The 71,405-nt window shown below is 40.3% G+C and overlaps 6 protein-coding genes and 3 non-coding genes across 9 annotated transcripts in view; 3 read left to right on the top strand and 6 right to left on the bottom strand.

The window, feature by feature from the left end:
* The window catches only part of kif5aa (kinesin family member 5A, a), a 27,272-nt gene extending 24,368 nt beyond the window's left edge, over positions 1-2,904 (bottom strand). The window contains 1 exon segment of the mRNA XM_042492117.1: positions 2,222-2,904. Within this exon segment, the coding sequence (XP_042348051.1) occupies positions 2,222-2,350 (129 nt within the window). The 5' untranslated portion in view covers positions 2,351-2,904.
* Positions 2,905-5,651: 2,747 nt separating this feature from the next.
* mbd6 (methyl-CpG binding domain protein 6) lies at positions 5,652-23,226 on the bottom strand. The gene is made up of 13 exons (XM_042491512.1): positions 23,028-23,226; positions 21,849-22,060; positions 20,794-20,933; positions 18,884-18,986; positions 18,313-18,484; positions 13,652-16,093; positions 11,646-12,664; positions 11,132-11,240; positions 10,835-10,980; positions 9,126-9,887; positions 8,856-8,908; positions 8,306-8,372; positions 5,652-7,386 (listed from the first exon to the last, which is right to left on the bottom strand). The coding sequence occupies exons 3-13, from the start codon at positions 20,907-20,909 to the stop codon at positions 7,315-7,317; spliced, it is 5,061 nt and encodes a 1,686-aa protein (XP_042347446.1). The 5' UTR covers positions 20,910-20,933; positions 21,849-22,060; positions 23,028-23,226; the 3' UTR covers positions 5,652-7,314.
* Positions 23,227-25,276: 2,050 nt separating this feature from the next.
* On the top strand, positions 25,277-31,134 carry stac3 (SH3 and cysteine rich domain 3). Its single transcript, XM_042491009.1, has 13 exons — positions 25,277-25,588; positions 26,542-26,582; positions 27,118-27,196; positions 28,272-28,425; positions 28,562-28,659; positions 28,794-28,854; positions 29,010-29,107; positions 29,624-29,693; positions 29,954-30,003; positions 30,152-30,234; positions 30,411-30,462; positions 30,610-30,747; positions 30,942-31,134. The coding sequence occupies exons 2-13, from the start codon at positions 26,575-26,577 to the stop codon at positions 31,047-31,049; spliced, it is 999 nt and encodes a 332-aa protein (XP_042346943.1). The 5' UTR covers positions 25,277-25,588; positions 26,542-26,574; the 3' UTR covers positions 31,050-31,134.
* A 5,797-nt stretch (positions 31,135-36,931) lies between these two features.
* LOC121947604 lies at positions 36,932-37,046 on the bottom strand. The gene has a single exon (XR_006106094.1). It is a non-coding gene; the product is annotated as a U5 spliceosomal RNA (small nuclear RNA).
* Positions 37,047-38,634: 1,588 nt separating this feature from the next.
* On the bottom strand, positions 38,635-38,749 carry LOC121947605. Its single transcript, XR_006106095.1, has one exon. It is a non-coding gene; the product is annotated as a U5 spliceosomal RNA (small nuclear RNA).
* An 816-nt stretch (positions 38,750-39,565) lies between these two features.
* Positions 39,566-39,681, bottom strand: LOC121947607. Its single transcript, XR_006106097.1, has one exon. It is a non-coding gene; the product is annotated as a U5 spliceosomal RNA (small nuclear RNA).
* Positions 39,682-42,793: 3,112 nt separating this feature from the next.
* On the top strand, positions 42,794-49,017 carry LOC121947479 (neurexophilin-2-like). Its single transcript, XM_042492550.1, has 2 exons — positions 42,794-42,880; positions 48,169-49,017. Exons 1-2 carry the CDS (start codon positions 42,794-42,796, stop codon positions 49,015-49,017), a joined length of 936 nt encoding a protein of 311 aa, XP_042348484.1.
* A 1,043-nt stretch (positions 49,018-50,060) lies between these two features.
* Positions 50,061-63,273, top strand: LOC121947535 (serine hydroxymethyltransferase, mitochondrial-like). The gene is given in 13 exon segments (XM_042492617.1): positions 50,061-50,074; positions 50,076-50,229; positions 51,266-51,460; positions 55,334-55,413; positions 56,392-56,592; positions 57,669-57,750; positions 57,907-58,029; positions 58,344-58,483; positions 60,206-60,368; positions 60,564-60,663; positions 61,127-61,282; positions 61,565-61,672; positions 62,244-63,273. Coding segments are annotated over 13 exon segments (1,644 nt in total). The 3' UTR covers positions 62,372-63,273.
* Positions 63,274-66,834: 3,561 nt separating this feature from the next.
* ndufa4l2a (NDUFA4 mitochondrial complex associated like 2a) overlaps positions 66,835-71,405 on the bottom strand; it is a 6,226-nt gene continuing 1,655 nt past the window's right edge. Inside the window, exons 2-4 of the mRNA XM_042492270.1 lie at positions 68,475-68,560; positions 67,481-67,541; positions 66,835-67,350 (exon numbers count right to left, since the gene is read on the bottom strand). Of these exons, the coding sequence (XP_042348204.1) occupies positions 67,294-67,350; positions 67,481-67,541; positions 68,475-68,560 (204 nt within the window). The 3' untranslated portion in view covers positions 66,835-67,293. The remainder of the gene's footprint in view (positions 67,351-67,480; positions 67,542-68,474; positions 68,561-71,405) is intronic.

Raw genomic sequence — 71,405 nt, 5'->3', positions numbered from 1 at the left:
TAACATTTTAGTAGAAAGTGTTACGTGAACTGCAATACACTTTAGATGATGATGTCTGAGTTTCACATTGATGTCTGCCTGTATTTTCTAAGGTCATTGTAAGCTAAATCCACAGGGATGCACTTCTTTTTAGATCAAATTTTGCCTCCAAAATGCATCTGACTCTAAAATACCTTGCATGACACACAGTGACTCAGGCCTGACAAAGCCTCGCTGCAGAAGCCAGACTCCTAAACCCTGAATGTCACTGTCCAATCTGATACAGAGGACAAAATGCAACACAATGATGTGAGCTGCCAGAACATGAGCCGTATTAAATGTCATTAACAAATTGACTCATTTCAGACCGCCCCCATGACAGAGTGATTTACCAGAGAGACATTCAGTCCCAGGGTGAGGGGGGAAGGGGGAGACGGAGGAGGAGGAGGAGGCACAGAAAGAGACATAAAACTGGAGACAGATGAGCAACAGAGAGACAAGGCTGAGAGTGAAAGGAGCAGCTGCAGACAGAGAGAGAGACTAACAGAAGACAGATGGAGCCGGAGACCAGCAAAGCAGGTCAGCTGGTGATGCGTGAGCTCACCCGATGATTATTGATCCTCTCTGAGGCCAATTAGAGAGATCAGTCTCTGACTCTATTGCCCATCGTCATGCTGACAGAGAGAGAAAGGCCGGGTTGAGATGTTTCTGTTATCGCTGGAGAAAGTTTAATATGATTCCCCCCTTTGCACATTTATCGGCCAGAAGAAAACCTAAAGTTAAATATCACAGGATTAAACAAAGTCCTTGTGGACATTACTTATGGTTTTAATAACCTTTCTCAGACATGAAAAACTTGGCCAAGTACAAAACATCTAAAAAGTTATAACCTGCAACATATATAGGCATAATTTGAATTTTTTTTTTTTAATTGAAAAAAAAAATTACATTACAATTCTTCCTTTAATCGGCATTTAAACTGGATGTATTTCTGAAATGAAAAGATATTTTTCCTGAATTTCAGATGTAAATGTCAACCGCATAAGGATGGCCAAAACCTGATAAAAAAACAAAAAAAACAAAAACATCTATGTAGCAAAATCTCTGTTTTATCAAAGCTTATTTGTCCAAAATTAATTATTTTACAAAAAAGGAAAAGAAAATCTGCCAATGTAGCTGGAATATATCAGTATGTTTCCAATAGAAGTCCAGTTGTTTCAAGATTTTTCTAGAACTGAGTCTGTTTCTTTTAATCTTTGCTGAGTAAGGCAAACTGCGGCCCAAAAGATTCAGAAAATGACGACATGAAATTCTCAAAATAATTTTATTTCTATTAATTTTTGATTTTCTATTTAGAAAAAAAGAAACTGAAATAAGGCTACTCTAGCAGTTTTTTTCTGTTAATGAAATAATGTTTTTTGAGTCACTTTTTGTTTTGTTTTTACAGAAATAAAATTAGTGTCCTGAAATAAATCTGTGTTCACCCTACATCATAACCATATGCTGTCCAGCTATTTAAAAAACACTGAATCTTTGCAGGTGTATCCGCCCTTACAAACATAAACTAATCTTCAGAGTAAACACAGACATGCACCATCATCAGATTTTCATCCACCTGGCTCACCAGCCCCCAAATCTCCAAACTTCGACATCTACGACAAAGATCATCACCAGATGTCATCTCTATACCAGTATATATGTCTGTATGTGCTGAGTAATGAAGCCATAATAGTTACATGGCAGCATTAAGCATTACTTAGACTGATGAAGTTAAACACCCAGAATGAATGAATGAACCCATCAGTGTCAGTGTGGAAAATTACATTCATTTCTAAATACCTTTGAGGGTGGTATTAGATGTGTGTTATGAATCAGGATGGCCGATATAGGCCTACAGAAAAATCCAAAACTTACTGTTTAAAATAGTTTATGTTAGCATCTCCATCTCTTTGAAAAGTGCCATATAAAGTAGGCCTATGATAACAAGGTGTTGGCTATGTTTTTATTCATGGACTCCACAGCGCAGTCAGCTGATGCAAGAGGCCAGTTTGCGCACTTTTACAACATAACATGGAATAGTGCTTTGTCATGTTATAGAAAAGACAGATTTTTTTGGAGGGGGGGCGGTGTGATGTCCTCTGCTGCACCGATTATCGCGTTTTCCGACCCAAACAGATGAGTGGAGCTGATGATTTATTGATGAAGGGCCTGCATGCACAACAAAGCGCCTCCGTTTACTCACCCCAACGAGGACAGTGTCATCCGACTGGAATTTGGGGATAAACTGGTCCCCGCGTAAAATCTCCGCCTGGTTGAGAGGTCGAAAGCGACACAGCACTTTTATGTTGCACTCCGCTGGGACATCGGCCATTGCGCAGATTGGAGGAGGAGGAAGGATGCTGCTTTCTGCTGAGAGGAGGGATGCTGCTGAGGCTGGAGGGGACCTGGTCGGGGCCTGATCTGACCGTCAAAATAAACGATGCGCAGTGCGTCCTTCTTTCTTCGTCGAGAGGACTCTGAGGACAGTGGACACGGTGTTATCCGTTAGCTGGGAGAGGATGCAGTTTATTTATGCGCAGCTGGACGGTTGTTTCCTTGTCGCAGTGAGGCGTCAGGCTAAATTAGATGTCAAATCGCAAAACGATCCCCTACATCATTAAAATAGCCGACTACGCTGTTGCTCTGTTTCCCTTCTTGGTTTATTTGACGCTGTCTTTCTCTCCTGTGTGTTTTGTCTTTTCGGGTGCGGCGGTGGATGTGCGTCAGGCCGGTTGAAGGTGAGATGCTGCTGGAAGGGCAGTGAGGTAAAGCTGCTGCTGATCGGCCTGCTCTGGTCGCCACAGCGCCCTCTATCTGCCAGCAAAGGAAGGGCGTGGTCTGCATCCGTGTCTTTAAAGTGGTACCCACCACAGCATCAGCATCCCTCCTGTTGTAACTCTCCTAAAAGGAGCAGAAAGACCAGTTTCCTTACCAACACTTGACCCAAAGGCAGCTTCAGTGGGTAAAATCTGTCGGACCACAACTTTAACCCTTTGAAACCTGTGCAAATCAGCTTGATTTCTTTCAAAAACATGAAAAGAGGGCAATGAGCAACTATACAAGGAATTCGCATAATATTAGTAAAAAATTACAAGAAAAAATAGTAAAAGAATAGAAACGTGACTAGAAAAAAAAGAAATACAAGATATAAAGCACCTGTTTTGGTCTTCACTAAACAATTTGGAAAGATCCTGCAATATTGTTGATAACACTGACTCAGATTATTATCGACTCTGACTGGTTTCTACAGTTACAATAAAAATAAATACATATTATCAATTTCATGATGATTACAGAAAGGTACCACATACAGAAATCCAAATGTGGCCTTTGTAAACCTTTATTTTTGTGTTTTTAAATGCTCTATGTTTAACATCTTGATTTAAAGATCCCCCTTGCTCTGACGTTGTTCTGTCTGTATTAATGGCTTCATTATTTGCATTCTTTCCATTTTGTCAATAAAGATTTGATTGAAAGAAAAAAAAATCAGCTCAGTATCCTCACAGGCAGGTGGTAACCAGAGCCCTACGCTGCAGCGTCACAGCCTCACAGAGCCACAAAGGATAACTTCATTAGTCTCTCTAAAGCTGCTGCCAGGCCTGATGATGCAGTGACTAATCATCAAAGTCATACTTTGGCTCCTCTCCGATGCCTGACCGACTTTCTTGGAAGGCATAAGGAACCATTATGGGAAGACAGAGACTATTGATTAAAAGATGAGTTTAGGCCTCACATTGAAGGAGCATTAAAAACTGGGATGATGCAGCACAATGTCAAAAACTGAAAACACACCACTGTGCTCATTTAAAAAAAACAACTCATTATTTACTTACTGAACTAATGAGTGATACATGTAGTACAAGTACAATTCAGAGTGCAATCAATGAGCACATATATTTACACTCCCAATGTCAATTTCTTTTAATTACTTCTGAATATTTCTCTGCATCGAAATACACAAACAGACAACTATGGATTATTGTGCCAGAGCTCATACTGAAATGTCCATTCTTATGATGTTGAGACATCCTAAAAATATGCAATATCCAAACTCAAACCATGATTTAAATTAACAACAAACTATTGCCTGATTTAAATTCAACTTTCAATGAAATATTTTAAGATATTCTGTTAAGAAAAAAAAAACAGGAAAAAACTCAACTGAAGACTTCCTGAAGGTAATACACTGGGATTTGTGGTTTACTGAAGGTCTATAACTATGCACTGATAATCTATATCTTTAGCCCTGTTTTCTTTAAAAATAACATGTAGCTGCCCCTGGATTTTATTGCTGCAAGGATAACAGAGACTAGACCCAACCATGGATGGATTATTGAACGCCTCAGCACAAGTGTCAGCCCCCCCCCTGGCCACCACATACAAAATGTCACAAAAAGACAGACAACCAAGTAGACTCCAAATGACCTCAAAGAAACATAAAATGACTACATACTTGTGCAAGACTGCCGCAAAGAAACACAACAAACCCACTGCTAAGAGAGAGGAAAAGTGTCACAAAGAGACTGAAAAGGGACACAAAATGACAACAAAAAGAGGCTTAACAACAACAAAGTCTGTATGTCTTGCTCCTGTGTAGGTGAGGTGGTGGGACCTTCTGCATGTCTGTACCCAGGGGCCCATTGTGTAGAAATCTGCCCCTCAACTCAACACTTCAACATCTACCTGCTAACAGGATGAAATAGCTAACTACAATATTCCATACTCAGTACTGTTCTCTTTGGGACTTCTTTGAAGTAAGCTACATTTCAAGACCCATTTTTAAGCTATCAAACAACTTTCACGACATTTTTTGTCACAACAGTCTATGCAGGTGTGTCAAACATACAGCCCGAGGGACAGAAGCGGCCCGCCAAAGGGTTCAATCACTGGATGACTTTGCACATCTAATATTGCTGCACTTGTGAAGGCTAAGAGGTGTCAGGTTTCAGGAGCAAGTTTAACAGTGAGTGGCCTACCTCATGTTAAATTCTGCTTTGGAGGCTGTTACACCCTGACCAGCATACAACTCTCTGAAAAAAAGAAAAATAATTCTTGTCATATTTTAAAATACTGAACATTGTGCAGAGTAATGTTTTATCAGCAGCTTCAGTGCAAATTAATCTGTATCAGACTTCTGTCTTAACAGAATATTGGACGACGCCCTGTTCCCAAGGCACTGCCAAAACTTTAATGTTTTGTTTTTACGACACCGGAGTGGAAATGCGTGGGAAGAAATGCACATAATGACAAGCAGCAGACTTAGACTGGCTGAATGTGGAAAAACTGAGACAAATTGTTGAAATTGCACTTATTTTTTCTTAAGACATCTGGAACTGTTCAGCTTTTGTAAATGGATCAACATTTTCAGAATGTATTTCTTTACATTAAAAGAAAGGGAAAATATTGGAGGTGTCGTTATTTACTGGTTATTGTGCGATTGTTAAACTGGTCATACCCACTTGAGTTCAGATCAGGTTGTATGTGACTCAATAGTTTGACATCCCTGCTCTAGGATGTTACACCCATGTTCAATAACTCTTAAAATCTGAATACCTTCACACTGCATCACTAAGTTTCCCACATCTTTTTCAGAAGAGAAATCAACACAGGGTACAATTTCTGTAAATAGTTTAATATTAAATAAAAAAGACTCCCATATAAAAAAGAAAGCTACAGTCCACAATTTAATCGTCTTTTTAAACATAAGTATTGAAAGCAAGGGGTAGAATGAGAAAAATACTTAATTACAATTCCCAGAAAAATTCACAATTCATTGTTTTGTCTCTCTTGTCTCTTTCTCTAACAATATAAAATCAAAATAAAACACATTAACTGTACATATGTACAAATCTCCAAGTGTAGAAATTGCATATTCTGCTTTCTTTTTCACTTCTCTTTATTCTTTTTTGTTTTTTAAATACAGCAAGAGATGCCAGTACTCTTGGGGCAGGGCAGTGTGTGAAGGAGAGCTCAAACAGTGATATGAGGAGACAGAGGGAAGATATTACTCCAAATCCACAGTGACACACAGGCTAAACAGATCCACGTTAAGACGTTATCGCTCCCTGTGTTTACATTTTCCAGCCATTCATTCAACCAATCAAAGGACATACCATACTTGGATTCCTGCAAATGCAACGTTTCAAAATTGAATACCTTTTCCAGACTTTTATCTCGTGGATGAGGGGTGACCGTTTGGGTGGGTGTTGGGTCAACAGATAGTCTCCATCACTCCACAGCTACAATTAACTCTTCACAGCGACAAATGACAGCATATGAAATGTAATAACAAATGTGACAAATGATGCTTTGCTTGCAAACGTCGAAAACTGGTTGCAGTAAGATGAATTCTCCTGAACCGTCAGTATCCTGATGACATTATTCAAAGACTTGTACAAAGAACTTCATTTTTTAAATTAATGTTTTCTCAGTTCATAAAATTATTAGTGACGTACAAACCATTAAAGAACATCTCATCGGACACATCATGATATTTTCTGTGTGACCACTGGCTAATGTAAACCGATTCATGAAACCTGATACAGTGAACATCATTTCCTTGGCTTGTCCCATATAAAAGATATTCTATACTGTGAAAGAAAACAACTCAAGTCTTGTTCCTTCTTATATTCTCTTCCAGGACCTTCTGAAAAACCTTTTGAAACACTTATTCGAAATACAACCACTGCGTGTCTTTGCAGAAAAAAAAAAAACCTTTATCGAAGAAACGACTACACACAGACGGACAGGGTCTCGTTTACTAGAATGAAAATAAATTCCACTAATGGTCGGACAGTGAGGGGCTCAGCAATAGCACTGTTGTCCAACACACACTCAGACACATAAAAAGACACACACATCCACACATGTACAGACACGCTTACAACAGAGAGCATCGTTCAAGTAGTTGGGCTTTATCCTGACTCACAGTTATACACTGATGAGAAGAAAACAGTACTTGTTTTTGTGTTTTCTCATTGATATATTTCTAACACCAACCCTAATTAACAGATCTTGGATCATGTTATTTTGTGAATTAGACCTAAAGTATCCACTTTTTTTTCACCTTTTATAAATTAACTTTTCAAACAAGATCTCTCTCCTATGTGTTTTTTCATAGTGGTTGTCATTACAATGGTTGATATGACAACGGCATAATATTAGTGCAGTTGAATTAAAAAAAAAAGAAAGGTCTACACAGTGGTGAAGATGGCGGAGAGATGGAGAGGGGAAAGAGAGGCGTCTGGCCACCTTTGATTGGTCAACAGCTCTGACTCGCAGCTCCGACTTCACCAGTCACTGCCTCTGAGACCTGGTGCCTCGTCGCCTCCTGCCGCGGACTGACCTCTCAGGCTTCAGCAGTGCTGACTGGAGCAGGACAGAGAGAGAAATTACAGTCACATCAGCCTTATCTCCTTCAAACCCCCAAGTGGTGGAATGACGTTCACTTCTGCAGTCAGAACTGCACAATCATCCCCAGCGTGGAGCAAAAAGCTTTCTCACTGACAAAACCCTCACGTGTAGCATTTGGATTTCAAACTTCACACAGTCGTAAGAGTTCAGCGGAAGAAACTGAATGATGCCCCGTGAGCTTGCATAGATCCAGTATTTGCTTTAGCAGCTTTTTGCAAACACCCTGCTTTTTAAATTGATTAAGGTCCAGTGTGCAGGATTTAGTGGTATCCAGTGATGACATTAAGAACTGAAATAAAAAAAACCTGAGAAAAACAGAATTAGTGTTTCACACACTAGATGATGCTCCCATGAACATTTATTACCTTCACGTGTGACGTTTTCGTGCCCAAACCCTTCTTCAGACATGAAGACTTCTTGCTAATTTGGGGGCAATTTCCTTTTATAGGTTGCTCAATGACTTCTTCCCATTTTTGAAAGAAATCCTGTCAATTTGCACATTTTTCAAATAGTTACTAATTCAATGACCTGTCCTATAAACGTCCAATAATTTTTACTTATTATTATTTTTTACTAATGGGGAACGTGACGTCTGTACCAAATTTCATGACAATCCATTAAATAGTTGTCAAGACATTTCACTCAAAACCATAAATGTGAACCAAATGTGAGATTCCAATTTGTTAGAAAGTAACAGAGCATATTCATGAGCAACAACTGAAAGGTCAAACAGGCTGCACCTTTAAGTACAAGAGGTGGCTTGGAATTTGACTCAAAACTGTTCAGTAACGCTAGTGAGAGATAATTAACAGCCTGCGCTGCTGATGATTAAACCAGCAGATCTGTGAGTCAGTGAGGGGGAGCGGGGTCTTACCGTAGCCTTGGTTTCTTCTAGTGCTGTGGCATCCATGTCTCTGAAGTCTTCCAACACATTCTGTAGCCTGACATACAAGGTAAGAGCACATTAATACTCAGTACAGTATGATATGATCAATACACCTGACAGGACAAATGTTCTGAAACATCAGAAAAATGTGTTGTAGCCAGTGATACTTAACTTAAGACCCCCGGGCCGTAACCATTTTCTAATTCACAACAAAAATAAAGTGATTCACACTGACAATTGTTTGTTGTTTTGTACTTTTAGTAAAATATGATGTCAGAATGCATAAAACAGCATCAACATAGAGCTTGTTTATCATAATATTCGATATTTATTTTGTTGCCCAGTCCAGTCTCAGAATCCTAGAAACATCCTAAAATCCTAGAAATGTCCTGAAATCCTTAAAATCCTTAAAATGTCTTAAAACCTCCTGTCTTTTTACAAAAGTGGCCCCCAAGCAAAGTAAGATGACTATTCCTAATCTAGGCGATATCCTGTCAACAGTAAGTCAGAGAAATGGACCGTTAAGAAGACAGCTTACGTTTGTTTTCTTTTCCTTCCTCTTCTGGCTCCACCCGCTGCTCCCGTTTGATCCTTGGGACAACAGTAAAATCAAGATGAAATCATCTACAGGCATCAGTGGCGTAAATATGAAGCCATACAAGTCAGTCATGATGCTACATTCCTCCTCTTTACAGTCTGTGAGCCATACAAAAAAACTAAACTGGTGTCTGAGCAGGGTGATTACACAGCCCCACTTCATGATATAACATAAGTCTCTGAGTAAGAACCAGGAGACCGACGTACTCACCCTTCCCTGTTCGTTGTGCAGTAATGTCCCAGCAGTCTCTTCATTGGGCCGTCCACTGCATCCATCCCTGGGACTGAGGTACCCCGCATGGGGAAGATGCCCCTGCCTGTCCACCCCTGCTTCCACATAGGGACACACAGCCGCAGCAGGCCCAGTGCAGTCTGTCTTAGCCTCCTCCAAGTATATGGGTGGCAGAGGAGGCTCAGGGTGGGTATGTCCCTCTACCATGACCGGCTTCCTTTGTAAGGGTGACGTGGACCCGTCCTCAGTGGGTTTGGGTGTCCCCTGGGCTGGGGAATGGGCTGCTGCTTCCAGGCTGAGTCGGGATAAGTCTGGGTTACGGAGGGAACACGCCCGACGTGGGCTGAGGGAGACTGGGGCACTTGCCTGGGGCAGAGTTGGGACAGAAGTGGATGGGGTATGGTGCTCCACAGGGAAAGAAACCGGCGGTAAGGCACAGAAGGGTGAAGTGGGGTCAGATGGCCCCATGTGGGCCCTGTCTTCCTGTTCTTTAGCACTGACTTGAAGGAAGGAGGTATAAATCGTGTCCATGAAAGAGGTGTAAGGATCGATAACAGACCTGCCCTCAGATACTCGCTGTGGGGGTGGGGTGTGTTCTTGAGCAGGGGCTGGAGCTGGAACAGGACTGGAAACCATTTCGGGAGCCATCTGACTGGCTGGAATGTCTTCCTGTGGGGCAGGGCTCTGTGTTTCCTGCAGTGACATTGGCTTCTCTCCTTCTGAGGGTGGTGCAAGATTTAGCTGGAGGAGAAAAAAAGAAAACCGTCGAGGCTATTAGTAACAGTCAGGGGCGCTCACATGTTTGCGTTTCGGTGCTGCTCCCACTGACACTGGCTTGAGTCACTCAATAAACTCGTTAATAACTGTTAGGTAAAATGATCCTTCCTGTCACTGTGTAGATACTATATTAATAAAGTTTAACTGGGAGAATGCGACTCACCCTGTCACTCCGCCTGGAGTTTTTCAACCTACACAGTTGCACAGTGCTGTTATATACCCCTTTTCCACTAAAATTAACCTGTGCAAATAGATTTTTCAAATATGGGCGAACCTGCTAAACATAGGCTATAAACTGCTTTCCCACTGCCAGTGCGGCAAAAAGTGGTGTGTGTGTGTGTGTGTGTGTGGTGTGTGTGTGTGTGTGTGTGTGTGTGTGTGTGTGTGTGTGTAGACAGCATGGACAGAGGTCTGTGAAAACTTTACTGTGGTTTCTTCTATTTATATTTCTCTTACATAGTCTCTCTTTCAAACTCGGTGTATGCTATTTTGTATCCATGTTTTAGCACTGCTCAGGTGTAGAGCTAGTTAGAATTGGTGGCAATGCATCATTGAATCTCACCAGTTCAGGAGCTGAAATTAGTGTGTTTACCCGGGTGTTGTGTTTTTCCATCAGTGCCGATCTGAGCCGGAGGCAATAAATACCCATGACTACTGCAGGCTCATTTGACTCAAGTGTGACTGTCGATTGTACACATTCTCATTGCATTAAAAAGCCAGATTTTAGTGGTTGTTAGCATGTTTTTGTGCAGTGGAAATGAGGCTATAGCGTGGAGGTTCTCCTCTAACAAATATTCTTTGGCTGAGTATAAACACCAGCTTGCAAACAGCACAAAAAACACAACTGTGAAACCAACCAACAGAAGCTGCTGCCTGTGTGTTATCCACTAAGCTCCATGCCAGTCACCAACCTGTATGTTGTTGAGCAGGTTGATAGCTCCATCAGGACCCTGCAGCAGAGGCATGCCCAATGCCGAGGTCTGGACTGGGGGTAGGAGAATGGAACCTGCTCCAATTCCCAACATGTTATTGAGGCCTGTGATGCCAGAAAGATCTCCTACAAAGACATATTTCACAAAGGCACTTATATAATGGCTTACTGCTACAGAATGCCTGTAAATGGTTCAAGTTTTAACGAAAGCACTCCTCCAAATATACCAAATTCAATGTTTAGAAAGACGTTTTTTAAAGGGTTGGCACCAACTCACCTAATACAGCAGAGTTAAGCAAAGTGGGCAGTAACTGTTGAAGGATGGGGTTGTCCTTGCCTTGGAGAGGAAGGGGGATGAGGGTGTCAACACCAGCATCAGTAGGTACCTGGAGAGTAGAGTACAGTAGAGGACAAAGGAGGAGTTTAATTAGTTTCAGGCAAACTAATAACACAAAAAGGTAGAAACTGGGTTAGATGAATACACAGTCAAGACTAAGACATTTTTTTACTTTAAAATTAAATATATTCCCAAAAACATGTGCATTTGCTCCTGAAGATAGACAGACTATAACCAACCCAAGCAAACCATGCAGTCTGAGGAGGGCTTCATTTGACTTATTTAAGAAAAATGTATTTTAGCTGTAAAGTAAACAGTTGGTAAGACTTTGAGGAATATAAGCAACTAGTGCAGGGGAAAACAACAGAGCAGTTAGGGAAATGAGCTCATGGGTTTTTCAAGGGGAACTAGACAGAGCTCAGAGGAAACAGCTATAGGAGAAAGGGAAGCCTACCTGAGGTTGGTTATGTTGGGTTTGCTGTGCAGGAGCTAATTGGGTGTGGGGAGGCGGGTGGAGCTCGGCAGAGCTCAGGGCAGCAGTGAGCAAGGCAGGGCTGAGGGGCAGGAAGGCTGCGTGGGGAGGAGGAAGAGCGGCAGGAAGGAGCAGAGACTGCAGGGCTTGGATAGAGCCCTCAGCTCCTGGGGGAATGGGGAGAAGGCCCTGGGCGACCTCCAAGAGCCCCGGGCCTGATAGGGTCGATGGATCCAGGAGGCCAGAGGTTTTATCCAAGGTGAGGCCCTCTAATGTGGTGGAGATCTGCTGTGGCTGCTGGAGAGGGACTTCCAAGCTGACCTGGCTCAACTGACCCAGCCCAGATAGAGGTAACAAAGGCGTCTGCTGTTGCCCGAGCAACAAGGACGCCATAAGCAGAGCCTGCAGGCTAGGTTTTTCAGTTAGCCCTAAATCAGTGTCCTGTCCCGGGTTAGGGGTTGAGGCAGGGGGTGGGAGCGGGTTTAGCAGGCCCAAAAGGTTCAGAGGCAGCTCCCCTTGGGCACCACTCAACAAGGGCAACAACGGAAACAGAGGATTGGTGTTTATTTGTTGTTGCTTCTGTTGTTGATCCTGGCTTTGCTGCGGTGTCTCTTGCTGTTGTATCAGTAACTGTTGCTGCTCCGACTGCTGCTGCTCTGCAACAGTCTGTGGTGGTTGCGGTGTAGAATTGGCAGGGGGTATCTGTGCTTGCTGCCCTCCCAACCACAGCCCCCCTAGGGGCAGTGAAGCCAGGACTGTGGGGTCCAGAAGGGACGGTAGACCTCCTGTGGATGACAGCAGCTGAAGCAGCTGCTCCTGGTTCATGAAGGGGAAGGCCTCTGCCAGAGGTAAGGGAGAGGTTGAGTCGCCCACAGCTGAAGGGGCGGGAGGACTGTGATTATCCCCAAGACGAGAGGAGATCGTGGGACCCGGGCTGGTGGCTGCTTGAGGTTTGGTCACTATGGAGACCTTTGGATCCACACATCTTGGCTCCTCCGGCCCTGTGGGAGAGACATGAATCATTAACATATGTTTGGGATGACTTATCAATCAGTAAACAAATTTTATACAAGGGGTCTTGAGCTGGGCAGTTTGCAGTGTTTAAAACAGGATTAAACTGGTGGCTGACTCGTTACAGCTACAAAATAGCATTACTTAAGCAAACAGTAATGTATCAATCAACATGCACTTCCATTGCTTCAGCACTACGCTCACAAAAGGCACACCTATGGCATTTTTGGACTCCCTGATAAGAACTGCACACGGTAATTTCCCTGAGAACTAGGTATGTTTTAAAAAAAATAATTTCTGGTTATATATTCGCACTGCCAATAGGAAAGCTGAAGTGACATACTGTAAACAAGCCTGCTGTTGTAGTCAAAATTGTGTAATACGTCCACTGTCATATACAAATATAATCAGTGAATCCTGAATTTCACTGTGGGCCATGTTTTCTTCCTTTTTTTATGAGCTGTTGTTTGGCTTTTGTGTTTTCTGTTGTTCACACAACTAACAGGTTTCTAAAAAAATGTCAGTTGCCAGTGCTGCATTAGCTGCATTCGACCAATCAACATATGCTTACATTTGGACCAATCACCACACACTTATGTATGGTGATTGGCCTACAACTACAATCATTCCTTGTTCTTGTGGTGCGAAGACAACAAATTGGGGGGTTCTTAGAACTATGAAAAGTTCGATCTCTGGTCCAAAAACACTTCATGAGAAAACATTTGTACCCTTTTCCTGAGCCATCCTTGTAGTCATCCAAAAAACCTGATTTAAAGGAAAAACTCCTGACCGCACACATAATTTATATTTCATCAGACTCAAATACGCAAAATTAGTGAGAGTATCTTGTTGTCTATATGAGTACATTTTCAGTATATTGCAAAGCTCAACTAACCATATCACTTCAAAATGTAATTAAAAGTCACGGTCATTTGTTCAAGACTAAAAACACACTTCAGACTGATAATTATCTTTACCTGCAGTGGGATTTCCTTGGGAAGACGTCACAACATCAGTGGTATGATCGGAGGAGCTGCCCTCCCCCTGGGGTACAGTGGAAGATGCTGCGAGAAGGGCCAGAACATGGTTGCTCAGATCAAGAGGCTTTGGGGAGCTGGATATCGCCACAGAAACACTGCCTTGAGAATGACTCAGGTCCACTGACGTAGATATGCTGTTACTACCAATCTCTGTTGCCAAAGTGCTCTGTGATGAGTCTTCCTGCAATGGTGCCTGGGAAACAGAGTCTATTTCAGAAATGTGATTCTCAGTTGGTTGATGCTTGTCTGAAGAAGTCGGGAACATTTGACGAGATGGGCTGCCGCTGTTGTGTAAAGCTAAATTAGAGTTGGGCAGCACTGTAGAACAAGGAGAATGTCTCTGTAGAGGACTTGATTTAATGGACTGTGGACACGATGGAGACTGCACCGATCTGAACTGAGGGGACGTAGGGGGAGGAGATAGCGGCTGTAGCACAGACGGTAGGGGGTTAGTGTTACTAGTTCGGCAAGGTGAGCGAGTCTGTGGGGGCCTGACGTTAGAATGAGGGGCGGGAGAAGAGGGTGAGCGCCTGGGGCTCTGTTTATTAGTGTGTCCACCTCCTTCAATAGACACAGATCCTAGCTGAGCAGGAGCAGAGTTCGATGCTGAGGCTGTGGCCTGCGCGTTCTGCACACTGAGCAGGTGCAACAGGGCAGACAGAGGCTGGGTTGGAGGATCCAAGCCAAGAGGTGTAGGTGTCAGGCCTGTAGTGAAATCCAGAGCCTCGGTTTGTCGAGGAGGCCTGGAATGGTGTCGGGGAGCAGGGAGCCTTTGCGTCTGCCCGGGGAGGAAATGATGATGGTTTTCTAACATGACAGCATTCTGGTTCTGCACAGCTGAGGTAGAGGAGGAGTGTGAAGAGGAGGGGAAGGAAGAGGAGGAGGAGGATAGGTTGATGACTGTAGCAGAAGCAGCGTCTCCTGGTGGGGTCTTCCTCGGCCCATTAGCCAGCTGCTGGGTGTCTCTTAGCATGCTGAGCACTGTGGGAGACCGTCGTTGTCTCTTCCTGTGCGACGCATTGCGTTCTGCTGTGGAAGGCAGGTGGGGCAAGGAGGAGGCCAAGGACTGGGCCAGAGAGTGGGATGGAGGAAAGAGGACGGAAGAGGCTGCTGCAAGGGAAGGATGGGGAGGCCTAGTAGAAGCATTGGAGGAGGGAGGGTGGCTGTTATGTAAAGTGCTGTTTGTTACCTTTGATGACTGTTGCTGCTGTGCCTCTTTCAAAACCTCAAGAGAAGAAGGCAAGCTCACCGGGTTGCTGGCCACCTTTGAGCTCTGGCCCTGGGTTATCTGGTTCGCCAGCTGAGCCTTGGCAGCTGCAGAGAGCAGGCTACTTGCAGGGAAAGATGCCGGGTGTGGCAGCTTACCCTGATGGCTGTGGTGGTGGTTCAGAAATGGCCCCAGAGGTAAACCAGAAGTCCCTGTGGCGTTCAAGCCAAAACCTGGTTGTCCTGCGCTGGGAATCGGACTCACTGTGCTCTTTGAGGGTTTCGAGGAGAGGGCATTAGGGTTGCTACTGCTTTGGTTGGTCAGTAAGGAGGGGTTAGAAGGGATTAGGAGGTGGTGGTTATTAGTGCTGCTGTTGCCTGAGTTCTTAAACTGCTCCAAGATCTCTTCCAGCTTGTACTTGGGGAAGTGGGGGCTGGGGTTTGGGGAGCCACCAGGGAGAGGCGAGTGTGGAGAGGAAGAGGTGGATTTCCTCCTCTGAGGCAAGTTACTTCCCATTAGTCCTCCTCCTCCTCCTGCTGCTGTTGAGCCTCCTCCCTGATCAGAGAGAGGGGAAGGAGAGGCTGAAGGGTGGCGGGACCGCTGGTGAGGAGACACACAGTTCATGTTATGGACAGAGGGAGAGAGGGAGGGAGACGGAGAGACCGGGGGGCCTCCCACTATGACACCATGAGAATGATGAGTGTGAGTCAGTGCCCCTCTTCCTCCTCCACCCATGGCCATAGGGGAAGAGGGAGGAGGTGAAGATAGGGGCCCTAGCCGAGGGGAACCCGGAGTCTCCGGGGTTTTGGGTGTTCTACGACCTTGAGGTGTTGGGGTGTGGGGTGACCTCTGGGCAGTGCTGTACGCTGGGAATGAGGAGGTGGTGGAGCAGCTGGAGGAGGCGGGAATAGGAGGAGGATGATGAAGCCTTCTCAAAGTGTCTAGGGGATGGTGAGAGTTTGTGCCTGTGTGGAGGACAGGCGAGGAACCATTGTAAGGGTAAATAAAGTGGTGGGAGGACTTGGGACTGGCACAGGGGTTCATGTGGAGGTTGCTGTGGGGTCGAGTTGGGACCGGATGGAGTTTGGGATGGTAAATGCCATGGTCCTCTTCGTCCCGCTCCAGGAGTACTCGCTTTGGATCGCGGCTGTTGTCCACTCCACTGCTCATCTCTGAAAGTGGACACACATACAACAACTTTTACTAAATTGCTGTTACTTCAAAATGACAGCCCTTAAATATTGGTTATGGTGAAGTCACTTTCTTTGCTTACATAAAAGACTTTCCGTAGTGCCTATAAACTGATTACAGATAATTAAAAGTCTGAGTGGTCAGGAGGAGCTTTTTGATTTTCGATTTTGATGCTTGAGGTAACTGGTATGCAATCTTGAGCCCATGCTCAGTCTTAAGCACCCTACCTTGGAAACGCTACCAAACATGGGTAGAAGAAGCTGATACGAGAGGTCGACTGACAGTGGCTATTTGACTCAACCACTATTGGGTACTTTCACCTTATACTGCAAACTAAATCTAACTATGGGTACAAATAAAAGGAACCTGACCTGACCTATCTATGTGATGCAAAAATCTGTGTTTTTTCCAATAATGCTTTACATGTACCATGATGGATCTGTGTTAACTGAATGCACATGAGCAAGTAATGGGACAAAACAATGAAATTATTAAAATGGAGTTTAAATATTGTCAAAATATAAGCAGTGTTGCAAAGAATAAAAAGAGATGGAGACTGATCCAAATGTTCATAATGATGGAAGTATGGTAGCGAGATTTTGTAAGACTTTGGACTTATGGATGTGGATGTACATTACAATTATTAAACTATCAGTGGTTTCACTTCTGTGTGGCTGACAACTACAGCACTGACCAACACTTATTTTTTCATTCCCACACTCACCAGTACCCACGGGATTTCCGACCATCACTGACTGCTTTGACAGATACCCTGTCCCACTGCCACCCACTCCTGTGGTGATTCTTATCACAGACACCATCCAAAATGCTTTCTATTGAAAATCTGTGTGGCCCTTCCCACAGGGAAATAAACCAAATTTAGCTCCTTCAGTTCCTACTACATTAAGCAAAATTCATAAAAGTATATCTAAAAAAATAATATGGATCATGTCAGTTTCTCTGATAACTAATGTCGATTCAAACGGACGCAAACCAGATGGCAAAATGTTAGACTTCAGGGAGAGAAAGAGAAAGGAAATGAAGAACAGCAAGGGAGAAACTAAACGGAAACATCTGATGCATTACTGTGAAAGCATGTGGTTTACTGGAGGACAATTTATATACGTGTGTAATTAAGACCAATAATAGCGGTCTCTCATACTTTCACAGATAAAATTTAATTTCCAGTTCATACCACCAAAATGATGACACTAGCATAGCGCTCCCACCTTAGAGAAAATTTGTGTTTGGTCCTGCGAAATCAATAGTCTTACTGCAGCTCTCGACGTGAGGTTAATACAAGGGTTGGGCAATGTCCACTGAGAAACATAGCGATGGTCGATGACATCATTGTTAGGGGAGGGAGGGCAATCCCTGTGTAGAAATATCCATTAATCATCCACCCAACCCAAGCCGCCAACTACCAACTTATATGCATTATAGTAGCACAACTGTCAGGACTGAGACAAGGACAGAGCACTGGGGTGCTCTCCATGTATGTATGTTTGAGAGAGAGAGTGTGACATAGAGAGAGAAAGAGTGGAAGGTGGACTATTGTTGCATGCAACAATAGTTAATCAAAAGTTATAAATAACTTTCTTGGAATGCTGATTTGTCACTTTTTGGCCTGCAGCTGGAACACAACGTTACCATTGGCAAATTTTCACAATGGCAGCAACAAACAATTAAAAAAGGTACCACCTCACTGATCTGGCAAGGTACATTTCATCTGGTAGATCAGAAATGTTATTTTTTAAGCATGCGAGAAGGCTATCAGCGTCACCGGAAACATGCGTGTGGAAGGATGACAGACAGGGGTGAGCTAGGGCTTTTAAATCACAACTTAAGCATCAGCGGTTGCTGACTGACAGCCATCAGTGACGGAAAATGGCATAGCCTATCTGCCCAACCCTAGTTAGTACTGCGCAATGCATACACTCAACCCCAATATCAAAAGATTTGGTGGAAAATTACATATTTTGTTACACTCTAACAAACACAAAGTAGAGTCACTTTGCAGAGAGACTACATCCACACCAAAAAAACAAACATTTCCTTCATGATGCTGATGAGCATCTGTTTAGTTAATCTGTTGAAAATAATTTTAATAGCTATTTTGATACATCTGTTTATGATTTGTTCACAATGTTTCATAGTACACATGTAGAAGAGTAGTGTGCCTCAATGTTTCCGAATTTACCTGGATGATGAAGGTTAGCAAAGGGCAGCTGTGAGGCCTGCATACTCCGACAAAGAGCAGCCATGGCTACCACTTTCCTGCGGTGGTTACACAGTTTGGTCATATCCTGCTCTGCTTTGCCTAATGGCTGGCTGTGCTGCTCCACCTTCACTCCCACAGTGAAGCTGAAAACCTGCAGAAGACCATTTAGGACAGTTAAAGGGGTATTTTACACTCATAAAATGCAGAGTCACATAAAGATCATTGATTATCGCAGACAATGTGTGCGCACATTTTAATGAAGAAAAGGGTTAGCCATGGTTCCACACAGTTGGGCAAAATTCAATTAAAAAGTGAGTCAAAGATATTTTATTCATGGGGGGTGTCACATGCCTACATTTCCCTAATTTATAAAAAAAAGGAAAAGCTTCCACTGCTGCCAGTAAGTACTACGCTACTTGAAGATCACAATCAATCAGACTTGTTTTCTACATTACAGAAATATCAGGACACATGGCTTTAAAAACAGAATATACTGATCTCCTCAGTCGAGGAAACACAAACAAATTTAAAACGTATAGACCTGCTTTACCTTGTGGATGATGAGTGGACACTCAAGACCACATTTGCAGGTGCCATCAGTCAACAGATAGGTCTTGACCTCGTCCAGAGAAGACAGGGCAGTGCCACTGGGACTACAGATAGAAGAAAGGAACAAACTTTAACAGCAGCAAACTCAAGGCAAACTTAAAAAAAAGCACTTCAAATCGTCACAGGGCTGCATATGCAAAGTGAAAGATGTTATACATTGCTTTATTTAATTCAGCTGTATTAAGCCATGTTTCCAACAAAAGCTTTCGAAACCAAAAGTAACACCTACAAACATGTACCTAGACCCTAGATCTGTGCGGCACGTCCAGCGCAGACATTACTCTTACATGTGGGCAGGGTTATGTCACTTGTTGTATTTCCTTGTTCACCAGTGACACAGACTGAAGACTGCACCCCATTCATCGGCAACAGAACAGGGCTGCAGTGCGACATTTTTAGAGCAAAAAAGAGCAGGCTGCAGTGAGACTCTCTCACAATTGGATATTTAAAAATAGTGGGTTTGTGCATTCACTTCTTATCAAGCAAGAGCAGGGGTTTAAGTGCTGCCCACAGCCACAGGAATAATGTTTGTAAATTTTTTTCTCTAAGAGAGGATTAAAAATTAAAAAGTTCACATAATCCAGTCACAATTAATATGCATTTTTTGAAGATCCACTCATTACTAAAAGTGTATGTCATCTAAGGGAGACAATAAGATCAAATGAAATGGTCAAAATTGTCACATTTAAATTTTACGGTGTGTTGATGGATTCACGTCATCATCTCATGCATTGAGTAAAATAAGAAGTAAGTCTTCAACCTTAAAAACTGCTGGCAGTCGGCCCAGTTAATCTTTTTTTTTCCTCAGTCTACAGCTTCTGGTAAGAGGCTGCAAGTAGCCTTTAATTTTATAGTTAGAGTTTATTAATGAATGAAAAGCTTGTCCTGGTATGAACTGTGGGTAAACCAACCACAGCTAAGCCCTGAGTAGAGTGTTGATTTTCTACTGACCTGCAAATTCTAGCTCCAACTTTTAGCACCATATCTATGTGCTGTGTACCCCAAGCAGAGGGGTGATGAAAAATGGGGACGGTAAGGAACAGTTCCATCCCCAACTTTTCAAAATCAAAACACAAAAAATGCATACCAAACTGAACTGAACCAACACAGCTTTAAAGAAACTCTGCAGTCCCATTTTACCACAGCTGATTGAAACAATTCAAAAATAAGATATGTAAATAAAAAAAAAAAAAAAAGAATTATAGAAAAGTGCTCTCTAATTCTAATCAAGGACATATTCTGTAATGCAACCCAAGACTTTTTACATAAAGTACAAGAAGAAAAATTGAACAACTAAACACTGAGCAGATTCAGAACAGCCCACAAGATATTTGTGGTGAATGGAGAAAAATAGCCTGATTATATCACCTCCCAGTCTGCTTGTCATCTGCCTTCGTGTCTTTTTAAAGAAAGTACAGTTTCTTGCCTTGCAAGTTAACATTAGTGATGTAACTAATTGCAAATGTAGGTTTTAGCCCACACAGGGCTAAGCTGTTGTTATCATTTTATTATGTTGTTATGTTATCTAGCTCATTGCTGCTAAAATCTTAACAAACTTCTCTCCCTTTCACTGGCTTGAAATGACTTTTAAAAAAGAATATTCTTCTGGTGATCAGGAGTCCTAAGCAATTTCAGATTTTTACATTTTACACACTTTGATTCTGAGCAGACCACAGTTCAAATGAAAAGAGTTTATTCAAATCAAATCTAGGATAAATATGGCAAGCAAAATATTATTTGGAGAAAAAAAACACTGCAACTTATTGGAAATTTCTAGCCACAGAAGCCACAGTCTCAATAAACATCAGAATTATGTCTGCGAATGCTTTCTGTTCAACTGAACCGACCCACCTGACATAGATCACCTGCCCGCCCTCCACTCTTCTCTGCCAGCCGATGGGGACGTGTATTGCAGTGTTGTGGACCCCATCCTTGTCCCCACTGACAGTCTCACTGCCTCCCATCATTTTGTAGCTGCGGCCTGCCAGCACCTTGGAGAAGCAGCAAAGTCTTAATACATTTTTTCTTTAATATCATGAAATGAATTTTAAGACCCCGAGTTTTTGTTCACTACATATTCTTTGCACCTGGGAGTCACTGTTCTGTCTGCAAAAGGTCAATGTCATGGAGGTCAATGTTTTCATGCGTTAATTTCACACGTTTTGGGCTCAAGATATCTTACAACATCAGCAGTATTCAAAAATGAATTTTACTTTTGTAATTTTTAAATTCATAGTCACCAGCATCATATTTCAATATAATTTTGGAGTGACACTTAAACAGGGCTTAAATTGTTCGAGTCAAATTTATTTTATGATCCAATACAGATAAAGGTTCTCAACCAAGCTGAACTTCTTTTAAAATTGCATGTATACATGATGCAACTATAGTAAGATGCATGCATCAGTGTAGTTTGTTGTGCCTCACTGTGAGTCACTAAATAAGTAAACACATGCATGCAAAAAAAGGATGAACGAATGTGTCTGCAGCAAAGTCTTCAGAATATCGGTTTTCTACCCCGCATACAGAAATGTGACAACCACATCATTTGATTACACGACACCAATTACAAAATGTAACCTTGACACCATGATGACATCATCGCAGGTTCAACAAAATCATGACAAATGCATACAAGGGCTGCTAATTAAATGTATTGCACTATTTCAAACAGTTAGGAATTTACTTTCCAGTGGTCTTTTACGTCCTCAGAAAGGTATGGCAAAGTGCCAAACATTTGCTTTCGTTATGTCTGCGCTTTCACAATTCAAGTCTCCATAAAATGCTTATTTTAACAACATATGATGTAAACATATCATTACTGGGTGTGGCCACAACTAAATAAAATGTGTGTACTGTCATGGCACAATCATAAAAAATAAAGTGAGGGAGCACATTGAGCATACCTTGTCATCTTTGAGAAGCCACGATCTGTGTTGGCTAGGGTATCCACTGTCCAATGTACATGCTGGTGGGTTAGAAGCACACAGACTGCCAGTAAAACCTGACTTAATGGCCAAACACCTGGACTTCCCTCAGCTATGAAGCAGATCCACAGTTGACTCCCACAGATGTATTTGTTCACATCAGATAGGGATCTCGGATGAAGATGGAGAGCCTGCAAAGAAAGGTGGAGGTGGATTATGTAATCTAACAGGGAGAACCATTGCAAACAACCCATGTGATAAACCATTTCCTGCTGTTGATGTGACTCAAGCATACTTCAAAAAAATGATTACATCGGATGCATTACTGTCTCAAAAAGAATACAACTTCAGAGCAAGCTGCGGCTACTTTGAAGTGGGAGGGTGTGTTTGGATAGGCCCGTGGTGTACTGGATGTTTAGCTACAATATAAGCCGCTGCCTCTCCAGCTAAAACATACAAGCTAACAAGCTAGCAGCGTAAAAAGAGCTCGAAGTAAAATCGGGACGGCGTTCGCAGTTGAGCTTCAGTCGAGACGTCTGCAGTGTGCAGCCACGGAACAATATCTCACCAACTACACGACTGATGCAAGGCAGACTAGCGGCTAAGCTAGCAGCTAAGCTAGCAAGCTACCCTACTTTGTACTATGTTGTCGTGACAGCTGTCAGGCGCACAAAACACTCCGATGCAAAACTCTTGCGTGTTAGCCACGGTTACAAGAAACGAGCCAGACATAATGCTGCTTCGCAAGAAAACCGCTATGAACATAACCACCATATTGCACTTACTTATTGACAGCCGTTAGCTACCGTTAATGTTAGCAGGACCTATCAACCTCTCCCTGCGTCAGGCTCTCTGTGTTGGCGAAGTTTTGGAGTCTTCGCTTTTCTGGCTCGCGGGAGAATCAAGAGTTAGCAGGCTAGCTAACGGACTAGCCAGAGAATGTTTTGAAAACGGTCGATACCCGAATAAATAACCCTGAAATAAACAATCCCGTCTTTCAAATTGCGTGTTCGCGCGATCAATCAGCTCTCAGCGTCTATGCAACGTCTGCCAGTCCGATATAAAAACAAAGGGCAATAACGCTTTATTTTACTGCGCCTGGGATCTCGGGGCTAACGCTACCAGCTAGGCTAGCAGAGCTAACTGACTGAAATTTACTTGATTCTGGAGTGTCCCAACAAGACTGAAGGATGTCCCGCTCCCGGTGCACAATTATCCAGCCGTTGCTTTGGTTTCTGCTCTGCTAAACCGTTTAGCGTTCAAATGTATCCCGACAACCATAACGATCCATGTAATCCAAAATTCACAGTTTCCCACTGTTTTTTTTTTTTTACAGATTTCGAGCAAAAAAAAATAATGGAGTTTTCTGTCGGGCATGCGCACTCGACGCTCGGGGAGTATTGTACCCGACATGCAACGGGACCTTTGTAGTGCTCCAGACAGACATCAGTGCGGAGCTCCTTGATAGAGGACATGATAATGACAGAATAATAACAGGCCCGGGATGCATGTCTGCGCTTCACAATAATGGACTCAAGAGCACCTGTCTATACTGAATTTTAGCCCAGATCTCACAGCATTTGTCCAGATACAGAAATTACATGTGAGACATATTTGTTTTACATGTATATATCTGTTGTGCATTGTAGCAACATACACATTTTATATTTCTGTCTTTACATACTGGTTTTATGCATTTTGTTGTAGCATAAGGCACATGGCACACACTATGCACATTACAAATATTCATAATTTTAAATATTCTCATATTAGTGCTGATTGTTTCTTATAATTACTGTATGTCTATTATATATTTTTACACACTTTAGACACTCAGCACATTATACATATTTTTAATTTTAAATATTCACATACTAGTGCTAATTGTTTCTTATTATTACCAAATTTCTATTTTAGATTTTGTTTTTTTTACATACTTTGTGCTGGTACTTATTTATACTTTCCCTAATTCTCTATGCTTCGCATCAGAGCGACTGAAGTATTTCTGATTTTGATACCAAATTGCATAACCGTTTTAGTGTGCAATTAATTAATGCATTTCACATTCTTTCTTTGTTTACCCTGAATAATTATTCATTTTTCCGTCCACCTCAGTGTTACATTATAGGCTTTTTATAAATCTCAGTCAAAGCAGTAAAAGTATAATTGCCTTGCTTGTGTGTCTGGTGTTGTGTGTGATTTACATATTTCAGAGACCATACCCGGCTTTTGGTAAAGACTGAATTTGATAATCTTGTAAAGTGGGCATCTGCCCTGGGACCCCAGACCCTCAGGGGGCCCAAAGGCTCCAGTTCACCACATGACAATTAGTGTGTGATAATTAGATTAATTACAAACTGGTAATACTGTATCCACCATTAAAACATATAGCAACAAACAGTAAACGGAAATGATAAAGGCAGTAAGGCGACACCTGAATTATTACTCTTGTACTCTTGGGCCCTCAAGATTATGAGTTTAAAAGTAGCCATTGCTATAACAGTTAATACTTACTTATTAAGCTTATCAATAACTAAAATGCACAGAAAGTGGGAGAAGGGGGGTGGGGGTGCAGCAGCAGTAGGCCTACAGCTTATGTTTACTCCTAAATCTCTAGATCAGGGATACTTAAATTGCTTTGCCCAGGGGCCAGTTTTGCAAAATGACAGGAGGACAGAGACCAATTAATAACAATAATTTAAAAAAAAGATATTTAATATATAAATAATTAGCCCAGACCTCTGTCAGAGGATCTGGGGAATCCTTCCCTTTATTTGTTTTGTAAGGAAGCCCTATTTTGATGCATTTTATGCACTCTGACACCTTATTCATATTGAAAGCAGAAAAAAAATGAATGAATGCATTTATTTTCATTATCAGACGATTATTAGACGGTTAATCTGGCACTGATGTATGTTACCTTATGGTGTTACCTCTAGCACCACCACCAGGATAAACCTTCAATTTTCAGGTGAACCATTAGTTGTAGACACACAACATTTGTGTCACACTTTCATGCTCCAAAACATGAAAAAAAAAGCAAAAAAATGTTATTCTTAAGACCCCATGCATGACCCAACACCTGAAACCTCCGCAGACCACCATCAGGGTCACTATAACTTAATCAACTACTCATATACCCACCACATTACGTGCTGTGAAAACTGCTTTGAATTATAAAATGTGATAAAATGATAAAATATTTAATAAAAAGGTGATACACCGCTTTGTGCATTGTTCTTGGACTCCAAGGGATAAAAGGACAAGGACAGTGAGCAGTGTGAAGACAGAGGCAGAGAAAGTATCTGATTTCCCTTCGTCATCAGAGCTCACTCTAAGGTCCCCAGCTGTCGCAAACAGTCAGCTTGACACATGAGTGCTCAGCCTCACAAGCACACAAACACACATACAAATACACACACAAAATCATATGTACACAAATACTGACAACATATGCATCACATCCAAGCCTGAAATCACCTTGGAAATCACCTAAAGGGACAACAGAGGGCATAAAGACAGGGCCCAGACTGTGCTGACACAGAATCCTGGGGGCCTGAGGTGAGGAGGCAGGTTGGCCGGCTGGTTTGTAACTCCCAGATCCACTGGCCGCACAGCGCTCCAGTCATCACCAGCAGGTGAAGGACTCATTCACAGAGATTTACCCACACACTGGATGTTGTCATTTCTTCTCTGAGCTGCGTGATTTTTAACAAGAGGTATGTTCCAGTTTGAAGTTTGAGTTATTCCACTGCAAAATGTGTTTGCATGAAAAAAAAGCATGTAAATCAGTTTGTCAAGTTAATTTCAGCATGGGACGGCATGAAATTCACTAAATATGCTAAATACTAACTGAATAACCATATTGAGTCATAAAGTGTTTTTGCCATTTAAAAAAATGATTTTTTATCGCAGTCATACTTTCGAGAATTTTGCTCTCCTTTTTCCTGACTGGCAGAGGCACCCAAATTTAGCTGGATGAGATTGAATTTCACAACCCGAGAATAGTTTGGGGTCAGGCTAACAAGTGCACTCATACAGTGTGTGTGTGTCTACGATTGCAGAGCTACATGTAACTTTTTTTTTTATTAATACAGACACAAGGATAGATCCTGTAAATCGGTTTTTGTCGCTGTGTTTTTAACAATAGTGTTTGTGCTGGTTTCCACATGACAAACACCACATGTAAGGCTGCTGTGTGTATAGTTTGATATCATTGTCCTCTTAGAGAAAATAAAAGATGATGACATAAACAGCCATAATGTATTAAATACATTTTGACTGGGTGCCACGTGTTTTCATACATGACAGATGCAGACAAATGCTAAATATACTCATATTTCATTCAGTTGTGTCTCTATATGAACATTTAGAAATAAGCACAATTGTTTTTTGTTGATTTTATTGACCATGCCATGTAATAGATGGAATAGTTTAATAGAGACTTTTCTAAGCACTGTATTTGAGTTAAAGATACAAGACAGAAGTTAAAATAATAAAGTGTCTGCTTCATTCTTTTCCACTAGGACAAACACAATCTACTAAATGCATGTTTTTAACTGTGCTGCTTCAAAAATACATGAGATAAAATCCTTTTGCCCAGTATTGTTAATCTGCTTTACTCCTCACAATTATTTGCTCCATTAATAAATATATATATTTATTTCCATAGGTGGGATAGCACTGACATTCTCCACCAAACATCATGGACCAGTGAGTATATTTCCTGAAATCAGTTAAATTACCTTTACAGTACGAATATACTTTGCCTGCCTGGCTGCACCTCTTCACCATCTCCACAAGCCTGAATGTTAATAGTTAAATGTTTCAACAGTTCAGACTGAGAAGCACCAAAACGTCCTTAACCAACATAGTTTTAATGCATGTCTTTCTACAGTTTATTCAAGTACAATGATGATAAAGCAGCTCCGTGATCATTAGAGAAAATGCGTCATAGACGTCTCCGGGAATAAATAATCAACACTCAACTATTTTGAAGCGGAATGGCAATTTGATATCGGGACAAAGCATGCCGGTTACATCAGGTCACTCCATGGGGCTGTCCCACGAAAACACCTCATCACACCTCAAAGACCTCATCTTTGACAACCTTTATGTTCACATCCTGTTTTACATGTTTAACACTTTAAAGTGACGCACTTTTAACGAGAAAGTAATGTTACAGGGCTGCAACACTTGATTGCACTCATGGCTTTGTGTGTTTTTTTCTTCTTCCTGTGTGTGTCAGGGAGGATGACAAAAACTCGGTGGATTTCCATGACAACCCTCCAGCTCCTGACAACGTAGTGAGAGAGGACGGAGATACTGTGAGTGACAGGACCGTGTCAACCCCCCGCTCTTGGTAGTGCCAATCCCGGGCTGGTTTAAAATAGCCACCAGCTGGGACAGGAACGCAGCGCAGCGGCAACTGGAAAAATAAGCGCCTTGACTTAAGTGTTTCTGTCTTTTATCCCCTGTGGGATAAAACAAAACACTGCTGGCTGAACAACAGAATGCAAATCTTGTCAAACATCACAGGACATTAATGACTGTGTGTGCAAATCATTAGAATACCTCACTGCAGTTATGGTTAAAGGTCCAGTGTGTAGGATTGAAGGGGGTATATTGGCAGAAATGCAACACAGTATAATAAGAATGTTTTCTTTAATGATTATACACAATTATTATATTGTATTGCATTTTTCCTTAGAGTGAGCGGTTTATCTTTACATAGAAGGCCAGAGATCACCATGTTGCACCACCATGTTTCTACAGTAGCCCAGAACGGACAAACCAAACGCTGGCTCTAGATAGGGCCACTCGTGTTTTGTGTCAGCCACCGTAGTTAATAGCCCCTCTGCAATGAGCAGTGTGAGAAAAACACTGATATTGTGAAACTGTGAAACACTATTCAGTGTTTTTACAGCTTTAAATCATCTGCGCCTATTTGTTTTAGAGAGAAAGAGACGTCTGCAGATAAACCTTATAAATGTCTGGATCTTAAGTTATCAGAGAAAAAAAGGTAAGCACACAGTAGCAGGTGCTACACTTGCGGCCTGTGTGCGACATGCCGAACAGTGTCGAAGAAACATTATTTGTAATGTGAGACTGCTTTGTTTGGTGTTTCTACCAGTTTAAATCATCTGGTCTGTTTGTTTTGCAGAAGATGATACCTCTGTAGATTACTTCTCAAACTTTCAGGATTTTACACATCAGGGACACCAAATAATGAAAGTTGGGCAACACTAAAGAGAAAGACAACTTGTCTAAAAATATTTCATACAAATTTGACACTTTATCACTGTCTATTTTTCAGCAAATTATTTTCCAACTGCAGGCAACAGCTCACTCAAAGCATCAACATGTTGCCTTTGTTTTTTAAATGACTCTTTCTGTTTCCAGGTCTACTTCATATATGATGAGGAGGTGGAGGTGGAGGAAAAGGAGCCAGAACCTCCTCCTCCTGTTGTCCGGGTCAACGACAAACCCCACAAGTTCAAGGACCACTACTGCAAAAAACCCAAGTTCTGTGATGTCTGCGCTCGCATGATAGTCTGTATGTATTAGAAATAATGTCAAGTAAACATGCACTCAAACACCATCAACATTATATACTTTCTTGTATATATGTTTTGTTTTGTACATATAATGCCAAATCTCATTTTCTAATTGACCAGATTACTGTTTTTCAGTGAACAACAAGTTTGCTCTGAGGTGTAAAAACTGCAAGACCAACATCCACCATTCATGTCAGTCCTACGTCGAGTTCCAACGGTGTTTTGGCAAAATTGTGAGTCCTGTTCTTACTCTGTGAAAACAGCAAAACGTGTGCCTATTCCCACGAGATTACCCCTGGTAAAACAGGCACTGTAACAAAAGTGGCTGAATATAGTGAAATATGATGTGCTCCATTTTTTCCTGTAGCCACCTGGCTTCAGAAGGGCCTACAGCTCCCCGCTGTACAGCAGTGACCAACCAGATCCAAGTGAGTCCACTGAATGACAATGTGTTTTCTTTTCTTTTAACCGTTTTATCTATCGGTTTATTATCTGTGAAAGAGTGCAGCCTATTTATGATGGTGTTTAATCTAAATAGCTTTTATAATATAATTATCTGGCTAACTACTTTGTTCCTATCTAGACAACCCCAACCGTAACGACCCTGTCTTTGACACCCTGCGGGTCGGTGTCATCATGGCAAATAAGGAGCGCAAAAAGAATGAAAATGACAAGAAAAATGTGAGTGTACAATAATGTACAGTATCTTCTATATGTCCTCTAGTCTTTCATTGAATTTGCCTAACATCAGTTGAGAAAATGTCTAAATCACGAATCTGGACATAACAGTATTAAAGCTTAAGTGTGGGACTTAAAGCCCTTGCCAAACAAGTTCACACGATGCACATTAGGCCTATCCATGGGAAAGCTCCCTGCGTTTTGCTGGAGTTGTTGTGTCTGGTGCATAGGAGTCGATCCAAAAAAAGTGTCTGGAGTAGATGCTCAGGATTAAAAAGAAACCTCAGAGGAACCGTTTAAGTCAAAATTAGACTTGAGGAGAGAGCACCCAGGGGTGGGGAGACGCTGCTGCAGGCATAAATCATTGGCACATGTCGACAGTGTTTGTGTAATTACTCTAAGTGCCAGAGGGGGGAGACAAAAAATCCAAACTCCAGCTTTAAAGAAAAAAATACATTTTGAAAGCATCTGAAATGTGACATTTGTGCACAGTTCTGATTTGCAATGTTTCCCCCCCAGATGATGATGGTGATGGAGGAGGAAGAAGAGGAGAACCAGCAGCCCAAAGAGAATGAGGAGGGAGGAGAAGGTATACAAATATTCTGTTTAAATATGGCAGATACTAAACTAGGTCTGGTCCTTAAAATAACAATGTGTGCATATGTTTATGTCCAATATGGAATTCAGAAAAATTAAAACAGTTCAGAAGTGCAGAAAAAAAAATATTTTGAAGTCACAAATTTGACAAACACGCTACATACCCCAAATAGTGAAGATAACGTGAATGATTGGTTCTTCATTTTAAAGTTACTGGGTTGTTGATGATTCTGGTGTCCGATGTACATACAGGGAAGCCTGAGGACAAGAAGGAGAAAGGAGGAGACAAAGCAGACGACAAGGTAAGAAAAATGCAAACTGCGAAACAAAACAGTTCAGTCTAACTCTCAAGCAGCTGCTGAAATTACTTCCATGTTACATCAACTGTAAATCTGCATTTGCGTGTTTTTGTTATAATGGAGTAAAGGGTTTTGTCTGTTTTGTCAAAAGGCTAAGGGTACATTCTCCCAGACCCACTATTACCTGGCTCTCTATCGCTTCAAGGCCATAGAGAAAGACGACCTCGACTTCCAGTATGTTTGAAAGATGCAAATAATTCCCAACGTGCAATAATTCCATGTGGAAAAGATCATTTAAATAAAATGTACCTTAATTTGTATCACACTGCACGTTTTAGATATTGAAATGTCGTTATTACACAAAAAGGCAGCGATAAAAGACATTTAATGTGTGTGTGTTTGTGTATTAGCCCTGGTGATCGGATCACAGTATTGGATGACTCCAATGAAGAGTGGTGGAGGGTGAGTTTACGTTCATCTTTTATTTATTTATTCTTTTTATTGGATCTCTTAAATAGAAGTTTGTGGTAAACCAGTTTTTTTTGTCCATTTTTGTTATTGTTTTCTATAGTTAATGAACCCCAAAGTATGTTCACTCTCCATTTTTAGGGAAAGATGGGGGAGAAGTCGGGCTACTTCCCCACCAACTACCTCATAAAAGTGCGCGCATCAGAGAGAGTTTTTAAGGTGACGCGCTCCTTTGTTGGAAACAGAGAGATGGGACAAATCACACTGAAGAAAGATCAGGTAACTGCAGTAATGTTTGTAACATTGTTTGCTATTGAGCATCAGATTATGCACACACACTGAATGTTTTTAATGTGTTGGTACTCAGCACATGTAAATGGTACATCAATCAATCCGCAGAGGCCCTTGTGAGAATCTACGAAGTTGATAGAGGCGCTGAGATGTTCAGTTGTGCCGCTGTCGCTGTGTTTCAGATTGTAGTGAAGAAAGGAGACGAGAAAGGCGGCTACTTAAAGGTCAGCACTGGACGCAAGCTGGGCTACTTCCCTGCTGATCTGCTGGAGGAGATCACTGTGACATAAAACCCACGACATGCAACCAAAGAGCCTGCAACACACTTTGAACATCAGCACAAACTGGAGATGTCATTGCCATGGAGATCGTCCTGATCTGTTCTGTATTTGTTATCCAGAAAGAAAAAAACAACAACAAAATTGCTGTTTTTGTGTTTGTCAAAGCACAAATGTATTTGCTGTGATGTATTTGTGGCTTTGACACTAAGTGAAGCATGGGAAAGGAGAGATGACTGATTTGATATTTTAAAAAAACGGTTTCATTAATGCATCCACTATTAAGTTGCTAAGAGACAGTCAGGTGATGTATTGGCTTTCTTTGTGAATAGACGCTTTAAGTTACTACCTGCTAACTCTAGCTATAGCATGAGGCAGAGAGAGACAACCTGGAGAGCCGTGCGAAAGGTCATAAATAAGTTCATTCATTTATATGAAGGTAGACATTTGACAAGGAATTGAAATAAGATTTAACAAATGTATTTCTAAATCAATTTTACAAGACAGTTATATGTCTATATGCACAGCATATGGGGTCATGTGCTTAGCCGATGTGTTTCTCAATCTCAAGGTAGATTAGTGAGCTTGGCCATAACGAAAGCTCAGAGTGCCACGTAAATGGTGATAAGAATTGGCAAATGGAAAAAAAGATAATAAATCAAAATACAAATGTAAAGAACACCACATTGAAATATCTATATTATTAACAACAAGAATTTTATTCACATTTAATGTTACTGTTAATTTACAAACTCTTTTGCTCATTTAGGTATCAAATATCATATAGTGTTCATTTCTTTGTTTAAAAAATATACGTATTTTAATGACAATCATAATTGTCTAATACAATATCCAATGACCTGTTTGTTACCATTTGCAAGGCTTGCTAGGCCCATTATACATAGAAGCTTTAAAGGCATTTCAACATGTACATATCTTTATATTAACAAAGACAGTAAACGAAAGTGCAATGGCAGTTTCCTAAATAGGGCTTGTACATAATTTCACATGTGACCTGACACACTGTTAAAAAGCCATATGAAAACACTGCAGGGGGAAAAAACAGTAATACTGCTCAAAATGGTCTCAAATGTTTGCACTAACTGATGCTGATAAAGTGAGCTAGAAGCAAATCTTTCAAATATTAAACCTGAAGTGCACTTAAACATTCCTGTGATGTTTTTTTCCCCCAAAAAAGTCAACATTGTACATAAAACAAGAGACGGAGAGAGAAACAAATTATCTGCAGACAGAAAAAAAATCAAGTGACCTAGCAGCAAATATCCTTATACATAAAGTACATAAATATATGATATATTTCCTCCATACTCTTATTGATATCTGCTTTCTCCCTCATTATTCCCCAAATTTAATGACAGAAAATTCAAAGAAAATAAAGGAAACAATGCACAATACCAAACACACACTATAATAAACACTTTGTGTTTAGTAGTGCAACATATTTACCAAAATATACAAATTTAAATATAAGATGCCACATAGTGTGGTGACAATAGTGTGGTGATAAAATACAACAAAAAAAGCTGCCCTTCCAAAAGACTTCAAATCAGGCTGTAAACACACTTATCCTTTTGCTGCCTCAAAGTGTAACTTCAGGATTTTAGCTTAGATCAGATGACAGTACGTTACGTTTTCTCTACTCCAACACGACATATTATTTACTGTTGTCTTCCCGCAACAAGTCATGTCCAGTGAGATTTCGGAGAATCCTCCTTCAGCAAGACAACGTGGCTAACGAACTATTAGATCAAGAATGCACGATTGCCCCATCTGGTTATGCTGTGGCCGTTGCGCAGCTGCTGGCTGCAGCTCTCTCTCTCTCTAACACTGGACCAGTTTCAAAACTTGTTGTGCACATCAGTCATTTGCACATGAAATCACGGGACAAAAGGGTCCAGATTGATAAATGCCCAAGTAATTCTTTAATTCAAGATTTGAACAATGAAATGTCAAACTGAGACGCACCTATAATACAAAAAGCAATATATATTTACGAAAAGAGGGCACACAACAAAAGACAGTTAATTAAACTTCCCCAAATTATATTTGGTGAAAACCAGCTGCGGCACACAGACGGGGAGGAGTCTGTAATCTGGACCAACAGCATCTTCTCCTGCGCTCAAGAGCCTCTCAGAGGAGACGCTGGTCGGTGGGCAGGCCAAATATTTGATTGCCACTCGAGCCAGTGCAGGACACTGTGCCATCTTCGCAGACCAGTAAGAGGTCACCGGGTCAGAGGCCAGAGACTGTGTGCTGCTCTCTGCTAGGTAGGTCTCCACTAAACCCGACGATGTCACCGTCTTTGAAGCCGCATTATTTGATGTGAGACTCCGCATTGCTCCCCAGAAAAGGCTTGTCGACTTGCTGCCGGTGTCCTCAGATTCCAGCGCTGCACCTGACGAAGAGCCGTCTCCACCTTCTGCAGGCGCGCTGTCCTGCTCCAACAACCCCTCAACCTCCACCGCCACCGCAGCTTTCAGCCTTCCGAAATCCAGCTTGCTGAGCAGCGCCATGGGCATGATCTTAAATCTCGGGTCCAGGAGCGTGGCTTTAAAATAGGTGTTGGTGGGCGTTTCAAAGACATGTTGAAAGTGTTCTTCCAGGTGACTCTGCAGTAAGCCAACGAGCTGGCGAGTCTCTGACAGATCGCTTACATCCTTGTTTGCTATAAGTTTGCTCAGCGCAGCTCTGAGGGCCTGGATGCATGGAATCACAGAGGAAATAGATGCGTCATCTCGACACAGGGTGCACGTTGCTTCCTCAAATGGCTCCAGCACTTTAACAATGGCCCCCATCAAAGACCACTGATGCTCTGACAGCGAGCCGCCGAGGTCCATCTCTTTGGACATGGCCGTCAGAGCCTTCTTCTGCTCCAGCAGGCGCTGCAGCATGAACAGCACGGTGTTCCACCTGCTCGGAACATCGTGGATTAAGGCGGCCTCAGCAAGGCCAAGCTGATCCTGTATCTCGTGCAGCTTTGCTATGGCTTCGTCTGACATGTGGACGGTGTTGGTAATTTGTCTTGCAGTGTTGATGAGGGTAACCACACCATGGCACTCTTCAATGGCTCCGGTTATGATCAAGTGCAGCGAGTGAGCCATGCATCTGACGTGCTCAAAGCCGCTCCCGGACACGGCTTTCACCATATTGCAAGTGTTATTGGTAACAAAGAACTCGACAGTGAATGTGCGTGAAACCAAAGCTCGCCACTCTTTAAGCAGGTCCTGGAGGTGGTGCAAGATTTCAGCCGGGGTGTGCTCTGTATCGATGACTTTCATACTGAGCAATGCATTGACACGTTTATGCGTCACAGCACCGCGCCCTGAAATAATCTGTGTAAACCAATGTCCTGTGAGAGACAGGTAGGAGCTGGCAGAGAACTTCCGCGTCCAAATATCAGCTGTGCAGTGCACGACGTGGCCCTCGATGTTCTCAAGGCTCTCCTTTACTTTAGATTTGACTTTTTGGTGAAGCTGTGGCACAACTGTGTTGCTGAAGTGAATGCCTGCGGGGAGCGTGTAATGGGGGGCAACCACATTCATAAGTTTACAGAACCCTTTGTTCTCCACAAATGAATACGGCAAAAGGTCCGTGCAAATCATTTCACCCACGCTCTCGGTGACGGCCTGGCTCATGGGCTGATTTGGTGGATCAAGGGTTTCAGATTGGAAATCCGGAGAAACAATTGGTGCAAAGGGCAGCGGGGCAGGTGGGGAAGGGGACGGCTGAAACCTCCTGCTGCCCTGAGTGCTCCGGACGCCTGCCACATTGCGGTGTTTGTAATGCATGTGGTTGTGCATGGTGCTGGTGGTGAGATGTCCTAAATCTTTGCCTCTGCTCACGACCCTGCGGCATATGTTGCACATCACTTTGGTCACATCATCATCACATGTGGTGAAATATTTCCAGATTGCACTTTTCCTCCTTTTCTTTTTTGCCGGTGTGTCATCCACTTCCTGTTGATCACTAGCAGCTGCAGCATCGTCACAGTCTGATAAATCCTCAATCTTTACAATATCAAAATCATCCATGACGTGTAAACTGAGGACAGGCTTATAATTGTAAAAAAGATTATAGGGTGCTTAAGATTTCACACGTGGATTTTTCTCAGCTTGGGCGACATCTGCTTTTTCTTTAATCCACTTGTCTCAATCGCAATAAATAATGTTTTCATTCAGCGTATAAACGCTCCTCCTCCTCTTTCAGCAGCTGGTGCGACAGCACCAACAACTGCGGTGCAAATCTGAATGTCTGAGACGCGCAGAATAAATCCACGGCTGACCGAGAACAAACCCTCCTGCAGCCAGCGCCGCATATTCAGCAGTCTCGTGTTTTAACGGAGCTCGACATTTTGTTTTGCCTTCCTCTGTTTTGCCTCTTTTTCTTCTTCGTTTCCTCCCACTGTATCTTCTTCTTTCATTTTCTGCAGGTCTTTGCGCCGCTGGTGTGTTGCTGCCCCCCACAGGCGACTCATGCGCGTAGCTGCTTCATATTTCACATTTTGAGTTTGAATAGAAAAGAAACCTCAGATGATAGATAGATAGATAGATAGATAGATAGATAGATAGATATACTTTATTGATCTCAAAACTGAGAAATTGGGATGTAGCAGCGCCATACAGTAAGAACAGAGAATAAAGAGCACACAATATTAATAGAATATAAAGGAATATGCTTAAAAAAACCCTAAAAAAAACTAAGAGACTGTACATATCTACATATATACATGTGTAAAGTGCGGAACAGTATCTGAATAAATATAAATAAAAATAAAGTTGATGAATGTTTAAATAAATGTTTGATTAAATCAGATATGTTTATGCTGTACTTAAATAGAGATAACATTTGAAGTAACACATTATATATTATAGTAAAGTTGTTATTTATTCATTTGTTTATTTATTTGTCTACTCAGTTAGTTAGTTACTCAGTTGTTTTTTTTTTTTGTTGTTGTTGTTTTTTTTTTTTTTTTCCAGAATAATTTATTAGGATTTTATGACAATAGATTACACACTTACAGACAAAACAAAATTAATTTCAACAATATAGCACTATCTTGTCTTATGTTAAAAACAAGAAAAACTATTAGGATATTGAGCTATCAAACAATTATAATATGATGCATATTACACAAACTCTGGCATTCTAGATTTCTACTCATTTATTTATTTATTTATTTATTTATTTTGTCCACGTATCTGTGTGGATCTCTGTAAATGAATTTATGCAAATTAAAGAAAGTGGATTTGTTTTTAAAGTGGTGACATTCAACAAACACATCTCTGACTGGATGCGCGTGTCTATATGTGTATTTCTGCAGCCACACATGCGTTTTTAAAATACGTGTTTTGAAAGCTTTATTACGAGGAGATAGAGGACAATTATTTATTTGTCACGCACCTTGATCTGCTTGCAGGACATTTTGAGATTATTTTTTGAAGAGAGGCAGCATTTGTCTCACTGAAACTGAAAAAAAGCTCATATCTGAACAGGATAGTTTGCAAGCCACAATTTTTAACTTTGACATAAATCTGTCCGGAATTCATAACTAAAGCGTCATAACAAATAGCCTGTGTTTATATAAGTTTCTATGAGGTACGGTGTACAGAGGCTAATGGCAGTAGTTTGGGTTTTTTGAAGTGGGCGCCCTCTCGTGGCTACAGGGACATAAAATAACTGATTCAGTCCCTGTCTTCAGACTGCGGCACAGCTTCACTCACAAATGAAACTGACACATTTTCATTAGTCCGAAATAATTAACTCCGCATTTTATTATCAAGGCGTCACTTACAAACCACAAATGTACACGACCGCTGCGTTACCAACTTGATTACAACTCCGAATTTCAGTATTAATTTTCACAATCACAGGAAAGCCCCGCGATAAGCAGGGCATCAAAAAATTAGTTGAAACTCTTATTGTTCCTCTCCACGGAAATCTTTAGTAAAAGGCGAAAGATTTATACGATCTGAAGAGAAACAAGAGTGTACTGACTCTAAATTTTGGAAGTGGCCGAAGTGGTTCGGCGCCATACGATTCTCAGTTAGGGTTCACGTTAAATTGAAATATAATCGAAATGTTTGGGAACAGTGTATTCAATTCACAAATATAACCCATATACGATGATGGTCTCCAAAAATCGTAAATGCTGATGTGAAAAAAATATGATAGTTTAGTCTATAGCTATCGCGCGCGCGCGGTGCATTATGGGAATATGGCAGCCCTGGTAGCGCTTGTTTTTTATGTGTAACTTCTGAAATAAAACGGATAAAAACGTTTAATTTTCTTTACGCCAAAATATGATGTGACATGTGTTAAAATGTGTAAATTGTTAGCGAAATATTTTTGAATAGTGTTACTGTTTCGCTTACAAGCGTCCTCTAAAAAATAAAACAGAGAGTACACAAAGGTTAAATGTCTGTCAAGAGAGTTATCGACTGTTCGGCTACAGTTCGGTGCATACACTATGACAGGTTCTAACAAATGAATATCTTTACCACAACACCTTAGCAAACTCTATTTGCGCTTGAGAAAAAAAGTAGCATTTGTAACCAAAGAAACACAGCCATAAAGACAGCTGCATCATCTGAACACAGTTTCTAAACCCCTTGAAAGCTGGATATCAATCGTCTTATAGTGCGTTTTGATGCCTCTCACAAGCTATTTGACCCTTTGCAACCAATTTGGTTTCATTTCTTTCAAAAACACGAATAAAAAAAGAAATGACCAACTGGGAAATAACTGTCCATTAAACTGCTAGAAATAAGTAAAAGTTGTAAAGCAATAAAGTTATTTAAGAACTAGTTTAAAAAAAAAAAAAAAAAAAATGGGGTGATTATTAGAATACTATCCCAAAGAATAGAGGAACAGATTCCTGAAAAATAATTTTTATTATAACAATTTTATATTTATTATTATGTTTCAGCACTTTTTTTAGATTACATTTATCGTTTGTTTTAGAGTTTTGCGTTTTGTTTTGTTTTTTTTTGTGTTTTTTTTTGTCTTACTTGCAGGTGAGTTTTGTTGCTACTTGTTTCAACTATTTTTATGCTTGGGCCATGTCTTGTGAAGTTGCCCATTGCCTTCTCCCCGTGTTTTGAAAGAATTCAAACCAATTCAAACTCAAGTTTTTAAGGATGAATTTACTAAGATGATATGGACAAGACATCAGTTATTTGTGTCATGGCTGTCATGGCCATTAATCCTAATCACATAAACATGGACCCCTGAGCAATGACAGAGTGTCCACAGCCTTAACAACACGAACCAATTATAGAAACGGTCACGAGCCTAAAACTTTTGACTAAACATATGTCACTGCCAACACCGTGGCTATTCGGATTCAACAAAACACCAGTTAAGCTTATACCCTGGAGCAGAGAGGGAGACATTTATTCTCTGTAGAACAAGACGCTTTTTCTTCTGGAATAACACAAATTTATCATGGTACTACTTAAGAAATACAGATGTACACGACCGCTGCATCTCCGTATTATTTACTGTTCGCGCCCATGACAATGGCCTTTTACATAACGTCAGTAACAGATTTTAATATTATTTTTCACAAAGATAAAGCAGCCCCGCAATAAGCAGGGCATCAAAAAATTAGTTAAAACTCTTGTTGTTCCGCTCCACGGAAATCTTTAGTAAAAGGCGAAAGATTTATACGATCTGAAGAGAAACAAGAGTGTACTGACTCTGAACAGCGGAAGTGGCCGAGGTGATTCGCCGCCACACGATTCTCAGTTACGGTTCAAGTTAAATTGAAGCGTTATCGAAATGTTTGGGAACAGTGTATTCAATTCACAAATATAACTTCACACTCTTTCCAATAAACAATGAAACTTTTCCCCCTACCAGCTCAGACTACAGACTGCAATCAGACAACATGCATGTGAAAAGAAAGAAAACATAAACCTTTAAGCATGGATTGGTCTGAGTTAAAAGTATTTTTAAATTACTTTTAGTAGCAATTATAAAGTCAATGCACTATATTTTGAGTAGTCTTTGTGTCGTATCTCCCATTAATAAATTATGAAATATCCGCACAAGCAGCAGTACACTGACAATTTACACTACTAATGTTTCCAGTCTAGAATATTAATAGTACTAAGCACAGAATTCACCCAAATAAAGACACTTTTTTTTTCAAAAACCCATGATTATTTGAAATCCGGATATATAAATGATAAAGACCCCAATAACTGCACCACGAAAACTGTGGTGATAAATAGCTGTTATGTGACTGCCACACACGCGCTATGCATTATGGGAGTATGACGACCGCAGACCTCGAGTCGGATGTATTATAAGGAAGTCTGGATACTTAATGCTTCTTATAAAACATCCATGCTCTAAAATGGTTAAAAGCACTTCTAAGATAAGAACATTTCCTTACACTTATGCAAAAAAGATGGATGCACAATGAGCACTTTAGAACTGCGACGTCTCCATCATATCCATTTATAACGCATCTAATATTTAATTTCTCTTGACAAGTATAGAGAAGCCCCACATTGCGCAGGGGCATCAAAAAATTATTTAAAACTCTTATTGTTCCTCTCCACGGAAATCTTTAGTAAAAGGCGAAAGATTTATACGATCTGAAGTGAAACAAGAGTGTACTGTCCTGTCGCTTTGGAAGTGGCCGAAGTGATTCGCCGCCATACGACTCTCAGTTAGGGTTCACGTTACACTTGAGGCATTGTCGAAATATTTACGATATACGATTATGACCACTTCTGTGATAAAAAAAAAATATTCCTTATACTTTTGTAAAAATATTAGAGGACTCCTGAATAAAGCGAGGGTTTGAAATGCTGTAAACAAAAAGTAGTAGCGTAGTAGTTAACTTTTCTCGTGCCTTCAACCATGCACTAGTACGCATGCGCGCACACAAAACAAAGATTGAATTCGTGTCAAGAGAGTAATCTACGGTTTCAGGCGATCTGTGTTGAGAGAATATCCGATATATAACTGTCAGGTATTCTTCTAGTTACGCACATGCTGTATGACAACGTCTGTTTAAAAAAAACCCAACATTTTTACAACAATATAGTTCCTTATTTATATTCACTTTGAACAAAATAACTGTTTGTATAATTAAAACCGAAAAAGTTAAGAAACGAAGCTTTTGATTCCATTCTAGACAGCTCCTATCAAGTTTACTTATGTGATGTAGTCGCAACTTAAATTGTGTTAGTATTTATTTTGCCAAACGAGGCCAACCCACGTAAACATGGGCCCACAGCATTGGCATAAATACAAAATACAAAAACAAAAAAACATAAATACAAAAAGTCTATGCTAATCACTTGTCTTTCAGATATAACTTGATTTTGCAAACACAGGTGTTGCCACGTAAAGGCTTTATTGTGTTCTTAATATTATTGCCAACTGAACACTATGGCTTTTACAGGGGTGACACCAACTTCACACGCACCACAGAGACTTTACGTTATATGGTTGTCACTCAAGCCAACTACAGCATGTACATAGGATAATTTATAAATGTAGCGCACTGCTTTTCATAGCCTTTCACAGTCGGAGGAAGTTACCTACCACAAAATACACTGATGTAACCCTCAATTACGATTTCCATGGGGTGGCGCTGCACCCATGCAGGCCGAGAGACAACTCCCGTCCTAGTCGTTAACCTGTTTAGCATAAATGCTGCTAGTTTGCGAAACAGATACTACCGAATGCCCTCTGCTATCGATTTTATGTATGCTTAAATCATAGTCAACGTGTCTGTACTTACCCCAACTGTACGAATGTGAAGCCAATGACGCCAGATATGTTTGCTGTCATCCTGCACTGTTGATGTCACGTAAAGCCGGAGTCTGCGCAGTAGCGATCTCCGCGGGCGCTTGTTACCGCCCACACACTCGTCCGGCCAATCACGAGCAGCGCCATTGATCGCGAGCACACCAATTGGTTCGTCCTTGACGTCCATCCTTACACACGAGTTAGGCTACTTTTTTGCAATCCAGTCAGTGAGAATGAACAAAAAAAGCAACAACTCTATTTTCAAAAGGCAGTTGTTGAAGTAAAAATATGTAATAAATAAATAATGACTGAAATCATTCCACTGTTACATTTGACATAAATGCACAGTGAGAATTTAACAGAGGAAAACAAATCAGTCTCCTTGAGTTTGGAGAAATACTACTACTACTACTACTAAGCAATAATAATTATAATCATTTTTTGAGGGGGAAGTACGGAAAGCAAAGGCCATAAATCAGTCAAATCTGTAATGGGATATGCATAAAGATAAATGTGCACTGCTTGATAGGCTGGTCAAACCAGCATGTCAAACCATCAAAGACCATGGTCTTAGATGGTCCTGACCCAGTCAGGACCATCTAAACCATCTTCAACCAGCTAAAACCAGCTAAAACCAGCCACCTGCATAAGCTGTTTTTTATCTGGGTTTTTTTTTTTTTTTATCAGCAGGGAGGTGACCAAAATGTTGCACACAACACCCAAGAACTAAAAACAAAAAAAAATCAATAACTTTGAAAACACCAACAGGGAGTGGGAGATATTTTTGAGAGCAGATCTGTTTCCTTTATGAAAAAATAATATGGCATCACTGCGTTATGAAGAGCTGTCCAGCATCCTCAAAGATTCTGCCTTCTGCTGCCACAAAAATACTCCCCACCTTATAGGCCTACATGAAAATTAGAATTTCAACCCATTTCACAAGATGCAACCCCACAACCCTGACTCCATTAAACCCCAATCAGAGATGGCTGCCTGTGAGCTGCCATCATTTCCGTTTATGATTGTTCTTTGCAGTTAAAAGTCTATTTAATAATGCATTTTATCAGAAATGTCTTCAGTGGAAAAATTTGAACACTCTCACAACCATGCTGCTGTGCACGTAGCTTGCTTAAAAATGTTAAGGTGGAGTAGCCTTGAATATGGGAGAGCTAGAAATTTAATCTGTTTCTGTATTTACACAGGCTCTTTTTTTTTAAAGAATAGGCTACTTGTCTGGTTGCTTCGTATTTGCAGTGATTTGTTGGCTTGAAATTCCGCTGATAGGCTGAGGCGGTGGCAGAATCTCACCAGACTTGTCAGTGATTTTTACATTTCCCGGTGTGAGCCCTTGTCATTTTGTCAGCCTCCCCGTGGCTACAGTATGCGGGGACAGCGGGGAGGGCTGTCAAACTGTGCCCGCCTGAGAGCGCCTTTCCCCGGTTTGATGAGTCTTATAAGGGCCGGCCAGGTGGTGGAATTGAGCAGGGAGGACTGTATGTGTGTGTGTGTGTGTGTGTGTGTGTGTGTGTGTGTGTGTGTGTGTGTGTGTGTGTGTGTGTGTGAATATTTAGTGTGACATTGTTTCTATTACAATCATTACCAATTAGCCTGCTACAAATTCGTATTATTCTCCCTTGATTAATTCTTACTGAGCACAATTTTCCTCCCCGAGGGCAGTTGCTTTATTTTAATTTTTGGTCATGTGGTTTCCGTTCGTGCCCCCATGTGTGTGTGTGTGTGTGTGTGTGTGGAGGGGTAGAGGGAGGTAGGAAAGATGGAGAGAGAGGGAGTTGTGTGTTGGGGGGGTGGGGGGCACTGAGCCGAGTATTCACTCCACATCTAGGGGATTTTCGAGTCTCTCACTGCGGAGTGTCTTCGCTACTTTTGAAGTGAGTGTAAGCTTTAACTCAGTAAATCACCACTTACTCAGCCGGGCAGATTGCCTTCGAGACGCTCCGGTTCTCTGCATGGAGAAACGTTACTGCTGTTGCTGCAAAATGAGGGCGCTGTGTTTGAACTTTGCCATCACCTGTCTGTGGCTTCTCCCTTCAGCGGTGAGTGTGATCAGCTAACAGTCGCTTTGTGCTCTGCTGCCGAGGTTGTGTTGCTCATTATTAACGCAAGGTGTTTTTAAACTGGAACCCAGAAACTGTTATTTTTATGCAGATGAATGTCATTTGTGGTTCATTTCAAATTCCCTCACTTTAAGTTCACTCACCGTTCATCATATTGCAGCATTGCTGCGAAATCAAGCACTGTTCTTTTTTTTTTTTTTTTTTAGCTGTTTTTTAAATTAATTTATTTTGTCTTAATTCGTGAATTTGCATGATTGTATGATAAAGGGAATCCATAAATAACCAATCAGCATCAATGATTTCACAAAGATTTGAAACTGTTCTGTTGATAAAAGACAGAAAGAAATCATTTGTATCCAAAAATAAAATCAGTATCATGGTAGTTTTAACAAGTTTGAGACTTGACTTAAAAATCTTAAAAATGTTCCAGTGAAAAGTTTGCCACATGTTTTTTTTACTCAGCCAGTTAATTTTTTTGCGCAGGTCTTTTGTTTAGATGTGATTTGAACTCTGAATTAAAGACTTTGTCTCAGTAGAGACTGTCTTGGGACTTGATCAAAGTTAACCCCTCTATTAGAGGGTGAACTTCAGCCACAATGGGTCTGCTCCATCCTCAAAATCTTAATTTGTTCCAGTCTGGGGGTTTGTTATTCTCTTTCAGGCATAACTGTAATAAAATAGTCTCTCTTGTTTTTAATTTCATTGAACAGCCGACTGCAACATCTGTATTTTTAACACTGAAGTTGTCAGGTTAAAACCTCAGAGCAACATAATTTTGTGCTTTACTAGTTGAACTAAATGATTGTGCAGCCATTGTCAGTTTAAAAAAGTTTTATCCCCTCAGGGCTAAAGAAACATTGTCATTTCATTTTTGTTGTTGTTGTTGGTTTAAGTCGTGGAAAAACCCAACGCTCACATTAAGGATCCTTTGAGCCGATGGCAAAAATATTCTCAGTTTCCTTAAAATGCAATTAGGCTACAGCTCTCCCGTTTCTCAGTTTTTGTGCCTCTGCAGGTGCCTTTGCACAGGTGTTGCGCGTGCATCCACTCTAGCATGCAGTCACTGTGCTGGCATCTTGACACAGAGCCAATGACACGGCTGTCACACAGTGGGCTCCAATTAGGGTAGGTGAGAACAGCACATAGCTGGAGATCTGGGCTTGTAACAATAGGCACAGCTGGAGCTCACTTGGTTACAGGAGAAGACAAAGATTGGCATACAGGGCCGGGGTGCTCAGGGTGATGTGAATCCCACTTGTTGTTGAGAAATAATGATATCCTTGGAGCTGTTTATTCAGAAATCTGGGGGAGAATAGCAGTAAACCTCCGCCTGCCTTCGACACATTATGATGAAAATGAAAATCAATTCCTAAACGAGTGCACAAAACTTTTGGCCCAACTTTGTCTCAGCATTAAAGAGAAGGGCTCGTATCAGCATATCAATGTTATATCAATAAATTGATATGAGACAAGATATTGTCTTAGATTTTGGATATCGTAATATTGCATGGGTTATTATTTCTTGGTTTTAATGACTGCAGTACAGTACAGTAGTGTAATTTTTTTATAACTTACAAGACTGTTGTTGCTCTTTTTATATTTATTATTTCATGAACAAGCATCAAAAATCTCATCAAAATTAGTGTTGTACTTTACATCAGTCTTGGTCTCAAGACCACTTTCTGAAAGTCTCGTCTCAGACTCGGACTTGGACTCAACTGCATTTTTGCTTGGTCTTGTCTCAGGCTCATTCGGAGAGGACTCTGGATTTTATTTCAAAACTGCAAAGACATTGCCTGTGGGAGAAAGGAGTATTGAATAAATTGATTTCAGCTCCTTAGTGTTTGTACCTTTTTGGTCATAGAAAACAAAGGTAAACTACCACACATAAAATTCACTTCTGCAATGCATTTTGATTATATTATCAAGACATTTCTCACTGCACACTTGTACATACCCATATATATGTACTTAAATGGCAATAAAAGACACAAATAAATGTTTTCCATGAGTGATTTTATGGGAATGTGGGTCTTTCGGATCAATTTAAGGCATGCCTGTGGTTTACATATCATGCACTGTGGGACTGCCACCGGTTTTGGTCTTGACTTGGTCTCAATCCGTAAGTCATTGTCTTATCGCGGTCGTGATAAACGCTGGTCTTCAGGTGGTCTTAACTACAACACTGGTGTAAATGTTTTGTGAAATAGTACACCCTACAATACTGTCACATTATCAATATCAAGGTATTCCGTGAAAAACATTGTGATGTTTTTCCATATAGCCCAGTCCTACTTTAATGAGACACAAAAAACTTTGACTCCTGCATCCACACTTCCACTTTAAACTGGAAGTGTGTAACCAGAGAAAATAAAGTCTTTGACGCTTGTATTCTCCCGACTCCTCATTAGTTTTTACACTTTACTAAGCGATTTTTGTTGGTATTTTATGATTGTGTCTTCACACTTGTTATATTCAAACATATGGGAGCCCTGCATGTCAATTGTGCAGTGAATCTCAAAAATATCATCTACATTAACAGCTTCATTAATGGCTGAAGTTATTGGGGTTTGAGCAGGTTGCTGCCTGGCTCATTATCTGCTGTTTCATCAATGTGAACATGCACTTTCACTTCTTTAGGCAGTGCTATTGTTTAATTGAGAGGAATAGTCAGGAGTTAAGCATGCTTTTGTGTTTTATAGGTGTATTCTACTGTCTTATAGCAATGAATACATAGTATTGAGAAACCTTCAGACAGTGTTTGTACAGAAATATGAGGGATGGTAACAAGAAGGAGGAGGATGTGTGTGACAATAGAGAAATGCAATGACAGCTACACTAAGTGAATAAAACATGAACTGCTCTTCGTATGAAATAATAACCTGACAAGGTGAATCTGGGTAAAAACTTAATCCCCTATTAATTTCAAGTAATCCAAATCAATGTAAGAATGGAAACTGGGATATTTAAGATGATGATGAGGAGGAGAAAGGTGAAAAGGAAGAAGAAGGATTTTAAGACAGTTAAGAAAGCACAGGGGGAGCTCAGTATAGAGAGGATGGTGCTACAGTTTGCAAATTTTTAGCCTTTTCATACATAATATACATTTACATGTACAATATATATTATTTTATTGATTCTCTGTGGTTTCTTCAGCAGTGACCTGGTTGTTGTTTCTGTGTCTTATTGATTAATAAGCCCATAGATTCAGTCCGTCATCAAGGTCGCATTGAAAACAGGATTGAGAGTTTTAACAAGGGAGCGAGGGAGAGCGTGACGGAGGATGGCCAAATTAAAATGTGTTAATGGCAACATGAATGTGAGCGTGTGTGTGTGAATGTGGTCATGCTCCTCATCACTGTAGTCCTTGCCTGAAGTAGCTGACCTATTGATCACATTCAAGTCGTTCTCATTCAGAGGACATCAGAGCATAATTATTTTAATCGATCTTCTGCTGCCTCGTGATGTTGCTACAGTGAAACTGTCCTTCATTTGCGGTCGTTCTGGTTGTTCCTCTCTCTCATTCGACACAAAACAGATTCCTGTGATACTGTATTTATTGTATTTGGAGTTGGCAGCTGTTGACTAAAGAGTTCTTCTCCCACAGAGCTGTTATTTATTATGAATGAACTTCTCAAAACAATCTACAAGTAAAAAAGTACTTCTAAAGAATGTGGAATGATATAAAGACAGCCATAGTGTTGTTCTCAGAGTTTATCTTACAGGCCATTAACCATTACCACTGAGGTTGTATCTGGCCCCTCTATGAACTCTCTTGGTTTCAAGTCGACACAGACGCCACACTCTGTTCAAATGAATAATAGAAATTATATGTGTCTGTGATTTGAATGAGGCCCATCAGAAATTCCTGGCAAACCTTTAAAACTGTAAACCAATTATCAAGTGTCCTGCTTTTGTTGTCTACTATTGGAATGAAACTGGACCAAGAATAATGGTACCATAGAAAAGCAAGATGATAAAAGATGAATTGCACATATACAGATGAAGTGGATTTCACTTTTTACCAAAACATGAGGTCCACTTTTCCTTTAAAGGCCCTGACACACCAAGCTGAAGGTTGGCCATTGGTCAATGTCAGGCCGTCTGTGAGTGTCTGTCACCAAAATTTTTGTGGTGTGTCGTGCAGCGTTAGCACTAGTCAGCCTTTGTTAGCTCTTTGTGCTGATTCAGCATGTTGAATTGGCATCTGAGACGGCAGAGCCCCTCGGTGAATGCAATCACTTACATCTGCAGTTCAGCTCAGCACACGAGAAGATAAACAGAAGTGAGTAAAGCAAACAAAAGTCAAGAGGACGTGAGACTGAAACAAACTTGAGATGTGAGACAAAAACGAATGTGTGCCTCTGTATTTATATTTGTGTTTGTATCTGTATCCATATCTCTATTTGTATTTAGGCAGGGACAAAACATATATGCTAGTTGGCTGTTGGTTGAAGTCTTTGTCGTGTGGTTAAGTGCTACTTTTTGGGGGAGACACATGCAACATGAGGCAGTGTAAAAGTTTGCCCTTGTCACCAATAGCTCTTTGATCATGGTTTAGTGCGTCTGGGCCTTTATTCTGTCCTTCAAAGATCCAGTGTGCAAGATTTAGAGGCATCTGTTGACAGAAATGGAATATAATATTTACAACTGTGTTTTCATTAGTTTAGAATCAGCTGAAAACAAGAATAGTTGTGTTTTCGTTACCTTTGAATGAGCCCTTAATATCTACATACGAAGTGGGTCCTTTTCCACACAGTTCACTATGTTCCTCTACAGTAGCCCAGAATGGACAAATCAAACACTGACTTGGTTCGCCAAAATAACAACAGCAATAATTATTAAAAAAAAATATATATATTATTTTCACTTACTACTGCCTGGTTATGTAAAGAGGTTAGGTCTTATTTGCCTGAGTTGTGAGATATTTATTCCTGAGATATCAGCATCCATCCCAAAACAATAGTGAGTTTTTTTTGTGGTGTTTTAACAGCATAGAAAGTCAACAGCAACATGTCACCCCAGAAACAGTGTCCCTGTTCCTCTGGATAGACCAAAAAACCTGCCAGGGTTTTTTAAAAAATAGCCACTTTGGCAGAGTATAGTTCCACAAACTAGCACCACAAACAACGCACCTTCATCTCCATTGTGTTTAAGTTACAGCAAAAACAAATGTCTTCGTATGTAAAGATAAAAACAAAACAATTTGCAAAACTATGTGTTAAAGGTATGCAAGAAAATGTTAATTTACATTTTGTTCTCCACAGGTCCAAGAAACAGCCAAGCCCTTGGACTTGGACTTTCAGAGCCAGCAATGGAGAGAGGAGAAAGGAGGCACAGGAGACACTGTGGGAGCTGCTTTGAAAGTTAAACATATCTTCAAAGACTTACAGATCATCTCCACCAAACAAAAAACACCTGCTTATGGCTCTCTCGGCCCGTATGGATGGCCTCAGAACTTCTCCCAAGCCCTAGACCAGTATCTGTACCGCCCTCCTCCTAAATCCAAACCTCCCGCAAAAACATCCATAAAGGGCAAGAAAATCCTAGGTTGGGGTGATTTTTACTTCAATGTGAAAACAATGAAATTTAGCCTCTTGGTGACGGGGAAAATCGTGGACCACATCAACGGCACATTCAGTGTCTACTTCCGCCACAACTCATCCCGTCTGGGGAACATATCTGTCAGCATCGTCCCACCTTCCAAAGCTGTAGGATGGGAGGTTTTAGATCCAGTGGCTCCGAGCGATCACACCAAAAACTCAGTCCTGGTTCCAGATCTGACATCCCAGTTCCAGAGCCCACCTCAGTCTACCAGCTCCACTTCTCCAGACCAGCAGAAGCAGCAGCAGGACATGATGATGGTGAGTGAACTCAACTGCCGCATCGAGTACCAAAGAACCAACCGGTCCAAGAAGACCAAGCCCTGCATGTATGACCCGGGGCAGACCTGCTACTCAGAAAACACCCAGTCCCAGGCAGCCTGGATCTGCGCCAAACCCTTTAAGGTTATATGCATCTTCATCGCCTTCACCGGCACCGATTACAGGCTGGTGCAGAAAGTCTGTCCAGATCACAACTTTCAGACCGAGCAGAACCAGCAGCACTTCGGATGACAGATTCTGAGGAATCAAACACTGACTTGTCATACATCTTTCAACATCACGTGTTCAGTTTTCAAAATAGGTTCAAGATTGACTGTTTTTTTATATGCTGTTGAAGACAACATGTCAGTGAGTAAACTTGTGTTAATATCTTAATGAGATGAAGATTTATAATGTGAGCTTTGTGTTGCCTGAATCAAGCGGCAACCTCTGAACTGAAAAATGGAGCCATCTGTGGAAAAGCTAAAAACTACAGTTCATCATATGGCCACTTGAGGCTGGCTCCAAAACAGAGTCAGTCCCCATGTAAAAATGCCAAACTGTACAGCATAATAAACATGTTTATAGCCTGGTCCACAAAAAAAAGAAACAGTTTTTGTCACTATAGCTAATTTCAGCATCCATTACAATTGTACACGGGGTGATTTTTTCAATAATTTATCATTTTACATTTTATTAATACTTAAAGCTACACATATTTAATGGGCGGGGCTATTTTAGGGATGGGCTGTCCTGACGGTGTCCTCAGCTTCTCAGTCAGATCCACTCTTCGCTCCTCCACGGTGCCAGCCTCCTGTTCAAATATGGTCACTTCTGGTTCTAAAAGACGAAGATGGCGACGACCAAAATGTCAAACTCAAGGCTTCAAAACGGCAGTCCATAAATCAATGGATGCTGTCAGGGTAGCTACATCCGTTATTTATTCAGTCTATGACCTGAACTCATCTGCCGAAAGCTCCACATCGTTTTGGGAGAAACAAAAACAAACAATGACTTGATCCATGATATTACTTTGTGTCTAGTGATTTTTTTTGTTTGAATATGTATTGATCAAAGTCAAGACTTGAAATCCATTATTTAATAGTCACTATCTGAAAGCTCATCAATAATACAAAATAGACACATCTTTAGTCAAAGACTGAATGATCTGCAGTTTTTGAAATCCGGACTTCAAGTGCTTTTTTCCTATAAAATGAATTCCTTGCTTGTTCATTGTACAGTGACTGATTAGATGTTTCTTCTCCAAAGAACTGATACAGAGTGAGATGAAACAGATGATTTATTGTTGCCGTCACTTTTATCAGTGACACAAAGTACGCATGTCCTTGGCTTTCCTCCAGAACTGATTTTACTTTCACCCTTTGCACCTCGGAAAGTTTTCTGTGTTCCCAGGCCTCAGCTGTCACAGACATGCTTTCTCTGTCATTACGGCAAACATTACGGGTGAGTACATCTGTTAAACAATGTCTTTATTTTTGTAAACGTAGCATAGATACTCTTGTATCTGCATTAAAAAATCTCTCACCTCCTAAGAGCAGTTGTAACTAAATCACTTATTACTGCAATCTAGGTCAGTTTGTCAATCCAGGTCACCTCAACCATGAGAGAAATGCATGAATTGAGGATGCACATTGTGTTCAACTTTCTATTTGTCAGTCCAGTTACATAAATGTCACTGTGTTTGTGTGATAACTGTGATTATCTCAAGTCGACAAAAGCAAAAAGGGCGCTACTGCTTTTCCCAGAATTTCTATATTTGAAGGGAAGTTGACTGTACACTGCGCGCTTTATGCAAGACTTAATTTACTCAAGGCTTGGAAAACATTATGAACACAAAAGATGAAAGGAGACTTGCTTCAACATATGTTTATGCTTGAACAGTAATCTCTCTATTAGGCCAAAGTAACACGTAGTTACGCAACTATCATGCAGCTACAAGCTGCCTTCAACAAACAAGACCCTGATAAATAAGTCACTGCGTGTGTGGCCAGCCCACGTTACTGTTTTCATGTCCACGGTTTTCTGTAACTGCTCCACTGAATAACACGTTTGTTTTTTTCACTGCCTTTCATTTAGTGGATTGTTTAGAACATCAAAAGACACATTATTCTAACTCCCTTGTTTCCAAAGCCCCTGTGCAAAGTATTATAATTTTAAGTGATGAAAGTGTTTCTGCACAGGCTCACTCTTCCTGAGGTTTTCAAAAGACACCAAAGGAGCAATCTTGGAAAACAAAAACAAAAAAGAACACCTCAGAAACTTTAACTCTGCACAGACAGTCTATAGCACTACAGAGAGTTGCATCAAATCCTCATGAAAGTTTTATTTACTACACTGGGTTATTAAATAGAACAGTAAGAAATAACATTTCTCCAGGGTCCACACCAAACACAGATTTTTTAAAACTATTGTTTAAGAAGTGGACATGTAGTTGTTGAATGAAATGATAATGTTGTGTGTCCATCCACTACTCTTGCAGCCCCTCTTCTTCAGGGTTTCAGGATGTTTGGGCCGTGAGGGGCAGATCACAGCGGAGTCGTACAGGCGAGGCCTCAGCGGCACCGGTGGGTGGACGGGACAGGAGAGTCTGGCGCAGGATGACCCAGAGATGTGGAGTCTCCTGCAGCAGGAGAAGGACAGGCAGTGTCGGGGACTGGAGCTCATTGCATCAGAGGTAAAGAGGAGAGACAGAGTGTTATATGATCTGTTTGATTCACATGCACGCTCATTATAAAACTACTAATGTATTACTAACGCTTGATGAGATTACTTAGTAAGCTTAGTTAAATGTAGAGTCACTGGTCGTCTTTTTCTCATTCTCATGAACAGGATATCTCAAGAAATCCTTGATTGAATTTCTTAAAAATTGTCACAAACATCCACTTGGACATAAGGATGTACTGATTGGAATTTGGTGTTCAAAGGTTAAAGGTCACTTTGACCTCACAAAACATGTTTTTGGCCATGACTCAAGAATTCATATGCTAACTATGACAGAATTTCACACAGATTTCTAATAGGATATAATGATGATGTGATGGCATGTTGTATTCAAAAGTTCATAGGTCAATTTGTTAACTTAACTGTGACATCATAATGTTCGGCAAAACACTTTTCTGGTCATTATTCAACAACATATCTTAGGAACAGAAGGGGAGGCATTTGAACTGGTGACATTAATCTTGAAATGTGCTCATTTGTATAGATTTTCTCTGCTGTTGAGGGGGAGATGTGTGTGAAGCATCCGTATTTTCACAGACATGGATGTAAACTTGATGTGTAACTTGACTGGTGTTCCGAGGGATAAAACCTTTAAATGGTAACTCTAGTTTTCCATTATGTATGTTTACTAATATGAACCTGGAAAAATCATGGAATTTCAAAGTCACATTTTCCAAGCCTGGAAAAGTCCTGAAATTAGTAAAAATTATTGAACGTTTTGGAAAAGTCATGGAAATCTATTGTGTGTAATGAAATTGTTACAGTAATTTTTCGTGGATATCCTTTCAGGTAACGTAATAATTATGTTGAAGTAACATCACTTTAATATGTGTCAATCTGTGACTTTTGTTAACCGTCAAATATGTTGTCCCTTTGCGTTCGTTTTTCTGTTCTCTCTCCCTTCATATATGCCAGCTACCTAAAATTATGTATGAATAGAGTTTGAATCTGATGTGTTTGAAAAACTGTGGGCAAGTGCAACAATAACAAAACATATATAAAGGGTCCTTGAAAGGTCATTGAAAAGTTTTGAAATTTTGTCCACAACAATGTGTGTAGCCTGGTACTATATTCTTATAACAGATAGTGGCTGCTTAACCCTGAGTAACTTTCCCAGAAACTGCAGGTTGACTGTAAACAGTGATGACCCATATCCACCAGGCTGGTAGGGATCAGAAGCGACTGTTCAAATGTTTGTTCAGTATCTTACATCACACATAGGGTCAGGGTGTGAAACTGTTAGAGGAACAACAGGTGTGTTTTGACACATAAACTCATACAGGGTTTTGTGTACAGCATTTCAAAAAGTCAAAATATATTTAATGTATATTTATTTAGCATGTGTATTTCTTTCTGAGGTGAATTTCCTTTGACTTGCTTCAGATTGTTAAATCTAAAAATAAATGAGAATGTGCTAGAGTATGATTTCAAATCAGACAGCAAAGTGGTCGAGTCAGTCTATGAACATACATTCATGGACTTTTTCAAGCCCCCCTTCATCAGCCGAAAGAAGTTCATGCCCCCCAAATCCACATTTTTTAATCAATCATTATCAATAAATGGGCGGAAAGTGGTGAAAAAGTAGTCGTGTTTGGTCTGGAGATAAGTCTCAAGACCATTTTAAGAAGTTCTCTGTCTCGTCTTGGAATTGACCACATTTGCGCGAGAGGACTATCTATCACAAGACTGGTCAAGACCTCAAATGAGGCGTAATCACTAAACCGCCTGTGCAAAAGCAAGTGTTGAATAAAGGTGAGTAAATTGATTTCAGCTCTTAATTGTTTCTTTGTATTTGTTTGCTCATAAAAAAAGTAAAATTTCCTCCCAATTTCAATAAAAATTGACCTCTTTAGACTAGTTGATCAAGACGTTTCTCCTGGTAAGCTTACTGTATACCTTCACACATCCATTATATACAATATAAGGCAATAAATGAGATGAATGGAGATGAATCTTCATTTGTTTTCTCTGGCTGCTTTTATGGGAATGTGGATCTTTCAGCTCAATTTGAGGAGTACCTATGGTGTGTATGTTCCACGTTTTATTGTAAATGGTGTCATGCAGTGTGGAACCCACCCTGCTTTGTTAATCTTTTGACCTCTTGATTTGGTCTCACCCCCTCAAAGTTTTGGTCATGGCTTGGTCTTGCGTTTAATGGTCTTGACTACAACATAGAGTCATGCTAAATTTTGGTGAAATAAAGGTTAGCATGATGGCGTTTGGAAACTCTTTGCTGTTTATTTTCCCTACAAAAATTGTATTCGACAAATATTCACAGTCAATTTATATATTTACATGTGAAGATCATCTGGGCAATTATCACAGTACAGGATGTGTATAATGGGTAATCAGTGAGTCAACAAGATGCACTTCATTATCTGCATGGAGTTTGGTGTGAAGCATGTTTGTCTCAAAATCATGCTTGTCTTTGCTGCAGGATAGCAGCTGTTCAAACTGTGAATAAAGGCGATGAGAAGATGTTGCTAATTATCCTTTGCAATTGCCTGTAGACAGAGGCGTTAACGACTGCACTATGTTAGACAGAAAGCCAGAAGAACAGCTTAAACTGCAGAGGAGCCTCCTTTGGCAGAATAACCGCAAGTCACTAGAGATGTAGTTTCTAGAATTTAACTGTTTTCTTCAGAGAGTTTCCTTCGCATTTTTCACCTCGCAAGTCACTGATTCCATCTAAGTGGAAGCTGTGGGAAAAGAAAGAGGCTTTCATTCTTCTATTCTCCAGCAATTATGAATCCACAGCACTATCAGTCACAATGACATCTGAAAGATTTTCATCTTCCTGTGCTGTCAGTCAGTCGCTGCTGCAGGCTGACTCCCAGTGGAGAGCCACTGTTTTTTTTTCTCTTCTTCTTATTTAGGAACACAGCCAAGTGATCCCATTAGGTTCTCTGACTGATTTCTGCCATTGATCTCCACATTTTAAGTTGAGACAGGAGAGGAGGGGCGATCTTGTGTGTGTGTGTGTGTGTGTATGTGTGTATGTGTGTGTGTGTGTGTGTCAAGATAGTGTTTTGAAATGTTATAGAGAGAGTTTTGTGTCACATAAGGGACTGGTTTGAAATCCCAGTGGAATGATTGAGGGATCCCTGAGCAGTGACAGGTTTAGTATAATAACAAGGCAGAGGGGGCGGCTGAGGAGGCCAGAGAGAGAGAGAGAGAGAGAGAGAGAGAGGGAGGGAAGGAGAGAGAGAGAGAGAAGATGAGCAGAAGTGAGGGTGGGAGAAAAAAAGGGACTGAGACAGGAAGAAAAATTCATTTACATTCATTTCCTTTTCTGCAGCTCCATCGCTCCTCTGACTCTCAAGTGTCTTTGGGAGATTTGACACTGTGCTGAACCCCACAGGGATTCAGTATTAGTTAGATTCCTCTTTATTCATCTTTTAATTTGACTACGGCACCTCTAATACTTAAATATTTTTAGATAATATGATTTATTTCAGTTTTGAAGCTTCCAGGAAAGGCTGTGATTAACCTTTTGTAAGATTTGTGCAACACATTCCACAGATTTAAATAGATTGTATTGTCCTTTTTTGACTGTAGGACTTGTCTTATTGTTTTTATAATAGGTATTTAAAAGAGAAATGCTTGTAGTTGAACTAAATTGCATATTGGAGTCAAGTTTGGACTGTGGCTTTACTGTGTAGCTGGGCTCTGCTAAAAATAAAAGAGCATGGGGTGTTCAGTCACCCCTCTCCAGGTAAATAAAGGTTATATTTGGATGGTGACAGTGTTCTGAATATATACACTTTTTTTTTAAAGGACCGTGTGTGGCTGTGGATTTTGACACTGTGCTTGTTTGTCCTGTCAGAACTTCTGCAGCCGTGCAGCGCTCGAGGCCCAGGGCTCCTGTCTGAACAACAAATACTCTGAGGGATACCCAGGACAAAGGTAACCGCATGGCCAGTGCACTTTCCAAAATATATTGTTGCAATTATAACAAAACTTTTAAATGTTTTAGAAGACCAACTGTATGATTTTGTGAAATTTATTGTAATGGCAATTTTACTCCCAGACTGGAAAGTACCTCACAACATAATAGACTATTAAATACAGATGCGATACAAAATGTAACAATACAAAACGTGACATTACAACATGAATTAATCCCAAATCCCATATGGTCACAATACATGACAAAATAATATGTAACAATACAATATACAACAATTCAAAATGTAACAACACAGTACTTAACAATCCAATATGTAATAACACAGTATTTAGAGATACAATATGTGGAGATAGAACATGTAACAATACATTATGTAGTGATACAATATATATTGATACATCATGCAACGATACAATACATAATGATACATTACATAACAATACATAATGATGCAATATGTAACGATATACATCATGTAACAGTACAATATGATGAGATACAAAATGAAACTATACAATACTTAAGCAATATGCAATACATTGTTTTTATATAACAGTTCTACAAGCCTATGATTTGTTAATTAATTGTGTATTTGGTTCCACTAACACAAACAGGCCCCTAACTGATGGGACTGTGCTGTTGCCTACCATCACTTAAACATTCCTGCTAATTAGCATTAGTTAGCTACTTTGTGTAAGCTAGGTCTATATGCACAGGTTTAGGTATATGCAGGTCTGAGTCTGTGTGGAGTGAGTGACAACTACTATTTCCAAAGTGCCATAATTGAACTCAAATGTGCTATGCAATACAAAGCCACATGATGCGATGCAACATAATGTGATGTGATATGATACACATATATACAGTGCAGTGCAATTCGATGAGATGTGATGCGATACACAACAAAACAATACAAAATGATACAATACAATAAGATGTGACACTTTGAAATCAATGCTTTTTGTCTCTCTCAGGTACTATGGAGGAGCAGAGATTGTAGACCAGATTGAGCTGCTGTGTCAGAAGCGAGCGCTTAATGCCTTCGGTTTGGACCCAAATCTCTGGGGCATCAATGTCCAGCCATACTCCGGATCCCCCGCTAATTTTGCAGCCTACACATCTGTATTGAAGCCTCATGACCGCATTATGGGCCTGGATCTGCCTGACGGAGGACAGTGAGTGAACATGTATAGAGCTTTTGTGACATAAACAACACTCTAAAGTGAAGTGTATGTTAACACTGACTAATGTAATAACTCACATTCTTACAAGATGTTACATGAATTATAATAAGACTTAATTTCTGGGCAAAAAGTAATTATGTAATGCTGTGCCATCACAGTTCTTCAATGCATTTAGGTAGACATGTTATTGACATTATCTGACAGTTATTATGATATGAGTTGCTACAGTTTTGTTAAATGTGCCATGAAATGTTGTGAGATATTGCCTGAGTGGTTCTGACATTTTCCTGTACGACATTGGATGTTTTTATGGGACTTAACATCAAGAGGAATTAATGTAAATGACAAAATGTTAGTCACACGGTCTGGAGTTGTCACATTATACCACCCTCTTTGAAATGAATATATTTTTAACTACAACCACAGAAGTGTGGGAAATGTAAACAATTATTTTTCCAAACTGACACTCAAATGCACGTCTGAGTCATATTACTGCTGCAGGCGCTAGTTAGCTTAAAGATGAATGCAGACCTGCAACTTTTATATGCCAGACACTTATATAATGGCTGGCTGGGAGTTGGTGAAGGCAGAGTGACTTTGAAGGGTTGGAATTTAATATAAATGTATAGAAATGTTTCATATATTTAGCATATAATAATGGATTGTTGAAAAAAATACACCCAGGGGCACAAAATAACAACATGAAAAAGCATTTTACTTCTCACAAGTATAATATAATGTACTGAAGATCAAGTCGTTACATGACCAGATGAGTTAATAGTAAATAAATACACAAATGTACAAGAAGCAGCAACTAAAGAGAATCTGTAGATCAAAGGAAGGAGCCAGCGGGAAGAAGGTGTTTGAAGCATCAAGACATCTGAAGTCAGTTTCGAGGATATGCATGTTTTATTAGATAAATAATACTGGTCACATGGAAGAGAAATATGGATCTTAAAAGGTCAGAATAAGTTCACAATGCTGCAGAAGAACTCGATGAACTTCTGGGATGCGCACTCTAATGAAATGTAACTGCCTTTGAAATGTTTTACTCTGATTCATTTCAGCCTTACTCACGGCTACATGACAGACACCAAGAGAATCTCAGCCACCTCCATCTACTTTGAATCGATGCCTTACAAGCTAGATGTGAGTAATTTGGGTAGACTTTTTGTAAATAGAAATTATGTTGTAAACCACAATTGCAGAGAAAACGGTTACTTCATCTTTAAAAAACAAATTACAAGGTACTCACTTTTAACTATCATGTGTGTCTCTATCCTCTATCCTCCTGTATTACCTCAGCCCAAAACAGGTCTGATAGATTACGACCAGCTGGAGAAGACCGCCCGACTCTTCCGACCCAGACTCATCATAGCAGGAACCAGTGCCTATGCTCGCCTCATCGACTATTCTCGCATGAAGAAGGTACCTCTTTTTTCGAAATGATGTCCACTTGGGGGGTCCCCTGGTAGACAGTGTGCCCAATATAGGCTGAGAACTCTGAAGCCTACATGCTCATGTCCAACTTGCAGCCTCTTTCATGTTTATCACTGTACTTTCTGATAAAGGCAAAAAAGCCTAAGAAATATCCATACACACACACACACACACACACACACACACACACACATATATATACACACACATACATATATACATATGAACTCAAAAAGAGAAAACAATTCAAAGGAATGATGATAATGAATGTGTCTAATGTCAAATGTGTCCAACTGTTTCAGCTGTGTGTAGAGCTTAATGCCTACCTGCTGGCAGACATGGCTCACATCAGCGGCCTGGTAGCAGCAGGAGCTGTTCCCTCTCCTTTCCAGCACGCTGACCTGGTCACCTCCACTACCCATAAGTCCCTGCGTGGAGCAAGGTAAGGGCCTGGATGTTGTGTGGGAATGGTTTTTTCACTTGGTGTTGAATAGGTGCTGATGGTGGTCAGGTCAAGATATTAAAGATTCAGTTTGTAGGATTTAGACTGAGGGAGCTATTCTCAGGGGTTTAGCACCACATTCTGGGCTCTATGTAAAGTCTGCAGCCCCCTGCCATTCCTCTCTTCATTCACGCACCTTTTGATTTTTTGATTTTTTTCATTTTCTTTCTTTCTTTCTTTAAGCAGCAAAATAAGTCACTCACTTGGCTTTAGCTTAAGTTTAGAGACAAATCCTAGAACAAGGGTGTACTAAATCATTTTGCACCTTTAAGGGGTGAGAGGGCCCTCACATTGCTCCCATTATAACTATCAAGGTGAGGTTAGATGTAGCTCCAAATGCAGAAAAAAAGCAGACAGTTGTGCAAATGAAAAGTGAGCATTTATGCTGATAATGATGTCTAAAAAACAAACAGGTTGCCAAAAACCCAGTGTACAAAAGAAAATACAAATCAAAAAACAAACTGAAACCAGAATCATTAGGAAGAACACGGGTGAAGAAAGGAGCAAAACACAATGGAAACAGCAGGGAGGATAATCAGGCAGGATCACAGCAGGAATAACGGACAAAGTGATGAGGAACACACAGGTATACATACACAGAGGGCTAATCAGGAGAACGACACACAGCTGGGGTAGGTGGACACTCGGAAAGTAGGGAAACACAGGGATTGGCTGATAATCGAAGGAGCGGCAGGGAACACAAGGGTGAAGCAAACAAGACTAAAACAGAACAGGTGTGCAGGTAAGACTCTAACAAGGAAGGACGAATGAGTCTGATAAAAGAGGTTAAACTAAGCAAGGAAAACACACAAAGATGGGAAGTAAAACCAGACATGACACATGAGGAGTGACACTACAAAATAAAACAGGAAACAGAACAGGAGTAACAAGAAAACATAACAGAAAACCCCAAAACAAAGTCCACAATATAACAAAACCCATGATCATGACAATAACTTTTATAAAAAAGTTCAGTCTTTCGCATAATTTATTTAGCCAATTTTAATTAAGTTTTGGCACTAATTACTAAACAAAATTTCTAATAAAATTAATAAATACAAAATTGCAAATAAAATCAAACTTCATTGCATGCTTCTCGAGGGCCCCCCTCTTGTTGTTGCCCCAGGCAATCAGTCCCATTTTTCCCTTCACTACGACGCCCCTGACAGTATTCGTAAAATATGTTTTCATTCATTTGTAATCACCTGAAACTGAGAATCTTTGTGTTTTCGTCACCTTAGATTGAATCGTTTATATCTACAAACGGAGCAGGTAATTTTCCATGGAGTTTGCTATGTTGTTTCCACAGTGGCCCGGAAATGACAAATCAAACACTGACTGACTCTGGATAGGGCATTCACATTGTGCGTCAGCCTTCAAAGTTCTCCTACACACTTGGCACACGGGAGAAGTTTCCGTTCTGCAGCCTTACCACTAGATGCAACTAAATCCTACACACTGGACCTTTATAATAACTGAAAAAAATACAGATTGTTTTTTTTTGGAATATAACAATTTGACATGGTGTGACTGTAAACCGTATGGTTTTGTATAGTACAATTTAACATACACATAATAAGTAGGATTGTACTGTAATTGTCAACAGAGAATTTTTAAAGGGACATTTCAAGTTGAGTTGAGTTTTCTCTGTCCACTCTGCAGGGCTGGGCTGATCTTCTACCGGAAAGGTGTGCGGTCTGTGGATAAGAAAGGACGGGAGGTGACCTATGACCTCCAGGACAGGGTGAACTTTGCTGTGTTCCCGTCACTTCAGGGAGGACCTCACAATCATGCCATTGCAGGGGTGGCCGTCGCACTCAAACAGGTCCAGAACATTAATCATTAGTATTCAACAATGGTCCGCAAAAGCAAATGAGAGAGAAAATCCTTTGGGGAAGCGCTCCACAGAACGTTTTTAACACCAGCTTAATTTCAGCAGCTCATGTATAAACCATGCAAGTCATCTGGAGTGTCCTGATATGGTCTTTCTTGTTACGCAGCATCATTTCTGTCTCTGCAGGCTTCCACTCCCATGTTCAAACAGTACATTGCTCAAGTGCTGCTGAATGCCAAGTGCATGGCTAATGCTCTGCTGAAGAAAGGCTACACCCTGGTGTCAGGTACTGAGGGAACTGAGGTCTGCTTTTTAGGATAAAGATTCATATTTTATCATAACCCCCCCACACATATGCATAGGAAGTTTGTTTACAATTCAGAGTTATTTTTCACTGATTATGGAAACAGATTTAATATTTAAAGTAATAATGCATTTCTACTACTCGGAAGTACCTGATGCAACGGCTTTTGGGTTGCTTCTTTATTTACTCCAACCTCATTTGCATTCTGTTTTGATGACTTTGGAAAAGTTCACGTAACTTTTGCTTGACAGTTGAATGGAGGGAAAAAAGCCAATATTAAGGGTAAAGTGATGATAACTTTATCATTGTCTGCAGGAAGGTTTGAGTTGAGAGTGAAGGCAATTTATCATACCGTCAGACGCATTTTCCCCTGAGCTGAGCTGAATTTAATTTCACCTTAAGACAAACAAAACCAGTAAATCCCTCCTCCTCCTCCTCCTCTCAGGTGGAACAGACAACCACTTGGTCTTAGTTGACCTTCGACCTCGCGGGATGGACGGGGCTCGAGCTGAGAGGGTCCTGGAGCTTGTGTCCATCACTGCAAACAAAAACACCTGTCCCGGAGACAAAAGCGCTCTCACTCCAGGAGGACTCAGGCTCGGTACTCAAAATTATTAGTTTTAAAGTTTGTACAGTATTTTTGGTTTCCTGATTTTTGTTGACGCAGAGCTGCATTTGTGCTTGGGCACAAAGCTGTCAGTCAGTCTTCCTGCCTGTATGATACTGACTCTTTCTTCTCCATCTGTGTGTCTGTCTGTGTCATGTGTTTGCTTTTGTCTGTCTGCATATTTGTCTGTATGTCCACTGACCTGTCAGTCAACCTGTCAGCATGTGTCTCTTTTCACCTCGCACTAACATTTAAAAATAATATTGTTTCTCACAGGTACTCCAGCTCTGACCTCCAGACAGTTCAAGGAGGCAGACTTTGAAAAGGTCGTGGACTTTATCGATGAAGGGATTCAGATCGCACTGGATGTGAAGAAGAAGACTGGTGAGAAAGGAGGAAGAGTTTGGGGTTTGAAATAGTGATAGACACTACTGATAGTGACATATTGTTTATTGAGAAGGCTTTCTAATGCTTTATGACCAATGTGAACTAGTGATAATGTGGTCAAAAATGATACAATGACGCGTGACAAAGATAACATTTTTAAAAGTTTTCAATAGTAGCAATATTGTACAAATTCATATTTTTACAAATATACACTTTGTTGCCAGTTTATTAGGCACACCTAGCTGAATAATGAAGAATATGACAGTCCTGCAACAAATCATAGTTTTTTGAGAGGTGTTTGTGGGATGTAGTTTGTGGTGCTACTGAATTGTATTCCATTAAATATAGAGGTGTTTCTGTTATTTAGCATAGCCTCATGGGGTGGACAAAATAATAGAAAACACAATGTTCAACCCAACCCAAGTAAGTTTTGTACAGTCCCTAACAAATGGGTTTTTAAGGGACATATTTACGAAAAATATTCTTTTACAGCACAAGAAGATATTTTCAGACACATTTATAAAATTAAATCATTAAACTTGTTTTTGATTTCTTTTTCCTCCAACAGGAAATCTGGCCAGCTTTAAGTCTTTCCTGCTGGAGGACCCAGCCACAGTCTCTCGCATCGCAGAGCTCCGCCAGCGGGTGGAGCTATTCGCCAGACCCTTCCCCATGCCTGGATTTACTGACCACTGATTAACACCACACACAGAGCAGCAGGCAATTTCCTCACCACATCATGGATATTACCTTTATTACTCCTGCAATGCAATAGTCATTTGATAATGTTACCATGAAATAGAGCATTGTTTTAAACACTGTCAAGTTCACGTCAGCTGAAACTTGTTTAATCAGTTTGCAGCAGCAGCAGTCACAGTCACATTTCTATATTCAGCTAATGACTTTATATTTGCCACATAACATTAAAACTGTAATATGATGAATCAAAGCTTGATCAATAAAGTCATATAATACAAAATGCCAGATAATACAGATATACTGTAAGTTTTTTTTCATGTATTTGTCAGCAACTACAACTTTTCATGTGATGCATCTATATAAGGAGACTACTACTTAAACAGATTATGATGTTATAGTAAAACAAAGTTGTAAAAATATAAAATGACAAATAATATTTGCCAATTAAAGCTTGAAAATGTCTTTATATCTGCTTACATTATAGTGCATTATAAACCATTTATTAAAGGTTCGTATACTGCTGTAATTTTCAGAAATATATCACATAAGCAGATTTCAGTGTATCTGTAGCCCATTTAGTGGAACAATCTATTACAATATGACAACCTAACGACTTTGGGAAATTATGTTTGAACCTGTTTTCTGCCAGAAAGCAATGCTTTATTTTCTCACAGTGTTGCACAGTAATGTACATTATTTTGCAGTTAATGCTTTAACAGCTGCTGCACTTGTTCTATACGTTTTCCACTTCTCAGACCGTTGTTTCCTACTTTAAGCCAAGAAGGACACCCACAAAACCACAAACCAAAAGGGGAACTGTTAAACAGCATAAACTACATTTTAGATTGTACGATATATGTAGTGTAGATCCTTATTGCAATAAAAGCTGATCCTCCATGTTTGCATGGTTGTTGAATTTTCTAACATTTCATAAGCTCTGTGGTCACTTTCTTTGGTCTCATGAAGATCTGCTGTCATTTGATGCACATGCATATGTTAGAAAGACAGATGATTTTTGTTTATAGTCGAAGGAGGGAGGAGATTCTGCAGAGATTATAAACACTGATCTGTGTTAAGCTCCTGGCATTTCCTCTGGCCTTTTACTCTCACTGTCAGCTTCAGGGAACTGTCCAGAAAAATAAAATAAAAGATGATCTTTAAACAGTGACAAGGCAAAAGTCAGAGCTTTACAACCTGAAAAAACATTGGATGTAACCAGTTGATATCTTTTCACTGAGCTTCAGATGCCTTGTTTGTCCAATGTGGACTTCTTATGTCCACTGGGCAGCTGCTGTGACAAATTGTTTCATGCAATCAAATGTAACTTCTTTACATGAAGACCAATATTCAGAATGTGAGTGTTTTAAACAAACAGCAGCTGGCCAAGGTAAGATTACTTTCACTTAGCCATTCGTACAAGTTCCTGCTTCCTTTGATGCCATTTTTATGCCTCTGCGCTCGCAGTAGATGAAGACAGAAGCATTCTGTTTTTTGGTTGTCTGTGTCCATCCATCTGTCCATCCCATTCTCTCTATATCTCAGGAGCACCTTTACCTTTAGGTCACTTCTTATAATTTGGCACAAACGTCCACTTTCAGTCAAGGATGAACTGAATAGAAAATAGTGGTGAGTGGTCAGGGTCACTGTAAACTTGCGTCCATCTTATTCTTGTAAACATAGTATCTCAAGAACACCTTGAGGAAGTTTTCTAAAATTTGTCCCAAACGTGTCAACGGGTCAACTTCACTGTGAACTCATACTATTCTGTAAAAACCCTTTTCCTTCCATTACTAATTGGCATTTCTCAGGAACAGAAGAGGAGACATTTGGTCAGATACCAACTGGTGACACTAATCTTGGGTATCCACCTTAAAACGTTACATGTTTTCATAGACATGGATGTAAACTGTAAGTGCAACTTGACCAATTTGCAAAGGCAAACAATCGCTTGGCGGAAATTCTAGTTTATCTTTGTGATACGTCACCCTGCCATGCCACATTACATAATGCTGATAAACACAGAGTTCATCATATACATGAGAAGATGAGAGCTTTATGTAACACCAGAGTCCTTTACTGCCCTAAGAGAACTCGCATTTCTTTTTATTTAAATGTTTCCTCTCCCACTGTTTCTCAATTTACTGCAGTCAGATCTTTATTCTCCCAGAGAGATAAAGAAAGGGACCCTTCTCCTTACTCCAATGTGGGGATTAAACTTTGCTGTTATTTTATTTTCGTGTATTTATTTCTCATTCTGAGAGTAAAGTTTCCTCTGAGACACAAACTCTTTTATAAAGCAGCACCAAACGAGCTTTGCAACATGAAGCGCTGCTGCCTATTGGAGCATTTAATATTTATTTCACTGAAGAACTGAATGGACTTTTGTTTGGTGGCACACGTCTTTGAGTCCTGCTGGGCTTTTTGGTCTGCACTTCCAATTTTTGCTTGAAGGTTATTGCTTGTGCTTGTGCCAGAGGAATGTGTCCCCTCCACAGAGACCAGCCAGCTGAATCACAGGTCAAAGGTCAGGGAAGCTCTCACAACTCTGTCGTCGGAAAACACGCAGAGGCACACACACACACGCACACATGCAGCATCACAACATAAATAACGATTCATCCGCTTCATCTCTGGGCCTGTTTCTCATGACCTGACAACTGCTTTGACGCAGTGTGGATGTGTGTGCGTTTTTAAATATCCTTTTGGGAAATCACATACTCCCTCATGCTCCATCCTTCCATGTCTCCTTATTGCCACAACAATCCCTGTGGTGTTTAAAAGTAAGAGGATTTTTTTGATGTTCTCTGTTCTTTCTTCTCTCTTCATTCACTCTTTTTTTTTGTTGTTTTATGGGAAGAAAATGAGATGAATATGAGCCCAGGGAGCTAGAAGGAAGGTCGAAAGGTTTCTTAAGAGGATGAAACATAAGTCTCACCTTCACTGAACAAAGACAAAAAAAAATCTAAGTTTTTTAAACACTTTTATTTATCCTTCAGGAAAAGCAAAGGAATTGAGATATCATTATTATCAATATTTGATAAGACAAGAGGTATGGTTTTAAAAAGCCAGCTGTCTTTTTACCATGTGAATTACCATTGTGTTTTTCTCTAAATCTAACCATGTGCTTTTGTTGCCCAAACTATAAATAAACCTAAAACCGAGGTGTTAAACTTACATTGTAAGTTTATTTTGAAAAAGGTTGTATGCTTGTAATGAACAGAAACTGAGCATTTCCTGTTAAAAAGGAAATGTGAATGTATAAAGACACAATTCATATAAATTCATGTCATCTGTGAATGGGGAAAATGGAGAATACCATGTCATAATACACGTGTAGGTCCACTGTTGAAGCAGCAGTATTTGATGAGTTTGGATGGGAACGAGTTAATTACTTTAATCTGCAGGCTGAAAAAGAAGATTTATAACCACTTTCCTCCTCATTGTAAAGACAAATGTGGAATAGATGTTTAAAGCCAAGGAGAGCAAGAGTTTTCACTGGACTGACTCCATCATCCGTACAGTAATCAGTGTGTGTCTGCAGAATGGAAAGATGCTAGTGTTATCTGGAGGTGGACTGGTGTGTGTGTGGTGTGTGTGCGCGCGCACGTGTGTGTGAGCACTCAGGTTGAACACACTGTGCTCTGCTGTCACACATCAACGCCATGCTGGGGGACTGCTCAGCATCCTGCCACTGCTGTCGCTGATCAAAGGCACAGGGCTGCTGTCACACACACTAGTGCATACAAGCAAACACCCACCCACCCACCCACACATACACATACACACAAACACACACATACACGCACACACATTAAATGTGGTCATAGAAGCACCAATCAGGCTGCAAAGTGGCAGCTGCAGTGCCAACAGATGGGTCTGTTCCATCAGAGTTACTGATTGTGTATTTTTATGGTACGATGTGGAAAAGATCTGTATCTGACTCCGTTCCATGCAGGTGGCTGAGGAAAAAGGCGGTGCAAATTGGCAACAAAAACTCCCATCCAAACATAAAACAGACAATTTCTTTATTGAAATTATTCAGCCCAGTTTATATGTCTCTGCATTTTTTTTCTTGCCATAACTTGCAGTCATTGCTGGATTTAGTGGCTGCTAAACCAACAATCAAGTGCAATTCATAAAGAAACAAATGCAGTCAAGCCACGCTGATATGACCATCAATGCACTGCAGCAGACTGATATTTTATCAAAAGTTGGTAAGTTAAAGCTTCATACTTGCAGAACATATGGGGAAAAATACAACATTTTCAGCCACAGAAGGAGACAACATTGTGTTGATTTGACCCCCAGACATAAAAAGAAACCTTTAAGGTGTTTGTAGGTCTTGACCTCTACACTGTCTTGATGCATTTTTTATGTATTTTCCTCACTTTTCCATGCAGCAATTTGTCTCTATTATCTGTGCAGTCTCCAAGCAATAAGCAGACCCCTGAAGCTTATTAGCACAACCCACTGCAACTTTTGGAAGTCTGATAATTGATTTTCATATCTGACAGCGAATAGAAAGCAATAAATGGAATTTGTATCGTCCCTTATTTGCATTAAATTGGCTAAAAATCCGATGCCACTTGTTTGGTGCAGTGAGGGGCAGGTGGACATGTGTGATATCTCACTTGCATTAGTGTAATTATATAGAAACACAGCATATTGAACTTTTTTCAGTGTTCATATATGCCTTCAGGATCCATTTACTGACACTCTCAGTCGCAGATCAACAGCTGCTTTACAAACATCACACAGGCACAGAGACACTAAAGTGTTATAGATACTGATCTAGGACCCATTTCATCTTCTACCTGCAGTGAAGACATAAAGAGGAGAGGGAGAGTGAACCTGAATCTAGATCAGGATTTGCTATTATTTTTTCCATTGTGATTTGTGACAGGAGGCCGGAGGGAGATTCAGAACTCAGGCCCTTCTTTCTTCAGGTTCTTGTAGTCAGTGGTGATGGCCACAAACTGCGGAAGAAGAAAATTAAACTAGATGGAATATCTGTATCCAATCTCACATGTAAACAAAGGTGTATAAATCAAATTACAGCTATAATATTATCCCAGTTTAATGAATATTTGTGTCATGCTGTGTTACCTTGTACTGATATGTGGGGTCAAGTTTATTCCAAGGCTCAGGGTTACTGGTTTTGTTCCAGCTAAACAAACAGATAGGGACATGATTGGAAAAAGTGAGTCTCTGTAGGATTCAGATATAAATGGAGAAAGCTCTCATTTCAGATTCAGCCAACAAGCGATCTGATACCCCTGAGAGCTGCTTTGTTTCATCCGTGCTCTGACAGATTACATGCAATAAAAGATAATATAAACTAAAAGCAAAGGCAACCAAAAGTTGAGGGTCAAATTCAAACACGGCACATAGCACACAGCATGTGCTTTATGCACGCTGTGCCACCACCACAAGACTGTCTGCCACTAACAATTTAACTGAGCTTGTAAAGAATCATTGCTGCAAAGAAGTGATGAAAGACCTGCAAAGAGAGACAACAGTGCACCATCCTGTGAGCTCTTGTTAAAAGCATGTAGTTATGTTTCTTGTTATCTGAGTACCACTGAGGGTAAATCAACAGTTCGGAAAGCAGCGGGAGGAGAGGAAGTCCAAGGAAGAGGCGGTTCGGGGGGAATAAAAGCGAGCAGGGATCCCTGTAGTGAGTAACAATTTGAAACAAAATGTATTCAACCCCCCCTCCCATGCCTTGTTTCAGTGTAAGCAAATCTGCATTTAGGGGGTGAATTTCTAATCGGACGGAAGTCTTAAATCCATTCTTCCCTGTTTACACATCTGAATAATGATATCTCTGATGGTGCACTTCATCCGGTTACTGTCCTTTAGGGGGTTATTGATTCTTCTTTTGAAATTGTCATCAAATAATGTGAAAGCACAATCAGACAGATATATAAACAAGAAAAAAAAACACCTACTAACAAGCCAGTAAGCAGATTCCTTACGCAAGGTGATGCATTTGAATAAAAAAGGATGAGAAAATGTATTTTCTGATGCTCAGTCTTTAACATTGACAATATATGGATGTTAACATCATCTGACAGGTCACTGTCAGACAGCCACTTACGTGACATGGGGTCCTTTGGCCAACCTTATGAGATACAGTGATGCCCCGCCCATTCCCAAACAGATGAAGAAGAACTGCGGGATGAGCTGCAAACACGAAAAGAAAGAGATTGTAAAAATATTACGCTTTTGAAATCTTTTTTTTATGTAGTTGATGTGTTAATTCTAAATTTGATTGTGGATACTGTGTCACTTATAACCTAAGTGACAATACAACCTGAACCTCTCACAGTAAGACTTGAGGGTGTTGAACTCTGCGATTTTATCATCCATATAGATACTTGTAGATCATTTTTATGGTTTGATTGATTGGCATCGCTTGACTGATTGGAGCCCACAGGATCAGTGGGAACAGACTGCCCAAATACGGGCTATAATGTTCCAATTTTGTCTCACCCTATAGAGTGCCCTGGGGATGACGTTTTTCTGCAGGCCAACCCAGAAGCTAACGCTGCCCTGGTTCCCTCATCAAGAAGTCTGTTGGATTTTTTTCCATTTCATTTCATTTATGCATTGTAGAAAATAAGCTCTGTGGTAAACAAATGCTTATGATGCTTTCACATTTTGTTCAGCAAAATAATTTTCACAAATGAACACCACTTTCAGGATTTTTGAATTCTAAATGAATGATTTCGGATGAGGACCAAAAAAAGGGACTGACAAGTATACAAACATTGGCAACAGGATGGAAACACAGGGAACAAAAGAAGGTGAGGCAGGAACACAAGGGTGGAGCAAATGAGACTAAAACAGAACAGGTGTGCAATGACGTCTCTAACAAGGAAGGACAAATGAGACTGATAAAAGACAGGTGAAACTAATCAGGGGAACACAAAGACAGGAAGTAAAACCAGACCTTACTCATGAAGAGTGATAATACAAAATAAAACGGTAAACAAAACGTGTAACAAGAAACAAGGAAAACACAAACACAAAAGCCCAAAACAAAATTCACAGTATAACACAAAACATAAAATCATGACATAATTGTAATCATCACAGTGGAAGCAGGGGCAAACAGCTAGACTGGCTCTTTTTTTGTAAATTAAAAAATAATCTAAACTGCACAATTAACAAAAGAATTTAAGCCAAAACATAATAAAATACAACATAAAATTGAAGACTGAATGTCTAAAGAAAAAGTTTTAACACTTCTGCTACCTATGAAATGTAGTACATATATGTTAAATATCCATGGTTTGCAGAAAGATAGAATCCCTTTTTTTAGAATCCCACATTTTTTCTGGCGATTGGGCTGCGATTATCATGATGGAAAACAGTAACTCTTTTCCTCCGTTGCATCAGCCTCAGTTAGCTTTAACCTCATGACTCCTGACATTGTGTTTGTTGAATGTCTCAGTAAATATGCAAATATAAAAGCACATTCTTGAATTAAAGAGGGGGCAGATGCAGCTTTCTTTCTTTCACCCTATTTATTCAACTGTGAGAGACTCACACGTCAGCCATCAACAATAACACCAGGGCAAATATGAACTCCAAATTCACATTAAGTGATTCTAAATTATACAGTTTTCATGAAGTAGGAAATGTCTTTGCTGAAGTGGCTGAGATTTACTGCAGTCTGCTGCTGCACCAGATGCTTTATACTTATTTGTCACTTCCTGTCTGCAGATTATACTTACTGTAACAGCTCTGAGGATTAACTACTGGCCTGCTTTTACTCAGTCACCCTGCGTCATCCTGATGAACCTGCTGACACACAGTGCTCTGTGTGTGTGTGTGTGTCCATTTTATGCTACTTTAAACTTCTACTTCACTACATTTCAGAGGAATATGATGTACTTTTTACTCCACTACCGATATCTGACAGCAGGAGTTACTTTTCAGATTAAAATTATAATATGCAGGCATTCTCAGTCACTGATTGTAAACAAGCCTGCCAAGGAAAGAGAAAGTGAAAGCCAAGCCAAGACTTACTCCCTCTTGGCATTTTGCCTTGCTATATTTGCATTTTTCAACTTCCCGTCTGTATGAGTCCATACATGGATTTTCAGGAAAATTCCACAGAATATACCTCAAAGATAAATAAAACATAATCTTGTAAAATCTAATGCAATTAAACATTTTTCATGTCTAAGTTGTTCACAGTTCCACCAAAAAATTAAATTTGTGTAGCAGACTTTATTTTTATTTTCTCTTCAATTAATAATCTCATGATGCATCAATATTAATGATCTCATAATGTAATATATAATGATATATTGGTGACAGGGGATGTTCATTTCTTTACTTTTGATACTTGTCATTTTGCTGGGAATACTTCTATACTTTTACCAGTATGCATGACTTTTACTAAAAGTATCTTAATTCCACTGCTACTTTAACTCAAGTAAGATAGCACTGAACGGCAGCCAGAGAAAGAAAACAAGCCCTTAATTTGATAATTTTAACAAAACACTTTACTGTCAGCTCCAGATCCGCAGCAACACGACTGAAAGATCGTCACGTCTGTCTTTAATTCTGTCTGCCTGTCAGTCTTTGTCTGTCTGTCTGTCTGACTGACTCTTTCCCCGCCTGTCTGACTCTCTGTCCATCTGTCTGACAGTCTCACTCCCATTCAGACTTTTTCCTATGACATGTTTTCTATGTCTGTCTGCCTCTCTGTCAGTCTGTTAACTCTGTATCCATCTGATAAACTCACTGTGTGACTCTGTGAGTCTGCTACACTGAAATCCCTCACTTATTCTAATCACCACTTATTTTGAGCTCCACGGCAATGGAAAGTATATTTTTTTGCAGTATGATACACCAAACAGTATACAAAGTTATAAAATGAGCTGAACATTAGACATCTACAGCATAAATGATACTGATGATTGATGATCTATAATAATTCTCAGACAGCACAAGTGGGACTTTATTTTGAATAATGAGTGATTTTGGATGCAGCCTCAGTATCTGTGAGGCACTC

Source organism: Plectropomus leopardus, chromosome 8, assembly GCF_008729295.1.
Source record: "Plectropomus leopardus isolate mb chromosome 8, YSFRI_Pleo_2.0, whole genome shotgun sequence".
NCBI lineage: Eukaryota > Metazoa > Chordata > Actinopteri > Perciformes > Serranidae > Plectropomus > Plectropomus leopardus.
Note: the sequence above shows the minus strand (reverse complement) of the source record. Positions and strands in the feature narration are given on the sequence as shown.

Coding starts and splice junctions, on each gene's coding strand:
- stac3 (XM_042491009.1), top strand. Junction 29,108..29,623: donor ATGAAAATGACAAGAAAAAT/GTGAGTGTACAA, acceptor TTTCCCCCCCAG/ATGATGATGGTGATGGAGGA. Junction 30,463..30,609: donor CCAATGAAGAGTGGTGGAGG/GTGAGTTTACGT, acceptor CTCCATTTTTAG/GGAAAGATGGGGGAGAAGTC.
- mbd6 (XM_042491512.1), bottom strand. CDS start 20,909: ATGATGGGAGGCAGTGAGACTGTCAGTGGGGACAAGGATGGGGTCCAC. Junction 18,485..18,883: donor GTCCACTCATCATCCACAAG/GTAAAGCAGGTC, acceptor GGTCTTCTGCAG/GTTTTCAGCTTCACTGTGGG. Junction 8,373..8,855: donor GGAAGGAAAAGAAAACAAAC/GTAAGCTGTCTT, acceptor CTTGTATGTCAG/GCTACAGAATGTGTTGGAAG.
- LOC121947479 (XM_042492550.1), top strand. CDS start 42,794: ATGGAGAAACGTTACTGCTGTTGCTGCAAAATGAGGGCGCTGTGTTTG. Junction 42,881..48,168: donor TGTGGCTTCTCCCTTCAGCG/GTGAGTGTGATC, acceptor TGTTCTCCACAG/GTCCAAGAAACAGCCAAGCC.